Genomic DNA, 72,089 nt, shown 5'->3' on the forward strand with positions numbered 1-72,089 from the left:
ATTTTAACATGTTTAAATAACAAATCAACATAACTCAATACCTTCTTGTTAATTATTCTAAAAAAACATTATTTATTTAATACGCTTTTTATTTCTGTCGATGACGCAATCTGTGCGTACCTGTTTAGAATCATGATCACATGAAAACAATCCCGTCTTTTGTCAGCACCGTATGCCAAGGGTTTATGAGAAGAGTAGCGTATCAGAAACCTTTGGCTAGCGAAGATGGTGTGTGGTCATGTAAAAGCATATGTACAGGTGTGGATCCAAAGGAGTGTATAGCTATGTCACTAAATACCCATGTTAGTAAAGAATGAACAGAATGAAACTTTAATAGAAAACTTATCATTTATGCATTTATAACATATTTAATAGTTTATTTAATTTATATCTAATATTTATTTTATTTCATTTAAAATCATTTCAACTTTTATAATTTTAATAAAAGTACCTCTACTACATATATATCAAGTTTCTTGTGATCGTTATATTTGAAAACAGAATATGTAAATAATTGAACTTAGTTTCTTGATATTATGAATTCAGAATGCAACAAACATAGAGAGTGATTGAACTTTGAACCTGTAGAAAAGCTGTAATAGACACAATTGAAGTTAAGGTTGGAGAACTATAGTCATACGCAGTAACATCTAGTTCTAGTCTTCCATCAGGGATAAAGGATAACTGGTCACGTGTCAGAGGGTTAACGATCCGGATAGACCCAGTAGTGCTGCTAATGGTGAAATGTTTATCTAAGGTGTCTGGTCGAGGGAGAAGGGTGTAGTTAATCAAACTGTGAGCTGTGCGATATTTATCGTAATCAACTACCTAAAATTATAAGAAATCAAAGCAAGTAAGCTTACGGTTCTGATTATTCAGGTAAATACATATCTTCAAAGAAATATATGCATAAGTTGCAGGAAATTTATATAATTGTGTGTCATTGCTTCAAATTTGGAATTCAATGGTTTGTTATTTGAAAGAAGTAATCATCTTCATCGTAAAAAATTCTTGGATCCATCTTTTTTCATTTTCTATGTAATATTCTAGCTTCTGAAGAGTTCACTCAAGATACTAGTATTTGTCGAAGTATAAGTTGTTCATGGTGGCATTCCATTGCAACTTTGCTAGACAAATGTAAAGAACAAACCTAAAATTCTTTTTGTCCTTTTCCTGATGCAAATAAACACTAAAATCTCTTGTATGCATTTCATAAAAATGTTCACTCATCATTCTCAGACAGAGAAAGGCACTGAAACAACCCCCACCCACCCCGAGGCGCAGTGGTTAGAGCGCTTGCTGTAGAGTCGTGGAGAATAAGGAGCTGATCCTTATCTCATGGATTCGAATCCCACTGTGGGACCTAAAGACCGCTACTTTGGATGAGGCTGCAAAAAGCGAAGCTTCGTGTCGCAATAGATTATGACCAGTACAAAAGAATCCCTCACTGATCAAAGGTCTTAAGTGGCGACTATAGGTCTCTAAATTTGCATCACTCCATCGGTATTGTTGCCAGAGGTAAAATATAGAGATAAAAGGTAAATAATTTATTGATCTGTTGTCATAACATTTTGAGTTGTAACAATCAAGAATTGCTATTTCTAAGAAATCACCGTACTTATAGAAGAAAAACCAGAAGTCTCTGACGAGACTGTAGCTCTACTGGTTGTACTTATAAAGGAAGATAAAAGTAGCACTTGCACTTGAAACTTTGCAACAGCAATAAACGGAATAACGATCCTTGGTTTAGTCTCTTTTTGTGGCAAGATTTATTGCAATCAGACTAAAACTGTAGGAGGAGTAGCCTTTTAAAACAATTTTACAGAAATTTCGATTTAAGTAACCATGGCAACATCATTCAACAAAATCAAAAGACAATAAAAGTGAAATATATGGACATAACGAACAGTATTTAAGCTCAAAAGTCCATTAAACAGTACAGATTTTGGAGCAGAGCAAACGCGGACCTCCAAAACATCAAAGTTGGGATCAGGTGCCATGGAGAAGTGAGCATCCCCTGCCGATCGGTCACACCCGCCGTCTGCTCCTTGTCATGATCGGAAAATAACGGAAAAATCCGTCGACAATTCAGTGTGTCTAACAATTGGTCTAACAATTAGTATGAAAAACGTCAGTCAGCATTTGACTCAATGATAAATTGTGTTTAATGACAAGGTCATTGTATCGACCATAGAATTATGTATCTCAGTGTAGTCTTCTTGTATGCCAAGTTATACTAAAATCAGATCAAAACTGTAGGAAGAGTAGCGTTTTGAAAGTATTTCAAGAAAATTTCTATTTTAAGAAACCATGGCAACGCTGCTCATCGAAATCCAAAAATGTTACAGAGAATTATGTATCTTAGTGTAGTCAACTTGTTTGCCAAGTTATACTGAAATCAGATCAAAACTGTAGGAGGAGTAGCGTTTTGAAAGTATTGTAAGGAAATTTCTATTTTTAGTAACACTGAAAACACCATTCATCAAAATCAAAAAACCGATACACAGAATAATGTATCTTAATGTAGTCCACTTGTGTGCCACGTTACATTGAAATCAGACCAAAACTGAAGGAGGAGTAGCGTTTTGAATGTTTTCCCCAGAAATCTCTATTTTTATTAACGATGGCAACACCGTTCATTGAAATCAAAAACCGATAAACAGAATTATGTATCTTAGTGTAGTTTACTTATGTGCCAAGTTATATTAAAATCAGACCAAAACTGTAGGAGGAGTAGCGTTTTGAAAAATTGTTTACAGACGGACAGACAGACGGACGGACGACGGAACCTTACTATCGCATAAGCTCTTCTGGTCGCTGACCAGTAGAGCTAAAAACCGACTGTCTATATACTAACATTACTGATCATATGACCTACATGTACAGTGAAGTCATTCATTCCTGATATTAATGAAGAGTTTTCCGTGATCCCAAAATCATATTTTGGCTGCAAAAACATCGGACTGTTATCGTTTACATCCATTAGTGTTATTTTTGCAGGAGCAGACGACACCTTTCCTCCACCATCTCTTGCTTCAACCAACATATAGCTAGTAAACCCTCTGTTCTTCCCTGTCTAAGCAACTGCTGTTACATGCCACCGGTATTACTCCAGTCTTAAGGTTGATACTGAACCTGGAATTAACATTAAATATTTATTGGCTAGGTTCGAGGGCAACATGCGTTTTGTCGGACCCAAGAACCAAACTGTTTGCATGAAGCCGTTAGGCGTTAGGAAGGGTCTACGAAACGCATTTTGCCCTAGAACACAGTTAATAAATGTTTTGCAATACCTTTTACTTTTTGTTTTGACATATCATGATGTCAATTTCGTTTTTTCGCACTGGGTAACTTAGTCAATTCAGTTCTGTAGAACTTCAACGAATGCGAATAAGATATAGATGACCCCGTCCACACTGTACCGTAAGCGATCCAATTTCATCGACAGGTCCAATATCTCACACTGCGGTCAAACATCGATTTTGTTATTACCGCTCAGTTAAATATTGGAAATGTTGGATATTTTTTAAAATAGAATTATTTAGGAACAATTTTTAACGGTATAACAAAAACTTTTCTCATGTTCAGTAAAATACATTGAATTTTTATTGTTGACCAGCCCATTAGTCCGCAACGTCACTGCTACGTCAAAAGTATTAGTCGTCGTTAAATATCGGCGACATGGAAATAGCCGAGGGTAAGAGCTGCAAGAGTTGTCATATGCTATTTGAAAGAAACAGCCACTCGAAAGTATGTCTTGTGATGAATAATTTCTGTGATATAATAATTTTATGATTAATTTTTTTCATGCTCTGCAATTGCATAATTTTATTGATAAAGCAAAAAAAGCAAAAAATTTCCATATGAAGTAATTATATATATATATATATATATATATATATATATATATATATATATATATATATATATATATATATATATATATATATATATCTGTTTAAATGTTTTAATTTTAGTGTTCTATCTGACGTGAAGGGTATAACAAAACAGTTATAGCGGCCTCGGGCAAAATTTTCACCGTCAGGTCCAAGAAATCGGATGTTACTCTCATACCAGTCAATAACCTTAATATATATATTTACATTTCCAAATATTTTTTCTTAAGATTCTTTGCAAATTCAAATACTGTTCATTTTCTCATGAACTACCATGGATGAGCATGAATATCTCCATTGTTACGTCATAATACGATACTTGACGTCAAAACTATAGTGCAAACTGTTTTGCTTTATAAATGACAGTTGAATGGCATAATCTGTGGCAACTCTTCAGAAAAATAATGTAAATATAAGAAATGAATTTAATTTTTGAAAATTCAAGGGTTTATTAAAACACTTCTGCATGAAAAAAGAAGTCTCTTGCTGTGTCCTTCAATTCAACATTTAGATATATAAACAATACTTTATCAATAAACACCTGATTGGAAGTTTTTACAAGTTTATGCAAAAATAAATTTTTAGCAATATTTAAGTAATGAATTTTTTTTTGGATGTCTTTTGGATGTAAGTTGTAAATTATCTAAAGAATAAGACGGGATTCTAAAATATTATTAAGAATTACGGCGTAAAGGAGGTTCAAAAATGCAAATATGAGCTTGAATTATTATTTTTTGAAAGAAAGTCTCATAACTGCAACGGTGTATGTACGTAATAGCATCTTTGGGAGGTCTGGATACGGTTTAAAGACTTCATATTCAGTAACTTTATAATATTATAAGATTACTTTCTCAGAAGTATGTTTTTGTCCGCAGAAAAGGGATGCCGGACAAACAGAACTCTCTGGATTCCCCCATATGCCCTTGTTTACTTACATACAGTCATTTGCGGTATTCCAAATTATTTACATGTTGTTGATTTTTCACTGAATCATTCAGGAACGTAGCATCTTTTTTTTTAAAGGGGGGGGGTTAATTGTTTTGATTAACTAACTCGAAATACCTTTGACAAGCAGAAAAAAAAGAGAGAGAAAAATCCTATTCGGGGTTGAGGGGTTGTGGGCCCAAGTTTTTTGACAAGTAATTTTTATAGATACATTAACAAATGATGATTTTCCCATGCTGCAACAAAAATGGAGAGGGGGGGGGGGGAGTCAATAAATATTTTCATATAGAATTAAATTCGGAAGAAAATCCTGGGAATTTGACCACGCTGCAAAAAGTGGGTGGGTGGGTGGGTAATGGTTATAAAGATTTTTTATGCTAAATTAACAGTAATATATTTGGCTAAGAAAACAGAATAGCTATTTTAAGTTCTTAAAGTCCTACTTTGTAGAAACACAGTCATTGTTCGGAGTAGATAGTGCACGAAAGGGCATTCATAGTAATAACAACAAAGTAGTGGTTATAGAAATTGTTTGACTGTAAATATAATTATTTTAGAAAAAATAAAACCTATTGTTTATTGTGAGGTTTAATTTCAAATAATAATGACACCATAATCATTTATTAAAACATGATTGTGACGTAAACCTTTTGTTTGTGTTGTCCATTTTATAGCATAATATTGAGCTTACTCCCCCAAACAATCCATTAAGTCACATGTAAGTGTCCATTCTTTTTGGAAAACTTTTTAAGAATGGACAGTTTTTTCAAAGAGGATGGACAATAACGTACTTTGTTATCTTCATACATAGATATTAAAATATATTGAAGTTTTTTCAAAACAAGTCAGTCTTTATTTTCAAGCTGTACATAGTTCACAATGAATTAGATAAGAACAGGAAGTGTAAACCACCACGAAAACGTGTAACTCTACAGAAGGAAACAAGATATACGGATTTAATCAAATGCAGGACTCTCGGAATTAGTTTAAATATGGACGTCATAGTTTTCTTAATTGACTATTTACAGGACAGAAAATTAATGCTAAAATAATGTCTTTAACACTTGTGTCTGTTCGGAGAGAGAGAGAGAGAGAGAGAGAGAGAGAGAGAGAGAGAGAGAGAGAGAGAACTGTTGTTCTTAATTTGACAAACTAATATGAAAAGGTGTGAAGTTATCAACAACTATTTACTTGTAGGTTTTTACTGTTTACCACTAAGCGTATTTTATATTATCTACATCTAAAGATAAACATAAGATTACTATGTAAATAAGGAAGACTTATTGCCGGCTCTCTACATTTAAAAATATCCAATAATTAGCTTACTTTTAATAGTTCGAGGATAAATTGATTGCACAAATAGATAAATGAATCAATCCTACCTTTCCAATTACAAAGACTTCAGTTTTGCAATAAAAGTTGGTCTTGTATTATCTTGCACATGAAACTGATAAGAACAATGACCTAGTCATGATTAGAATCATTTACCAATCATATTCTGTACTGAAAATTAATTAATAAACAGTTTTTACAAGACGCAATTGCATTTCACATGTACCTACATTGGTATAATTTTCTAATTGATATATATTGGTTGATAATTGTGTAGAATTACAAAGTTTGATTCATTCAGTTTGGAAAGGTTTAAGTACCATAAATTTTTTAATTCTCTTTAAAAAAAATAATTTACAAACGGCGTCATTTCTTTATCATTCCCTGATGTCATTTCTGACTGCTGCAATATCTTTATCTCTTTTTAAAATTATAGCTCCTTTAATTGAGAAATACCTGTGCTCTACGGGAAATCATGCATTCATATCTGTTAGATAACTTATCACTCCTGTTACCGGGTGGGCTGGTAGATTTCATCGCCCCCTTTTGGAAAATATTACCGCTCTTGTCAGGTTATTCGTATTTTAATGTCCCGCGTTTGATAACGTTGTCTTTATAATAGATAAGGTTCAATTCTTCTTTAGCTTGCTAAAATTCTGAGTAAAACTTGATTTTCTTCCAGCGGACGGCTGTCAATAGTGACCGTTAAAGGAATTTTCTGTTATCAGTCACGTGATTTCCGTATCAATATTATCGATTAACTTACGTGCAAAAGGGAAGTGCATATGGGAGTACAGAATGGATAAATTAAGAAGAAATGGGATATAATTCAACATACAATTCAATAAGGCACAGATAAGTTTTGTCTTAAATGTTAACTTTAGACTTTTTGTGTGTTATGTAATGAGTAAAGTATTATCAAATGAATATTACACTACTGTAAACATTCATCACCTGCTTCTTTGTATGAAGTCCCTAGCTAGTAACTTTATTAACAGTTTCATGGTCTAATGATATGAACCGTTCTAAAAGATTTTATAAGTGCAGATAAAGATGCATGTTGATTAGACTGAACATGGACACCAACCATCATATCAAATTGCAGTCATTGTGACAGAAAAAAAGTACTAAGCATTTATTGTAATCCCTATTTCCATGTAAGGCTTTAGTTATCTTATTATATCAATGGAAGAAAAAATAAGCAAAGGAATTTTCGTTTTGTATTTATTTTCTAAGAATACAATTCATGCTTCTCATTTTGATAAGAAAGCTGAATTGTTGACTACGAATAAATACACTCCTATCTTTTTACCTGGCCAATGTCAATTAACAATGGTGAATGTCTTATTACAAGTTTAACATCAGCTTTAATTTGAATTACGTATCTTTAAAGCAGTGAAAAACGTTGGACCTAGGACTAGGTTCACGCCCAAAATAATATCACATACCTCTTTGTAAACTATGTTTACAATATATGTTATATAGAACCTTAAAAATACAAATGTTTTTCTTGCATTTACAGTTATGACGTTAATGCACTTGATAATCAAATAAATATAATAATAGGTCAAACAGTTATTTTATTGAAAAAAAATCTATTCTATTCCTTAATATCTTCCAATTTATCTCATTCGAATGATGGATACTATCAATTAGATGAAAGTAAAATTTATCTAAGGGAATCAACAGCACGCCCGGTTTTGACACTATCCCTCGCTTATTGGCAAATCCCATGACGGATACCCCACTCAGCCAATTGTTTTCATTGGTAAAGTCAGGACAATAAGTAAAGTTGTTGGTGCAAGATTCCATTTACCATGCAAAAAAGTACAGGCAGTTTCAGGAATATTTTCTAACATTACACAAGCATATAACTAATTATACATCTATTCGTGCGTTAGCACTGTCGTCGTACACAGAATTAGAGGAATGTTCATGATTCCTCGGTCCTTATTCTTAAGGTATTTTAATTTTTACAAATTTAAGTCAAAGTTTATATATGAAATGAATCCAACAGATTTTAAAATATGTTTCCAATCATTCTAAGATTACACATTTTGTATCTACAAATAACTTCCGGTATGTAAACGTAACCAGAGCGACGTCATCAATTAACTTGTCAACGATTTGGGTAGACCTCAATCAACAGTTTTACAGGGTTATCTTAAAGTTTTATTAAAAACTAAAAGTGTGTGAGATAAACAGAGCTTCTAAAATTGTGAGATTTTTATTTGCCCTATCCAACTAATTGAAATGTTGAATATTCGATTGACATGCATCGCGAATATACATATACATCGTTGAATGAAATATATGGAGATAACGAACATTATTCAGCTCAAAAGTCCATTAAACATTACAAAATAGGAGCAGAGCAAACACGGACCTCCAAACATCAGAGGTGGGCATCCCCTGCCGTGTGCTCCTTGTCATGATCGGGAAATAAAGGAAAAATCCGTCGATAATTCAGTGTGTAAATAATAGCCTAACAATTAGTATGAAAAACGCCAGTCAGCATTTGACTCAATGATAAATTGTATTTGCTGACAAGGTCATTGTATCGACCATAACAATTACGAAATGATGACTTTAAACGATACTGCTGACATTCTTGTTTCATCAACTTGTTTGTCAGTAATTTACCTCGTTTTAGAAATTGTACATACGTAGAGCATGCTCTTGCGTATCGAAAAACTGAGAGATATAAACCCTGTATGCAGGTGATGAAGGTATATTACTGCATAAGTAAGGGAAGTTGACGATTGAAAAGTTAAAGTCATCACGTTTATCATAAAGCTTGGTTGTTAGATTACCATTAACGTCTTTTTCAAGTAAAATATCCAAATATGAAACAGATGTGTCACACTCTGTGGTATCTTTTATCTCAGGCTCACCGGGATAAATCGTATCGACATAAGAATAGAAATAATCATTGTTAATTGACAAGACGCCTGTATCTAAATGTCGAGTTGAAGGCCACAGCAAGTGTTTTGTTCTTTTCACGTCTAACATTTTGGACAAATTCATCGAAAAAGCAGCTGTCAATGATATCAAAAAGCCTGGACTTTAATTTATCATGGGGAATGGTTGTGTATAAAGTTGAAAAGTCGTAAGTTTTAAGCTGTTGATTTTGGTAAAATCTTGTTATTTCAAATTTTCCAAAAGTTCCTTGGAATTTTTAAGTATCCACATCTAATTTACAACACTTCTCGAATATATTAATGCACAGTACTCTTGAATTTTCTCCTTCACTACTATTAATATTTTAGTGAGAGTAAATTCTTTAAAAATCAAACAATATAGGTATCCTTTATACATACATTTCATTTTACCTAATTCTTGTTTGTCTGTATTTACTTTAATATGTGTAAATATATAAATATTCTTCTCATACAGTCAGTTTGCCTTACATTGGAAATCGTGATCGGATTTGATACAGTATGAAGAAACTGAATATAAAACCATTTGCTGCTTTCCTCATAATCTTTGGTAATTTCTAAATGTTTCCTTTATCTGACAATGCCTAACTTGCAAGACGGAATGAGATGGTTATAAGAAATAATTTAAGAGGAAACTCAAAAACTTAATTTCATGAAATTTACAATCATTGTAAAGGGAATACCATGAGTACAAATATAAAAGTTTTATGAATATTATTTATTATACATAATTCATTCATAACATCCTGACTTTCATTTTTACAGGTAATACGTTTGCCTCAAACTTTCCTCCGATAATTCACATGCAATCAGGGGGTAACATTCAGGAAGTGAATGAAAACATTGATATTGGTATGTACATCTAATAAGCAAAATGTAGTAAAATAAAAAGGAATCCTTTTCATTTAGAATCTGTCATGAAATCATTGCTAATTGCTTATATTGGCTCTAAACTGGGATTTGATTGTTCATTAATTTTAACATTTATCGCATTTAATTCATATAACACACCTCAATACCAAAATAAATTCAAAAACAAAGCTGCTTTTGTAAAGTTTTAATAGTTTGCTGGAATGATACTATTATGCCAATAAAAGAGACAAATTGTTCTCTCACACATCAAGTGTAATGAAAATGAGATTGTTTATTTAATTAAGTGCAATAGAAACTATATAAACTATAAAGCCTGAGATTATGCAATTTAAAATACGTGCCCGTACAGAGTAAGGAAGATATGACAATTCTTCATTATTAATTCAATCGTTTTTATGAAATTGTAAAGTACAAATTCATTTATTTATTAAACGAATACCTCCATGATGCAATCTTCCAACTCTAATGACAAATCCGTGGCTGAAAATTTTATTCCTGGAACATAGAATAAAAATGAATTTGGAAGGCTCAAAATACCATATCTTTCTTTGTTTCGAAATAATTCTATTCAAAGCTGAATATTTGCATCCTCTTTTGGGTAAAACACTTACATCGAGTAAGTTGTTTTGAATATGAAAAATTGAATTTTGATTTCTGAATATTTCTTTCAATTATTATTCTACTATATATGAAAGACAATTTTTAATTCCAATAAAAGTTTCTCAATTATAACCAACAGGAACGAAGCTTTTCAATATCACAGCACAAGACAGAAATGGTGGAACTGTAACTGTTAGAGCAACAGGAGAAACCAGTGACCTCGTTACAATCAATCAAACACAAAGTGGTGCCTGGGGAGTTTTTCTGAAAAAGAAGCTAGATAGAGAGGTTGTAAATTTGTATGTGTTGTACATTTCTCTAAATATCAAGCATATCCTGTGATCTGAAGAATGGCACTCCTGATAAGTTTAATGTGTTTGCTTTCCATGATTAGTATTTAACTTGTTTTAACTATACGTGGTAATCATTAAATAGTTATCAAAAATTATATAAGAAAAACTGGAAAAAATATTGAAATCAATTACAAAATTGTATATTTACATTCGGTGTAATTTTCTTTATAAAGCCATTTGAAATCTGCATTATTCAATACCCTATTTAACACACACGAAACACTGTCACTGTGCGGTAAAATACACAGTGGAAACTATTTGCATTATCTCTTAAATACTAAAATGTATATTGTTTTGGCTCAATTTAATTAAAAAACAACTACCCTATTTAATTACCATAAAATATAACAATATTACATTTAAATTTAATTTGTCATTTTCGCCCCTCGAAATATTTGCGTTATTTAACTTTCCACGTCAAAACAGCCCACTTTCCACGCCACAACGGCTCTTACGTTCTTTTAAGCACACCTTTTCTGAAAGGTAAATTCATGAAAAAAGAATAAGGAAATTAACTATAATGAAGAGGGAAAATTAGAATGTAAATATAAACATTGAAAGCTAACGCGAGGTATTCAATTTGTCGGCACGGCCATGTGCTGTTAGAGAAACGACAACATCTAAAAATAAGAATTCAATGCATATTTACATCCACTGAATATTATGTCCTTTATTTCTTAAGAAAGCCTTTTCCGTTTAGCAGTCAGCAAACACCGTTACGGATTTCTTGAGCCATGGCTGTTCCATCAATGAAACGTACAGTGACGTACTTATCAATAATACAATATTTCATAAATCCTACTATAAATTACTTTTCATATAGATATAAATATAAACAATAAAATGTCTTGTTTTGTTTGTTAGTTTAGGAATTAACGTTGCAGCTATTGCAGAAAATATTACTTAACCCGGGTTATGCATTTTTACTGCAACAGCTTCAACATTAATTCCCGAACTAACAACCAAAGAAGTATTTTATTGTTTAATTAAATATTTACTATTGAAAGAGGTAGTTTTGAATGTTTTAAACATTTTCTTAATCCAAAATTACACAGAAAAAGATGTCATACAACAGTAAGTCTGAAATATTGAATTTATTTTTCAGACACAATCACAACATCTGCTAAGATTCATTGCAATTAGCAGCAAAAATGATGCTCCTTCGGTAAGATCTTGTTCGCAATTACAGGTCTAGCACAGAAATACAATTGTTGAAAGATTTTGATTATTGTGTGTATGAAAACGAATTTGAACTTTGTAGCAATCCTTAGAGGTAACCCTTTTTGTGAATGACGTAAATGATGAACCACCCAAATTCTCACAACTAGCGTACCGTGTCCAAGTCCCAGAGGTAAATTCTGTTATATAAGTATATTACATATGATTTAATGATACTTGTATATAACATAACCTAGTTATTCATTATATAAGCTACAACATAACCTTTTCCGTTTAAATGTCATCCTTTTTTAATTAGGATCATAATTTATCTGTTCCCATCAATATCTCCATCTCTGCTACTGACCCTGATAACGGACCCGGAGGATCTGTTTCCTATTATATGGAGGTTATTATCTCTATAGTCTAATAATGAAATATTTGTTGGTCTGCTATAAAATAAGACAACTTATTTTGAGTGATTTCTAAATTTACAATAATTAACATTCTATTTTGTCATTTACAGTCTGCTGGCCAGGTAATTAAATACGTTGCTGAGAATTATCCCAAAATTTCATTTCAAATTGAAAAACTTAAAAGATTTTTTTGATGATTAAATTCCATTGAGGGCATCAATTAATTTTTGAATATAATATTTACCTCTGTTTTTATAGCTATGATCATTTTATTTGAAATATGAAAAGAGTTCTTCTTTATAACCGTAGTAATGCAAATAAATACAACAATAATTTGGTTGACTTAATGGATTTTCTTTAAAAAAAGAACAGAAAAAGAAATGTTCGTTCTCATTTTCTAAGGCGTCTGCACTGTATGGAAATACATTCATCATAAATCCACTGAATGGACAAGTCACCCTAAATCAACCCCTTGATTATGAGAGATTAACATTCTATCAGTATACACTGATTGCCAAGGTAAGTGAAATCGCCAAAACCAATTTACCCATTGCTTTCAAAACTTGAATTACTCATGGACAATTTAATTAGTTTAGTGTAGGCTTGAATAACTTCAATAAAGGATTTTTTTGGTCTTATCTCAGCTTATTTCAAGGAATTAACAAACTTTATTTGGTTTGCCGAATTTATTTTTGTGATGTTGAATTTAGCATAAATTTACGCATAATTTTTGTTAAGAACAATGCATAGAGGACTGCAATGGACATAATGTGTTCTAAAGCGCGATAAACAGTACGATAGAATATGGTATTCCCTGCATCTTTACCGAGAACACATTTCAAACTTGCATCTCCTACAAAAGTTACAAATTATTTTTAAGGTGCTCTCCAACAATACAGTATGCAATTATACATACACATGCAAATTATTCCATGCGCATGGTATATATTCAGTGATATGCATTCAATATACTTGATATAATAGAAAAGGGAAGTATGTTTTAACTTAGCGATGGGTAAACCCAGCAAAAAAGGCCAATATTCTGTTTGGAACCAACATATTGTCAAACATACAAAACTCAAAATATTAAACATACTGAAAATATATTATTCCGTGTGTAACATATTTGGCAGAAATTAATTGTTAGTTAGCGTAGATCTGATTAAACGCCTTTTATAATGTCCTTTTTTAGGTTTTTTATGTGCAAGTCATTAAGCCTTGTATTTGAATTAGTGGAAACTGATTTCCATCAAAGTTGCTAAAAGAATTCATCGCTGAATGTAATACGTTTACACTACCAATGTTTTTTTCTTCTCAGTTTAAAAATCTTTGAGCGAAAAGAATTCAAATAACATGTTTTTTAAATATGTAATACTTTTTTGTGTCTGTATGTCATTACATGCATTTTTTCGGTTACGTATAATTTTCATCGTTTTCTATTATTGGTCTTGGCTTCCATCCAATGGTTTCAATATGAGAAAAAATTTCTCGAATTGGACGTTAAACAACATATAATCAATCAATTCTTCCATCCAGAGGTAAAGGGAAACATGGTATGTCATATTTGTTAACGAAGGAAACTTCATTGAAACACGATAAACATTTTATGGGTATCTTTCGTTAGGATGGCGGCAACCCTAAACGTACCAGTACGGCAGACCTATTGATTACTATTTTAGATGTTCAGGACACGCCACCCATTTTCCAGGGATTACCATACATGACAACAATTAAAGAAAACTATTCTGTGGTAAATCTTTTAAAATTCAAACAATCAAGTAATTTTGATCACCATGGACAAAAAATGTGCAACATTATTGCAACCAAGGAGGAAGTTTGTTAAAAGTTATATTGAGAGAATTATGTTTTCTTGTGGGCAAGCCTATCATTCTTAGAAAGAGTCCATTGATAATAATTCAAAATCAAGTGTTTAATTCATTTCAGTCAAAAAGATCTCCCTCACAAGCTGTAGAATTACACTTAAACAGTTGATAATAATCTTTTCTTTTTTTATCTTCAAGGGGACAACTATTTTCAGAGTTTTCGCTGTTGATGGTGACACTGGTATACCAAATAATATAACTTACAGTTTTTCTTCAGGTATTGAAAAGTCACACAACTTAAATTGCTCTAAAGCATTATTAAACATCAATGTTCAACAATAGCATAATATGAACATCTACTGAATATGTTCTCCTTTTATTCCTTATGAAAACCACTTCTCTTAAACAATCTATGAACTGTGAAGTAGTCAGACATAATTTTTCAATGCCATCTGTAAGAAAGATTTCTTTAACAAAGGGCTCTCCCATCTATGAATCATTCCATAATGAACAGATAAATAGTACATTTTACTCACTACATTGTTTAATCAAATAAGAAAGAGTTTGTCTTTGTTTATGCGGAAAGTCGATTCAAACCATTGCAGATTTTTTTTTTTTGCAGAATCCACTTACACGGGTTATACTTTTTGACAATAGTTGCAACTATTATTTCTCGCATGAATAAAACATTTTATTCTTTAAAAAAGTTGTATCAAAATAATTTTTTTATAATCTCGTATAAGTAGAAATTTTAGCGAGACGCAATTAGACATTTGTCCTTAAAAAAATTAGTATTTAATTTGAACTAATTTAAGCGGTTTTATGGTGCATAAAGAGATGACGATAACCTCTAATGCGGAATAAATTTTTAGCGATATTAAAATTTAGCGATCTCAACACCCTTCCGAAAAATGTCAAATTAATTCCTCTCTGAAATTTCTGCTTGTATGGTACATGGCACCATAAATGAAAAAAAAGTGTAAATTTATCTGCTGATATCCCAGGTACAAAAAATTGCTCACAATTTCTTTCTGTGGATCGGAACTCTGGTAATATCACAATTAACAAGACAATGGACAGAGATGATGGACCTATAAAACAGTTACGTGGAGTCTGCACTGTGAATGTGAAAGTAAGTATGTAGTTCACATATTAAAAGAATAAATGATCAACATCTATCCACAGAATAAGTTAAAATCTTTGTTAATTTTTTGCAGGCATCAGAGGTTACAAATAAACCCAGCAATCTGACAAAGACAGTTAAACCATTCACCATTACCATAGAAGATGTGAATGACAACGGACCAATATTTAATCAATCAACTTATTATGGGTCTGTAAAAGAAAACATGACGGATATCCCTATAACAATATCTGGGGATGGACTTTATGTTAAAGATATTGACCAGGTAATAAAGAAGGGATAATGAGAAATTTTATTCCATGTTTCTTTATTTTAATGATCAAATCATCAATGCAAAGTATATTCTATATGATGTGATTTTTTAATTAAAAAAGATTAAGTATGCAAACTATATTTCTGCAAAAGATTTGGAAAATATCTGGACAATTTACCATTATCTACAAATATCTACAAAATAATTAGTTTTTTAAACGGATTTTTCTAAAACTTATTCATTTCTATCGACGTAAGCAACTACCAATACTTTTATCGTCACGTGTAAATGCATGCAGACACGTACCATAACGGGATGCAGGGGGCGTCCCTACCATTTGTTTCCAAACAAATTGTTTTACTTTTAATTTAATATGAAAATAATCTTAAAAGTCGGTATGTATAATTATACATATCTGTGATGCCATTAAGAACGAATCCATTGGAAAATTTACTGTGACGTCACAGCACAAAAATGGGCATTTACAGTGCAAACTGAGGTTGCTCTGTAAAAGCCCGGGTTTTCTATATACAATCTATGTAATGAATGAATTTCAGAGCTTCCCATGTTATACTGTACTGCTGGGACAGTTTACACTTTATAAACGGCAAAGTCGATAATAAAAATAACAACAACAATAAACTGTTCTAACCAAGGTTATACAAGTGTAACTTATGGAGCTTTTAATTTTATTACATGTGCACTTATAATTTAATTTTCTATCATGCAATGCAAAATCTAGACAGTTTTTCTGTCAAATATCCCTTCAAATTAAAAGTAATTAAATGTAACATCAGATGGATTGATTTTACGTAAGGCATTGTGATTTAGGCAAGACAGTTTATACGATAAATTATTTTTTCTTTAATTGCAGATGGGAAACGATGATATCAAACTCCAGGTTTACAAAAACGACAGTAATAATAAATCCAATGATATTGTGGCTTCACCTAGTTTGGTGTACTCTGAGGGGACTTTTCTGCTTCGTTTGACGAATAACTTCAAGTTTGATTATGAAAAATACTCAAAAATTGATTTACTAGTAAGTATTTGAAATTGGTGTAATATCACTTAAAAGGTTAAGAAATTTGTGTCATACAATTTTATTGTGTCACCTGCAGAGCAGAGCGACACTCAGAGATCACTTTGCCGGTGTCTGTCCGTCTGTCACACCTTATATCTTAAGATTTGTAAGAGGTATGGATTTGAAACTTTGCACATATATTGTTATATTGTTTGGCACTATGGCTTTTGTAGCTTAACCATTGTTACCGCCCTCTTTATCCTTGAACTTGACATACTTTTAAAATAGTTCAAAAAGCCGATATACATAATGTTTTTGATATTTAAGAGGTGTTTTTTATAATAATTAGCATATGCACATATTGTCATAAAATATTTTGAAAAAAAAATAGCGTTAAAAATCCATTGACCTTGACCTTCTTTGCAAAAATATTCTGGAATGTTAATTTAACTTATCATTGAATTTTGAGGGACAGGGTTTTGATAATAATATGTAGTATTTATAACACATGTTTATGATCTTATGAAACTGTACTTTCATTTAAAACTATTTGATATAAAGGTTACAACACAAACTGAAATTTAAATATCACGAAGATAAATCAGGAGCGGTATACCAAAATGGATGGTTGTAGACTGACACAGTACTAATACAGTAAAGACTGAAATGCCTTTTGAAGAGTTGTTGGATTATGCACATAATAAAATGAATAGTTATTTCAAATTCAGATTTGAGATTTTATTATTCATTCAAGCTTTGAGGGTGGGGTGAGAGGAAACATAGTACTGATTCTATGCCAGGAATTTTTAAAGACAAATGCGAGAACTATGATGCTAGTAACAAATCAATAGATATTTTTTTTACTCGTAACTAAGATAAAGGCAGAAGACAAGAGAAATTCAAGTATGTCCAGTGTCTGTACCGTACATGTTACAATCAACGACACCAACGATAACGATCCTATTTTCAAAAACACAAAGGGAAACTTCTCTGTTCCTGAAAACAGCTGTTTCAACACAACAGTCACAGAGATAAAGGTAAGTTCTAAAAACTCAAAATATTAGAAATATTATTACAATGTAACGAATGCCATATTGTTTGTTTTTAAAATTTCTGTGCTATTTTTCACAAATGATAAAAGGTATTTCAAGGAAAATTTGGTCTAAAATGCTGTGAATGATCGAATTTGCAACAAAGTAATTTAATATAAATATAAATAACTAAGTGTCTTTTTCAGATGAAAGTAATCAATTAAATGTTTCAAGTCTGTTGATTTTGGTAAAATTAATATTCAATGAGTTCAACGTTCAATAACGTTTTCCTAAAAATATCTAAAACATATTATGAATTAGAAGATTACAAATAAGTAACCTGAACTACCTGCTATTAATGATTTAATTAAGTTATTCTTTGGGGAGTGTAAAATGTGATGAGGAAAACACATACTTTATAGATGTATACAATTAAACGTCATTGCTTTTCAATCCTGCTTTACTTCAAAAGGACTTGTTAATTGACAGGCAACAGATGCCGATTCTGGGAAATATTCCGAAATAACATACCGTCTGCAAGGAAGCAACAGGTAGAGTTTTCTATAGACACCTGAGAGATGTCTAATCTAATTATTGATCAAACCTTGGAAATATTAATGAGTTCTGGAGGACAATTAATTTCTATTTTTAGCATTTTCCCATGTATTATAGTAGTTAAACTTTTCAAGGAAACATTAAGATATGAGATATGTAAGTGATATTAGAATATTATCATTTAAAAAAGAAAAGTAAACGATGGAAATGTGACGTCAACCTTCTTATCATAATTTAGTTAGTACATGTAGTTGGTAATTATCGTCTATAGTCAGTAAAAGGATCCAGACATATATATATATACAGTTATTGGACATTAGTTTTATTAGAGGATCGTTACCAATACACGTTGTAATGAAATCAATTTTTACTTATAAAGCACATTTTACAACAACTCTTAAACTAACATAACTGCCCTAAGTGAAGAAATATTAATACAGAAAGCACAAACTAATGTCCAATAACTGTATCTCACTTCCATTCTCAATGTCCGTGTAGTGTAGGACAGCGCCGCGAGAATTCCATCGGCATCAAAAGCAAGTTTTTTGACTTGCCTAGATAGCCGAGCGGTCTAGCGCGCTGTTCCTGTACTGCTAGGGAGACAGATTCCGTAGGTCAAGAGTTCAACCCCGGGCTGGGGCGGAATTGGGTATCCTTATAAAAGTGAATTTCTTTGTGCTTTCTGTATTAATATTTCTTCACTTAGGGCAGTTATGTTAGTTTAAGAGTTTTTGTAAAATGTGCTTTATATATATATATATATATATATATATATATATATATATATATATATATATATATATATATATATATATATATATATATATATATATATATATGGATGTAGCAGACTCTTTAGTGTCTTTTATTTCGACTCTCATGATATTTCGAGTCGACATATGTAAATTTTGCTTTTTTAGGAATATAAAAACAAGTTGCCTAAGCGAGAGACTTTAGTTTAAGAAATTGGATATTTCACAATATATGTTAATATTACTCTTTGTTGTAATTTTACCAGTTTTGACATAGACAGTACCACTGGTCGGATTTTTGTCAATTGTAATAAAAGCTGCAGTGAGGAATGTAAAAATACAGAGTGTGATAGCAGTTGTCTGGACAGGGAAAAGAAAGATATGTATTATCTCACAGCAGAAGCTCAAGATGGCGGTGGACGAAGAGCCTCGGTTTCGATTGTTGTTCATCTAACTGATACAAATGACAATAAACCAATTTTTCGCGATAGCTCATACAGAGTGGGACTAGATGAAGATTCGACAGTTTTTTCCACAGGAAATGCTATTTTCAAAGTGGAGGTAAATCGGAAATTAACATTAACGTAAAAAACATGCTTTTGTAACATTCGCTAGACTAGCATACGTATAGTGGTTGTTTAATAATTCATTGAGAGTAAATGGAAAAATCTGTTTATTACTTTGCATGGCAGAAATGAATTATGTTTCATATAATTAATCTCTTTTTAAATGTTTTGTCTTTCAACATAAATATCATTGCATCTTTAATATTTTGTTTTAATTAAAACTAATTTGCATTATTATTAGCACTTTTTTGTGCTGTATAAAGAATTTTTAGAAAGAATTATAAGGACTGTGACAAATCGTATTTAGAAGCAATGCAATAAAAATAGTTTGTTCTTTTCTTGCCAGGCTACTGATAAAGATATTGGCAACAATAATAAGATATCATATAGGATTGTGTCTTCCGACGATAACCAAGGTCTTCACAACAACTTTACAATGGATGAGGAAAATGGAACTGTAACAATAAGCGGTTCAATAGATTATGAAAATTTACCAGAGGCTATAAATGGACAAATCATTCTCATCTTGGTTGCAGAAGACCATGGATCCCCGGTTCAAAGTACAAATGTCACACTGACGGTAGATATTAAGGTACATGTATTTATTTTGAAAATATAATCCACAAAACAAGGATTATATATATTTTCTCTTTAATCAATTTAATTCACAGGTTTTATCACCTGTTTTTAAATTTTTTCTAAAAATAACAGGATATTAACGACAATACTCCAGAGTTTCTACAGTCATATAACAGCACCATAGAGGAAAATTCGAATAGTGGTAAGAAATATATCTATAAGATTTAATTTTGTGGAAATAAAGTCTTCATGTTTATTTAAAATTTATTTTAAAAAAATAATAATGTGATATTGATGCATTCAATTCAGTATGATTGGGGAAATACAGGTATGTATAATTATATTTATTTTCTTATTAAATTCCAGTTTATTTCAATCTTTCACACTATGCTATATAATTCTATAAAATACAGGAGCCTTTGTAATAGCTGTATCTGCAGTGGACAACGACAAAACGATACCTAATAATCAAACAGCCTACTTTATAGAAAAGGGTGGTTCCGATCAATTTACGATTGATGGCACTTCAGGGAATATAACTGTTCAGATTGGAGCAAACCTAGACAGGGAAATCGTTCCTGGCTACAACCTTACTGTTGTTGCTATAGACAAGGGGGTTCCTCAGAGGACCGGAAGTGTGTCAGTGATTGTAACGGTGGAAGACGAAAATGACACCCCTCCATCTTGGAAGAACTTACCAAAGACTGTTGATGTGCATGAGAATAGCACTGTTAACAATATTACAACTTGTATTGGTATAGATTTAGACGTAAACAGTAGTTTACATTATTCAATTATACCGATCAGCGCTACGGATGTAGAAGGAAATCCAGTAAATGTGTCACAGATGAAGGTAAATTAGATATAAAATACTACCCGCAAATAAATTGAAATATTAAAATCATCATTTTCTTAGGTAAAATTGACTGGACGTGTTTTATGAAGTAACAAACTTGCGAATAGAAAATATAACATATATCTTAACTACTCTTGGTTTTATAAAAGATTAAAAGATCAACATTTTTAGGACGTAGTCACCATAAACAGGTTGTCTGGAGAAGTGTCTGCTTTGGAGGATGAACTGGATGCAGAAAGAGCGATAAAGTTAATCTTTAATGTGACCGTCAACGACAGTAACACTCTTAAAAACAACCCTAATGCTACAAGTATGTTTGGATTCTTTTGCTTGATTTATATCATACAAATATTTGATATTCAAAGTATGTAACCTCTGAAAAGGCTTAAGTTTAATTTAAAACCTTTAAATAATAAGTTTGAAAATTAATATTTTTCAGAAAAAAATGACTTCTGTATAATTTGTCTTACATCTTTGGTAATATGGATTCAGGATAATACAACGAACAATTAAAATCTGGCAAGATCTGCCTAGCATTTATATTTCCCTTTACTTTCAGGTGAGCTGACGATAAATATCATTGATATCAATGATAATCCTCCAGTTTTTCCTCATTTGATCTATTCTGCAAAGATCCTGGAAAATGTCCTCGATGATACCTATGTGACTTTAATGAAAGCGACTGATGCGGATATCAACGAAGAAAATAGAAATATATCATACTATATAGATGACACAAATGCTCCATTTGCTATTGACCAGAAGTCGGGTATTATTTCAATAAAGAATGAATTTAAAAGATGCAGAAAGTTAAATATGTAAATTTATTCTGACTGATACTTTTTAGATATATCAATTAAAACTTGGGATAGTGTTGATCGATGCGCGATTACCGTGTATATATTAATAGTTTTACAAGAAGTGTATATCTCGCTTCAGTTTCTTTTTAAATCCTGTAATTGTAGGTGTAGTTCAAAAAGTTGAAAAGGTTGACCGAGAAGTGAAAGACCAATGGAACGTTACAATAAGGGCTACAGATTCATTGTTTAACACTACTACTGAACTTTGTATTAACATATTGGATTTCAACGACAACACACCTTACTTCCTTAATGAAACATACATATTTCATATCGAGGAAGATACATACAATGTAACCACAAAAATTGGAACAATTTATGCTAATGATGAAGACATAGGAGAAAATGCGAAAATCAGGTTTTCTATCACAGGAGGGAACGACCAAGGACATTTCGATATAGACTCAGACACGGTATGTTATAATAAATCAAATCTAAATAAATTGCTTGAGATTTGTTTGAAATATTTGTTGTTTCAAAGTCGTATGTTCATTTAGTTAATTTTTACTTTTGTTTGGAAAAAATGTTGTCTCAGTTTTGCCTATTTCTTGTAGGGTGATTTATTAGTAAAAGGTGATATTGACAGAGAAATGCACTCTATATACCATCTGACCATAACAATACAGGACAGTCCAAATGTCAAAGCGGAAACGAAGCGTAATTCAACACAAGTAGTTGTTTACGTACAGGATGTCAACGACAATGCACCAATTTTTACAAATGACTCTCACATTATCGTTATAATAAAAGAGACAACATCAATAGGAACCACAGTTAAAGTCGTGGAAGCCATTGATAAGGATTATGATATTAATAGCAATGTTTGGTACAGGCTTGGTGATGGAGGAAATGTTTCGGACGATTGGTTTGCTATTAACACAGACACGGGTGTAATAAATGTCAATAACAGCCTGAAAGATCAGGCTGGAAATTATACAGTTGAAGTGATAGCAACTGACAAAGGTTCTCCTTCCATGAATACTTCACTTTTAGTAGGAATACGCATCTTAGATGAAAATCTTCACTCCCCGGCTTTTACTCGATTACCTGCAAACAATACTGTGAGCGTTTACGAGGTATAGTATGAATAACGTTAAGTGTGTAAAAAATCATTTAAAGCTTTGCTTGGGATATGAAAAATATTTGAAATAAGGTATGGATAAAACTCGAGAATTTAAAATTGTAAGAGATTATCATTCTATTGCACTTTATTCAGCCACTACGAGTCAATTTTGTCCACTTAAGCATGTTGATCAACGTTTTTTTTTTACAGTGTGCAAAATTTAATACTTCAATATTTGAAATTGATGCAACGGATGCTGATAAAGATTATGAAAACCACTTCATCACATACCAGTTCCGCTATGCAAACTCTTCCTCAGGGCAAAATTTTGAATCATTCCATATAAATAATAAAACTGGAAGGATATCCCTTGTGAAGAACATTGACCATGAAATTAGACCTTTGTATTCAGTAAGTCTTATCTAATTAAATAGCTGCTTTAAGAGAAATTGAAAACATGTACATACGATATATGCATTTAATTAATTAGTAAGCTTATTTAAATGGAAGCACGTTATTAAAAGAATCTGCTTGTTTAAATTAATTTAAAACTTTGGTGCAAAAAGATTTTTGTTTCTAATAAGAGATTGTGCATTGCATAGATTTTTTTTTAGAACAACATGACAAATTCATTTATTTCAAAGTTTAATAATTTAAACTTTTTATGAATATTTTACTTATATCTTTCATGATGCTTTTACCTAATGTATACTCTTGAAAAAAAAAAGAAAAAGAAAAGAAAAGAAACGCATAATTGGAATAATACGCTGAATAATATTAAAAAATTGTCATTCAATTTTTTAAGGGAATATGAATCGATTCAAATTCATGATTTTATATCGCTATTGCCAATTTGACAGCTATTCTAAGAAAGTCACAGACAAAAAGACCTACTTTTGCAAAATGCTAAAATTTGATGTTTTTAGCACGTTTGTTTGTTGGTTTGTGATCAATATAAAATAGACAGAAACAGCATGTTACACAAATTGATCGCCAAAAATATAGCAGACCATGCGTATCATCATCATCATCACAGAATCTCTTCATTGGTTTGCATAATCTTCGTCAACGTTCCATAATGACGTCGTCTGCAGCATTAGCTATTCCTGAACTGCACAAAATATCAATCAAGTCCGTTTGCAAAAGACTACTTGTTGCTGAAATTACAGCTGGAGGACTTATTCATGCCGTTGCTCCGACCCCAAAACAGTCAAATATCAACTTTAAATGTGTGAGATCAACTGAGTGTGGCCACAGCAACACCGCTGAACAGTTTGGTTAAGCTTCGAGTCCAAAATTCTGACGCAAATCCTGATGGAAGAGCCATAGTGCATAACCTTGGTATTGATCTTTTTTTGCAGAAAACTGCATTTGGGAGGTTGATAATGTTGGTGGTGGTAGTGAAATGATGTGGACAAGAGGGGTATTGTATACAAGCAGGGCGGATTTGGTTCATGTTCGAAGGACTTTGACGACACGATACTCTAAAGATGTCCTACCTGCTCATGTCTTTCTAATAATGCAGCATCCTGGTGCCGTATTTCATTCTGACAATACACTGCTTCCTACAACTTGTTTAACAAGTGCATCCGTGCAAAGTCACAGCATCCTATTAAGCCTTGACCATCTAAACAGCCAGATTTATACCCCATTGGTCATGCATTGCACAAAATGGATAAGCATATCCCCTCCCCCCCCCCCCCAAAAAAAAAACATCGCATCCCCAGACTCTGCAACAGCTGACCGAAGCTCTACATTTAGAGTGGGTTAGCATTCCTATGCAGTTTCGAATACACTCACTTGCGTCCACTGGGATGCCGATTTGGGCTCATTGGTGTTGGGGGGGGGGGGCGATCTTAAATGACCTTGAACTGTGTATGAATGAAAAAAATCTTGAACAGTTTTGACGTTTTGATGATAGACCTATTATTTACCACATTTCTTTGTTATTAATATATCATTCTACTAAGTATTCATAATATCTGAATGTCACTAAAATTCTAATATGCGTTTTTTTTTTTTTTTTTTTTTTTTTCGTTTTTTTTGTTTTTTTTTTTTTGTTTTTTTTTTGAAGAGTATATATACCTCAAACTATTTGAAATGCACGTAAATATACATACAAGAGATGAAATGTCTCCCATAGATATCCGTGATATGTACAGACCATGGAGAACCACCACGCTCAACCATCTCACCATTTTTTACGATACAAGTTTTAGATGTTAATGATAATCCTCCAGAGTTTACCCAAAATTTTACAAATGTAGAGGTCAAGGAGAACAGGAACAATACATTAGTGACCACTGTCAGAGCTGTTGATAAGGATTCCATGGCAGTTATTCAATATAGTATCGAAAGTAATTAGCAATTTCTGAGCTTTCCGTCATTGTATAAGTGAAGATAGAACTTCAGATATCCTAACATTAATTTTTAAATTGTTTTAATAAGTTTTACGAATACGAATCCCAATTGTCTAGCATGTGTAAAATTACATAATTAAAAAAAAAAGATATTGTCAATTTAACAAACAGAGGGAGACCATTCAGATTTCTTCCAAATTGACAACAGAACTGGAGAAGTAAGAACAATTAAATCTTTAGATCGAGAGGAGATTGATATCATCACGTTAACAGTTAAAGCTGTAGACGTCACTAAGCCAGAGAATCTTTCATCGCAGTGTGATATAAAACTAAAAGAAAAGCCAGACACAAAAATGAAAATCCAAGTAGCTGTGCAGGATGAGAACGATAACCCACCAAAGTTTACCCATAACTACCTATCTAAAGGCATTCTTAGTAACATTAAGTTTGGTACAGTCGTGATTGACCTTACGGTAAGTTTCTTTTTATCTAATGAAATACAATTACACTACTATTATACAGAAGAAAAGTAAAGGGAAAAAGATCATTTCTGATGTATTTAAAAAACCTAACAATTATTGTCATAATAAAAAGAATCCATTTTAAGTGTTACAGAAGCTAGTCATTGCATCTTTCATTAACGTTCATAAATATTTTAAGCAGATATTTATTTTAATTCAGTTCCACTGAAAGTTGTAATATTGAGGTTTTTAACATTTACAGGAACAGGTCACTGACAGGGATGTATCAGCTGATAACCGTAAACACCACTTCTATGCAACTTCCATTACTTATACTGGACCATTAAAGAAAGAAATAGAAAACAAATTAGAGAAAAATAGTTCTATGGCATTTTGTGTTCATCTTAATGGTTCAGTAGTCACTAATATTGTTTTTCCTGAGACAATGAAAGGATTAGCTAATCTTAATCTTCTTGCTAATGATTCTTCAGGAAATACTACTGCCTATCTCAAGGTATGAATTCATAGCAAATAAATACAATGTGTTTACTTCATTACATTATAAAAAGCATTCTTCGAGATCTTACTATGATTTTATTTTCAGTTGTACATTATCAGTGTTTCACAGATGGTTGCCATGAAATTTATAAAAACCAAACCACAATTGAACGAAATAAAACTCGATGTACTAAAGTAAGGATGTTTTTCCTATTCAGTGCTTTCATCTGTGTGTATATTGAGTGATCTATAGATAATGACAAAAGGGTTAAACACATTTAATCATTTATTTTTTCCCATCAAAACTACAGTATGTCACTGTTTTGACATTATAGAACGTATTCAACCATCCTGGAATATGACTTTGTTTATGATGAAATGGAGGCTTATGTGACAGGAGGGAAACCAGACCCCTTTACGTGAGTGTAGAAACTTTGTTATTTGAGAATAGTATTATCCTATTTTCCCAACCTAATCACTTTGATCTGTAAAATTTCTACTCTCTTTGTGTTGAAAGAGTTATTGTCCGGTTTAACATTTTTTCGAACAAAAGTTAACAAAATTGATACTGATAGTTCACGTGATTTATCAGATTTATGAGAATGCTATGAGATACAAAGGTGGGCTATTTACTTAGGTATAACCTTCCTTGATAATTTTTATCCTTGATTTTTTTCTACAAATTGTGTTGCATTTTATAATTTCATCTAGTCTAGTGATATCTTACCAATGTAAAAAGCATTATTTTTGAGAAGCTGAAATCCTTATTTAAAATGTTTTGTTCTTCTCTGTTGGCTTTTCGTAGGACTTTGCTGAAATTTCATGTGGTTGACAGGGACACAGACAGAGTTTTAGAGGCTACAGAAGTAATTAAGTAGGTTTTAATTAAATTATTTTTATTTGGTTTTCGACACACACGTTCACATTTTATCTGGTGTTTAGTTCACTTTTCTTTTAAAACCTTTGCAAAATAACCTCATCTAAAACAATATTTAATGTTTTTGTGAAATGTTGTTTATCGCTTCATAATCCTACCTACTGAAGAGATACATACATGTATTTTTGAATGGATTAGTCTGGATGATATTTCATTTTTTAAATCATACAGCATTTTAAATATTTACATTCAAATGTATTCCAAAGTACTCAAGTCAAGCAACAAACAAAACAAAATTTTTAAATGATATGTAACGTATTATAGTCTTTTTAGGAGGAAAAGGAGGTGTTAGTAGTTAAATATTATGAGATTTGGACCAACGCAAACTAAATATAGTATTACTAGTATTTTCCTGTTGATAAAAAGATTTTTGTTTGTTTTTGTGGATACATTTTGTAATTGTTTTTGATGTTTCTTTTATGTTTTTTGTGTTTCTAGTTTGCTAGATGGCGTTTCTGGACAGAAAAGTAACGATCTCTCGAATGCCAGAATTAAATACTCGATAATGTCCATAAATGTAAGTCGAAACAAATTACTATTATTTTCCCAAAATCTGTATTTATTCTGAATCCGTCAATTATGATTAAAACACCGTTTTATTACTTTAGCCTTTCTATTCAATTCTCATTTCAGAATTGTATTTTATGTTTTCTTTCAGTCGCTGCAAACGAAGTCGGCAGAACAGTCTAGTCTAAGAATTAAGGAGAGATACATTTTTATAGCTGTTATAGTACTTCTCAGTGTAATCTTGTGTGTCATTTTATATTTCTTCATCAATAGTACTTCAAGGTACGTAATTACAAAATAGTACATTCCTTTTGAACCGTAAAACTAAGTAAAATGTATTGAACTTTCTATATGTATGTCTTATTTAATATCTTCCTCTTCAACTTCATGTGCTTTTAAGTTCCATCGGTGATAAATAAAAGAATTGTGTGTTTGTTTAAAGATGTTATTTTTAAGATGACTCTAATCTGTACAGACAAAGAAACTTCTTTAGAAAATATAAAACACATATATAATGGAAATATTTTGGTATAATCCCAATTTTAATTCTTGAAATAACGTTTTCTTGAAAAAAAAATTCAGAAATGAATTTAAAATAGTCACGTGTCTGACAAAAGTAGGAGTCCTCTAAAAGTCTTCAGCGAAAGAGATCTAAATAGCAGAAGTTAAAACGAAATATGAATTAAATGTATAAAATTATGGACAAACATTTTGTATTTTAATTCTAATTCTAAATTCCTTTAGAAAACAAAGCAAATCATTTATGACATTCAATGTAATATAACCTTTTACTGATCTCAAAAACACACACAAAGTTTTAAACAAGAGTTTGATTTTAGATTATAGGAACATATATGATAGTATTAAATTTCACAAGTGTATCTAAATTCAATGAGAAAAATATGTAGATTAAAGATTTTTGATACAGTTAACATAAATTCTGTTGAATGTAACAAAAGTAAAATAATTTTCTTTACAATCAACATTTTTTTTAATTTTACAGGTACAAAACAAAACTAAAAGCCGCTAATATTCCAACAACAGGTATACATAGTTCTATGGACTCTTCAATTATGAAATATAAAGTAGCTATCCCTGTAATATCTTGAATTTCTATTTTGTTTCAGATCGAAGAAATGGAAAAAAGGAAAGCTTATATCTCCCTGGAAGTAACGTTTACTCATCCACGTAAGTAACAGTGACTACATGGGAGGCATGTAACACATCACCTCAACTACCATTGAAGCAAGTCGTAAAACTAGTAATTTATAAACAGTTTTCAATATATTTGCTCACAAACAATTGATTAATGACCTTTAAATTCTAAATTTAAACCATATATATTTAGAAAACGCATATAATCAAGGGTAAACGTTTGAACTTTTCACAAAATCATTAATTACACCTGTTGGATTTAGTGAGATTTATAGTAGTACTATAACTAGATAAACTGGAACGAAAGTTTCATGTAAACTATAATTTTTTAATAAAATGTTTTAGAGCAAGCAGACCTTCAAATTATATACATGTTATATGAGTTGCTTTACATCCACGAAAAAATGCTTAAAGTCTCAGTGTAAAACAATTTACATAACCAATAAACTTTCGGTAATTCCGCCTTAATTCATAATACCTGTATTCCTTATTTTAGAAAAAATCCTTTGATGAACAAAGAAGAGGAAGTAAAGAGAAGCATGGAGAACCTGGATAAATTAGATGATGTCAGTGTATCTGGAAGGTAACAGTTTCCTTGTCATTAATTTTTCTTGGTGTCATGGGTGTGTAACAATTTCAGCTGTACTTAGTCATACTTTAAAAAAATGTCTTCATACATATTGATCTTTGTCAAGAAGTCGCATTAAATCTATATTTTTTTTAGTGTTCTGTGGACCTTGTAGGTCGGCCGAATTATTATTTTTTTTAGCGTACTGGGAGTGTCTGTAATTGGAGTTTCTCTCCTTGTAACCCTAATCTTTCTGATACATTTTCTGAGTAATGGGATCTCTACTGAAAAATCATATTGGTGCTAGAAATGGAATTTAATTATTTTTCAACTGGGATACAGGATAGTTTCACTAGGAAATAACCCCAGTTTCTTACCATTTCTAAGCAGGATATGTTATTGGCCTTACAAAAGAACTGCAATACGTGGATTATATGCTTGCGTTTCTAACAGAAAAAAAAAGAAAAAATTCTAGGTTATGTTGAAAACATGTTTTATAAAATAGATTTTTAAATCTTTATCTGAAACAGATAAATTTATTATCATGAAGTAAGAAATCTTATTTTTAAATTTAGCTGTAATGATAAACAATAATAACATTAATATTTATTGTTGATCTATTTATTGTTAGGTATCTATTGCTGTAATGTACGCTCAACAATTAATCCTAGAATGAAAGATAATTTCATGTATCATAATGCATGGAGATGGTGAACTTTTTTCTTAAGATCAAAAGAAATCAAGAAATCTAGCCCCCCTCCCCATATCTTCCACCACCCTTTTAAGTCATTGCCTGACGCCACGTGCGTCAGGCAGTATAAGGAACAAAATTTCCACGGTCCGAAACTAAGCAGTCATACTTAGTGAGCTATATTTTGTGCAAGCTGATTTACATCAGAATTTGTTACTGCATTTAAGCAAATACAGTTTGCAGAAGAAAGAATCATATTACTGGTGCAAAATAATAATGTGTTTACTTCTTTCAGTTTTTTTGCATGCACCTTTTTATTCTTCGCGATTCTTTATACGGACAGTCTGTGTAACATTTTTTCTGCGTTTTTAAACTACTGGATCAGTCCATTTGTCTTCTACAAAAGGGGTTACACAATAATTTTGCGCCAAATGTCACAAGTAAATTATCTTCGCGCCTTTTTCTTGGATTGTTCTATTGAATGGGTGTGATAATTCGATGGAAATAAATAAAGTTTGTTCTTTAACCTGATTCTTAAGCTTCAGATTTTTTATTAACTGCAAATTTTATCTCATTTAAAAAAACACACATTGTACATGTATATGGGCAGGCAACACAAAAACAATGGATTTGCTGATTATTCTTAATATTTTGTTTCCAGGTTACCCCTTAAGTGGACTAGTCCAATCATAAACATTTAGCAAAATGATTTCAGAAGACATCATGATCTGTACTGGTTTTCATTTCATAAAAAAACACGTTATTTTAGAAGAAATGAGAAAAATCCTGATATCGATTGAAAAGAAAAACTGTAAACGATTTTAAAACTGTACATAAAGATACATTTTAAACTCATTCATAATGCAAGTGAGTTTTTCCGGGGGGGGGGGGATTATTAGTATCTTGTTTTGCTCTAGCTATAAAGTATACAGACCACTTACTTTGCGTCCTAGAGCAGCATTGAAGTTTTTTGTCTCAAACACTTCAAGACAACTTTCTTAGTTAAGACTTTTAACAATTTACTTCGTCGTCGAGAACGACGGAGAAGAGACCAGTCTAAAAATAGAGGCTGTCTCGTCAATCTGTCACTGACCAGAGAGTGTGTATGAAGAAGCGTGCCTTCTGGCAAATTCTTTAGAACGACTCGTCTAACTATTTTTCCCAGAATTCCAATCAACGCAAGTGCATTTGCAGTTTCATCCCAACGTTACTAACAAGTTTAGCATTTAAAAAAAGCTTAGAGAGTCAGCGAGTGAATTTTTCTTTTTTCATGAAAATGTTTAAAAGAAACCGAAATTTTGTTTAAGAAAAAAAAAAAAAGATTCCAGCATCATCTTTAGCCGATTTGGCCAGTTATCCTTACCTCTTGATAGTTTTTCAGCATGGGAGTTCGGGTTAAAACGACCCCATGCATGCAGGTTCTCGCATTATTTTGTGAATTAAATACAAAAATGAAAAGTTTAATCATTTATGTTTAAATTCACATATAGCATAATTCCATGAAAAGTGAGTAGCCGCTCACATCAGGCTGATCTAGGATTTTATGAAAGAAAGAGGGGGGGGGGTCTTCGCCACAAAAACGTTTAGGCAGCTTTCAAAACCCCATTTACACTACTTTTGCTTTAATACGTTACATTCTGTAGCCAGTTTTACAATTAATTTCTAAATAATTCTTTTTTGACAAATTCGTTGATATTAAGACTTTCATGAGTCTGAATCCCCAGGACCACCACCCCTCTGGATCCGCCCTCTAATCTTGTCAAAGACGTTTACTCAAACTTTATTATTACATTATTATTTAAGGAAAAAGAGCGTTGAAGTATTCACGTTGGCATTTTCTTCCAGAAGGAGCTTTGCAGACTTCACTAACGTGTGTTAGTGAAACTTACAAAGTGCTCTCTGGTAGAGAATGTCTCGGTCAACTACACCCAGACAAAGGGAGCGACACCTTTGTCCTTAACAGTCATACTAAACCCCCTAATTAAGATTATAAATAAATGACAATTGCAAAATAATCTTGTAACTTTTAGAATACAAAAAATAAATATTAACTGCACAAATTCAATACAGGTATCATGCATGTAACATCGTAAACATATAAGCTTCGTTAAAGCCTGTACTTTGCGTTTATTTCATATTTTAGTCTATCGACTTTTCTTATTTTACCAAACTACTTGACATTTGAAATAATGTAAAAATTAAAAATGAAATAAATAAAAACACTTTTACAAATTTATTTAATACCAATCTTCTCATGATTATACGTAACTATATAAATACAAGCCAATCTGAATTTCCACAGCCTTAAAGTCTAATTTAATGATAAACAGACGAATAAATAAGGATTCCAATATAAACAAGAGGCCCATGGGTCACAACGCTCACCTAAATAACTTAAGCCCTGCTGTTCTTCAACAGATTTTCCTCCTTGTAATACCTATTGTGGTCCCACCCTATCCCAGGGGGTCATGATTTGAACAAACCCCAGGATGCTTCCACATGATTTTCAGCTTTTCTAGTCCAGTGGTTCTTGAAAAGAAGTTTTTAAAAGATTTTTCCTATATTTTTCAATGTAAAACTTTGATTTCCTATTGTAACCCCACCCAACCCCCGGGGATCATGATTTGAACAATTTATTTTCTACACAATACCTGGATGTTTCTACACTACCCAAGGATTCTTCTACGTATAAGTCTCAGCTTTTCTGGCCCAGAGGTTCTTGAGAAAAAGGTATTAAAGATTTTATCTATATATTTCAATGTAAAACTTGGATTCCCTATTGTGGCCCCACCCGACCCCCGGGGGTCATGATTTGAACAATTTAGATTTTACACTTCCACAGGGTGCTTCCACATAAGTTTCAGCTTTTCTGGCCCAGAGGTTCTTTAGAAGAAGATTTTTAAAGATTTTTTCTATATTCCTTATTGTGGCCCTAACCTACCCCTGGGGGTCATGATTTTAATAATTTAATTTCTACACTACCTCAGAATGCTTCCACGTAAGTTTCAGCTTTTCTGGCACAGTGGTTCTTGAGAAGATTTTTAAAGATGTTTTTATATATTTCAATGTAAAATTTGGATTCCCTACTGTGGCCCCACCCTGCCCCCGGGGGTCATGTTTTTAACAATGTAGAATTTACACTACCCCAGAATGCTTCCACATAAATTTCAGCTTTTCTGACACAGAGGTTCTTGAGAAGAAGATTTTTAAAGATTTTTTTCTATGTATTTAAATGTAAAACTTGGATTCCCTATTGTGGTCCTACCCGACCCCCGGGGGTCATGATTTGAACAATTTAGATTCTACACTATTCCTGAATGCTTCCACGTATAAGTTTCAGCTTTTCTGACCCAAGTGATTCTTAAGATTTTTTTAATGACCTCACCCTATTTTTGTCTTTTCTTGATTATCTCCCCTTGTAAGGGGGGTGGCCTTTCACTTTAATAGTTTACACTCCCCTTCAGCCAAGAATGCTTTGTATCAACTTTGGTTAATATTAGCCGAGTGGTTCTTGAGAAGGAGTTGAAAAAGTGAAAAATTTACAGACGGAGGACAGCTAGACAGACGGACGGACGGACAACGGGTGATCAGAAAAACTCACTTGAGCTTTCAGCTCAGGTGAGTTAAAAAAGAATGTTACAGTAGCAGGCGAAGCCAGCCGTGTCTCTCCCGATTTATCCATTGCATGCCTTTACAAATCATATTGGCCAATTTGATAATTAACATCGGGATCGAAATGCTTTAAATGAAAACGAAAGTAAAACCAATAAAAACAGAAAAGCTTCAAAATCTGATATAATCCAATATTTATGCCGCAGAATTGAATACACATGTAAAATACATATAAGATACTTTTCAAAAGCGTTTAAAATGAAGTGCTAAACATTGAGTAAAATGAATATCCAATTTTATGCTTCGTTGCGTAGACGTTTTATGAATAGATGCGAACCAGTTAAATTACTGCGAACCAGATTATAAAACCGTTGAAAATGCAAACTACAAAACCTCAATATAGGAAGTTTTTCCAAAGAAATCAGCACCAAACGTCTTACTGTTTTTAACCTGTATTTACATTTTATTGGTATATGGTGTTAAAATAAGGATTTCGTTGTTTAAACCATATTGACTTCACTGAAACGAAATCAACAGGAGTGACTTACTATACGTCAATCTCCCATCGCTTGCGCTCTTTAGATTAACCAATGTCAGGGTACCAGTCTACCTTCCAGAATTCCAGAACACGCAAGCGCATTTGAAGTTCTTCGTAAGATAACTAGTCAGCCCGCGGACTGACTAATCAGCCCATGGGCTAGCTAATAAATGACCAAACAGTGGCATGTCTTACATGAAATATATGGAGATAACAAACAGTATTCAAGCTCAAAATATTCGTTAATCTGTAATATTTGATCAGGAAATTTGAGAAAGTCAATTGTACATCTTGCGTAATGAAGTATCGCAACTATGTTGCTCCTTGATGACGAGACTTTAAGCACTTCTCTTGCTTGTACGTTCCATAGATATTGATTGATTTAGTCAGCCAAGCTTTTTCAAAAGCTATGACTTGTAATCCTCTACAAGTTGTATGTATTATAGGCTTTCTCCATCTAAATTAGTGGGTATAAATATTTTTACTATACATAACTATAGTAACAAAAGAAGAAGAAGATTAGTATTCTTATTTACTTATTAAGATAAGTGGAAGTAAGTGTCTAAGTGGAAATCTGTAGCTTGTATACACTAATAAATATAAACTCTTATATTAAGAATTGTTTTATCACCTGTAAATGTTGCATTTAAGTTGATCACATAAAATAGTTGTTTTTGTGCATTAATTTTATGAGATATCCCGACAATGGGCATGTTCTGGCTTGGTTGCTCCACGTTCCTAAGGGGCGGGTTGTCTAACATTCTGGTTCATGTGCAAGCTGACTTTTCCCAATAACACCCGATTTCACCAAGCTTTTGTGATTTCAGCGTTGACCTCAGGGTCTATGCAATCATGATACAGACCTATGGGGAAGCGTTAATTATCTTGAAAAATCTTATTCCATATTGTTATCATAATATAGACGTATGGTGATATATTACAACTAGAGTGTTCCAAGGAACGCATGTGTCACCTGCTCAGTATAGCATCATTAAAGACATGAATAAAACTAAAGTATAGTCAACCATTTAAAGAAATGTACTAGATTATAGTTAAAGCAAAGAAAAAAAATTACAGATAGTACGACAGCGATAAAAAAATATTTGTCATGAAAGTTACAATCAATATAAATTCAAGTTGAATTTATTAAAATTGCACCATAGTTAGGTGTGATTTCTTTTGTAAAAAGTATAAAACTCACACACTTCTATGAACTCCGCCCATCAAGCCAGGACGAAAGAGCATTTCAAAGAACCATGCCACATTTTTGAAATCATCCGGGATCCGGACTAGATACACCAAATTCAAGAGCAAAAAAATTATAAATTATAGAAAGCATAAACCGATAAGTCGAAACTTGGATTTTAGACTTTGACTTTCATTTATAAATAAAAAAAAAAAAAACATGATTAATCTTTTTTCTTCATTTTTTCTAAAAATGTTCTCATGGCCAGTGAGCCATTACCTTAATATATTGGTATTGATATCGTTGGTATTTCTAAATGATTCCAATATCGTTCTATTTATAACCAACCAGGATCATTTGGTACATAAAATTAAAACGTACTCGAATAATTGAGTTTCATTGCATCTATTCTAAATTTACAAATTCCTTTTCATTTTTAAATGTTTTAAATCAGTATGAAAAAGATGATCCTATGTGCCACCATGCACGAAGAACATAGGTAAAAGGTAACAGAAAAATAAAGAAATTGATTCAGTTTTAAAAAGTTAGAATCATTTGATTTTGAATGTTCGAAAAAATCAAATCAACATGTCTTATTGAAAACAAGCACATTTTTAAAATATCACATATCAGTAAAATTCGTACTAATGGACATAACCATCCATTCATACGAGTTTATTTCAACAATCCCCAAGATTCACGAGCCAAAGTGGGTAAACCGATCCTGAACTAAGTTAACAATCGAAACATCAATCAGAACAAAATATGGCTTTTTCTATCGAGTCGAGATTTTTTTTTTTTTTTTTTTTTTTAGAAAAAATATTATTAATACAAGTTCACTTCAACAATTATTATTTTTTTCCTTTTTAAAAATGGTATTGATAGATAAGTATGTATTTTAAAATAATTAATATGTAGAACCTGATTAATTAATATCTAATAAACAAAATATTAATGATAGGCATTGTGATAATGAACTTGTATTACACAGGTGAAAGTTACAGGTAATAAGCCTATAAAACAGACTATACACAGGCGACCACCCATGTGTGAAAATACCAATTTTGGCTAGATGGGAATAAGAAATTCAAAACTTTGGCTAAATGGGAATAAACCTTCCAAGCAATACAGGGACCAAATATCAAATCCCTACCTTTAACAGTTCTCAAGATATAAAGTGTGAGAGACAGAATACTATAGTATACTAATTATAGTATGGAAATTTTTTTATTAATAAAAAGATACGTTAAAAACTTCAAAAGCCCGTGACATATAACTATTGGATAATCTCTCTCTCTCTCTCTCTCTCTCTCTCTCTCTCTCTCTCTCTCTCTGTGCTTCGGAACTAAATGACATAGGGAGAAATGAATTGCTTTATTTGATACTGAGTTGATCTCTAAGGTCGGTTTGAAATAGTATTTTATTAAAATACACATAAATTAGAAATTTAGCACCCTATTTAATTCAGCATTGCATAGTCTATATAAACACTTACGACTTAATTATTATTGTAGCGAAAATTCATTGGATCCCAGTGATTTTGAGTACGCCAGGCGTACCATGAACTACGAGGGAGGCTTAGAGGAAAAAGAGGTGACTATGGAGATGTATGGAGAGGATAATGTTATGTATGATAATAACGTGGATGCTATGACCATTGCTCTCAGTCAGCACGAGAATCAGAAAAACGCAAAGAACGTCGCCATGAATGGAGATCCTTATGTCATGAATGGAAAGGTCAATGAGGCATACGAGAGCTTAGAAACGACAGAAGTGTGAAGTAGTGTTTATTTATATGAATATTTTATACATTAAGGATAAGTAAAAGGAAACTATTCAAGGAGATTTTATATTATTAGGAGTTTAGAAAGTACGTAATGGTCTTCACAGCTGGTTTGTGAAGGGAAATGTTGAGTACTTTTGAAAAAAAAAAAGCGGAAAATTTTTCAGCCATGCTGTCTTTTTTAAATTTATATACTGAGGCCATCTTTAAAAAACTGTTTGGTTGCCATTTCTCGACCGACTGGCTAAAAATGGCCCGACTCAAAACTTTTTTTTAACCCCCAGGAAACAATACTCAAAACTTTTTTTTTAACTCCCAGGAAACAATAATTTTTTTTATGCTTTCCGGAAAATTGATTTTGAAAATTCAGCATTGCATGATGTTGAAATTTTCTGGGGAAAAAATTTTTCCACCTACCTACAGACCGAATTTTTACATCCCTAGTCGGGAGAGGGCAAACAAACATTATTTTAAAACTACCCTGACTTAAGCAAGTATTTCATTGGTGTTTCTGCATTTTGTTCACATTTTTTGTATTTCATTGTCTTCAGCGAGTCAAAATATGTGAAAAATTTTATCAAAAATATAAAATATTGTTCAGGTTATTGTATGAAATAGACTTGTGGAAGGAGATAATTTAATTTTTTCCAACTATTCACTTTCACCCTCTCACATTTGAGTTCAGACATTTTTGGCTAAATTTGAAGGTTGAAATAAGATTTTCCAAAAAAGACTGCCTAAATAAAAAGCACACCTGAAGATGCATGTAATATATATGAAAATATTTGTCTTGATGTCAAGAGATAAATACATGAAATAACATTTGGGTTGCCATGGCAATGTGTTGCACAGTGGTCGGAAAAAGAGCACGAATAGCAAAATATCTGTGACCAAAATAATTGAAAACTTGACTTCAATTCTTAATAGTTTTTGCTAAAAGTTCAAATAGGCAAAATCATCCAAAAAATTTCAATAGACAACAAATATGTATAATTTTGTTAGCTGATATGGAATAGTTTTATAAAAAGAGCAGTGTCCCGAAATTACTCAAAATAGATTATCAAAGATGTCAATAAAAGTTAGTAAATTTTGAATTGAAATCAGACTAAACTTGACCACTTTTAAACACCATTATTATCATTATAGTCATAGTTTCTAAAGTAATTGTGGAGAATAAATTTCATTATTAAGCGATATTTTTATGAAGACTAAATTAAAGTTTCTCAAACACTCTTTTCAGGGGAAATATGACAAAGGAGATTACGATTTTGCGATATGATAAATGAATAGGAACTTATGACATTGTGTGATAGAGATCATTTTGTTTGTGTGCAAGGTAATTATGACGTATGTATGTAATTAAACAAATTTATATGTGACAAATTTTCTTTGTTCCTTCTAAATTACGTAGGGTTAAGTCAACAAAGAACTCAAGATAACATTAATAGTGTGATCACAGAATTAATGTGTTGAGGTTTCATGTTACGTGTCTTTTACTTTTCCTCCGGGTCCTAAAAATCAGTAAACCCTAGAGAACTCTAGAGATCCTTAACAACGCTTATGATGTTTAATTATTTATTGTATGCAAATGAAATATTTAAGTTTTTTCGATATTCAATATATCATGTAGAAACAAGATGAAATACGGAGATAACAAACAGTATTCAAGCTCAAAAGTCCATTACATCAATACAGATCAGGAGCAGAGCAAACACGGACCTCTTAAACATCAGGTGGGATCAGGTCCCATGGAGTAATGAGCATCCCCTGTCGACCGGTCACACCCGCCGTGCGCTCAATGTTATGATTGGGAAATTAGGAAAAAAATCAGTAGACAATTCAGTGTGTAAACAATAGCCTAAAAATAGTATGAAAAACGTTCTTCACCTTTTGACTTAATGATAGATTGACAAAGTCATTGTATCGACCATGCGAAATGATGACTTTAAACGAGACTGTTGATATTCTTGATTCATAAACTTGTTTGTCAAAAACTTACCTCGTTTTAGAAATTGTTCGTACGTAAAAAAAGGTTCTTGCCTATCGAATCAGCTGAGAGATATAAAACCCAAATGCAGGTGATAACGGTAAATTGCTACATAAGTAAGGAAAGTTGACCTTTGAAAAGTTGAATTCATCACGTTTTTTGATTATTTTGAGAAAAATACCAGCTTTTGAACTTAGTCATTTTTTTTGCAAAATATTGTCATTTGTCCTCCTACAGTTTTCAAGATAAAAAACCTTTTTGTTATGCAGATCAATTGTAATTATGTCAGACATATGCATATTACTTGAATTTTCAAATAAAGATAAAATTTAAAAATCATATTTTGCACACGTTTTATGCTTATTATTTATGAAATACTCAAGGTTTTATCATGCAAACCTCTTGTGATATAATAATTAATGTTATTTTTTTGTTATTAATGTTATTTTTTATCCATAAGTTTTACCCCATATGGTAATGGTTAAGGGTTATAAAGAACTAAAAAAATGAATTAAAAAATTATAAAAAAGAACTGTATAATGATGTGATTAATTTTTTTTAAGCAAACCATTTTCTGGAAATTCAATCATAAACTAATTTCAAAGTTAATTCCTCTAATATACTAGTAAACCAAGATAAGTTTGATCTACCCTATCTGTACTGGAATCCTTAACTTTATAAAATCCTTACAAAGAAAGATATATTGCTAGGTCCAGCAAGCCCTTATCTTTACTACTTACAAAATAATTAATTGCTGTAAATACAAGAGGCTCAAGGGCCTTGAATCACTCTTCTGATAAATTGTACAACCAGTATCACTTCTATTTGAAGCCTCTAAGTATCCTGTATATTTAAATAAAGCCTTTAAATTCCAAAAGAAGGTCATCATGACCTACATTTTAGATGAAACACTATGAGAACCCAAGATGATTCTAAGCCAATTAGTACCTGAGAGTAGGTCATGGTGACCTACTTATCACTTGTCATTCTCCGAGGACCTAAGATGCATCAACTATCTAAGTTTGATAATTCTTAGCCAAATAGTACCTAGAATATTTATATAAAGCCATAAAATTACAAAAGTAGGTCATGTTGACCTAGCGCTACTTTTCAGTTGACATACTCCAAGGACACAAGATGCAACAGCTTACAAAGTTTGATAATTCTTAGCCAATTAGTACCCGAAATATTTAATTATAACCATAAAATTTCAAAGGTATGTCACAGTGACCTACTTTTCAGATGACATACTTTGAGGACCCAAGATGCATCAACTGACAATACTTGATGATTTTAAGCCAATTTGTACCTGAAAAATATTTGATCAGGTCACAGTGACCTACTTTTCAGTCGACGTACTCCAAGCACCCAAGATGCATCAACCAACAAAGTTTGATGACTCTAAGCAAATTAGTACCCGAAAATATTTAAATATAGCCATAAAATTTCTAAAGTATGTCACGGTTACCCACTTTTCAGTCAACTTACTCCGAGGACCCAAGATGCATCAACTGACAAAGTTTGATGATTCTAAGCCAATTAGTTCCCGAATATCAAATCATAGCCACATAAATTGAAAAGTAGGTTATGGTGACCTACTTTTCAGTAGACATACTCCGAGGACCCAAGATGCATCAACTGACAAAGTTTTATGATCACAGGCCTTAAATTGTTCAAAATATGCCTCTAAATCATTTTGAAAAAGAATGACCGCAAAATTTAAAACGTAGGTCACCGTGACCTACTGTTGCGTCAACATGATATGAGGTCTTTAGATGCATCAACTGACAAGATTTGATGATCCTAGTCCTTATAGTAAGCAAAATATCAAAATTTTAATAAAATATAATTTTTGGTCAACTTTGAAGTGACGTTGAGACCACGCATTTATCCCAATGGGGTGATGCCTTGAACAATTTTTTATTTTCAACATATCCTCATCCTTTTGTGTAAGTTTGGTGATAATTTGCCCAGTGGTTCTCAAGAAGAAGATTTTTTAGCAACCAGTACTTTTGGTTTGATTTACCTAATTATCTCCCCTTGTTTAAGGATCACAACCCTAGTTTTAGTATAAACAGGAGCCTTTGGGTCAAGGATACCCTGTGACAAATTTGACAATAATTGGCCAAGGGGTTCTTGAGTTATGGCCCATATTCTAAAAAAGTTTACGCACACCGCAGACCGCACAAATGGCCATAGCATCAGCTCTTTGAGCCTTTGGCTCAGAAGAGCTAAAAAGGAGAAACCTCAGACTTACTGTGCTAAAGCATATTCTAGAAGTGGTTTGAATCAGATATGAATACTCAAAAACTCTAAAAAACTTTTAGAAACTTTAAAATCACCAATTTTTCAAAATTTCTACACCTTGTACAAAAATTCCTTTCGATAAATTTAAATTTAGACTTTTTGATATTACAGACAACTGCTTCTTTAATAAAAACAAACTCGGAAATTTTCACATCTTGTGATTGGTCATCAGCAAAAATACTTCCTTATATAATTAAAAAACCACTATGATTGTACACACGAGTACTCTGAAGTTGATATAAAAGGATGCTGGAGCTCCTCATTAACAACATTTATGTAGTCTTCGGAAACCAAGTTTTCCAACAACCTGTTGAAATTTCGATGGGCACTAATTGTGCCCCATTATTAACTGTCCCGTTTTATATTCCTGTGAAGCAGAATTTATTCAAAAACTTCTATATGAGAAGAAACTTGCAGTGGACTTCAATTTTGGCATTCAGATATATCGACGATGTTTTATGATTAACGATATTTATTTTCATTCATATGTCGACTCGATATATCCCAGTGAACTTGAAATAAAAGACACTATAGAGTCTGCCACATCTGTTTCATCTTACTGACTATATACATGTACTATATAAGGGCCAACTAACAACTAAATTCTATTACAAACGAGATGACTTTAGCTTTTCCATCGTCAACTTTTCTTATTTATGTAATAATATTCCACTATCACCTGCTTATGGTGTTTATGTCTTCCAAATTATTCGCTGCTCGAGAGCTTGCTCTGAGTACTGTCAAATTTTAAAGCGAGTAATGTATTACTCATCGATAAGATGATTTTACAGGGATTTCAACAACCTCCTTCAAAGTTGGCATTTCGTTATTTATATGGTCGTTATAATGACCTTGTTAGCAAATATGACCCATCATTTGGTCGTATTTTGGCTGACTTGTTTCTTACCAATTGTTAGGCTTTTGTTTTTATACTGAATTTGACTACGGAATGTTCCGTCTACCTGATCAATATATTGGCTCGCGGCGGGTATAATTTTGAATTGGCGTCACGTAACCCCTAGAATACATTGTAAAAATTCTCTTTGATGAAACCGAAAGCGGAAAAAATGTTAAATTAAAAAAATCAAGCTTTGGCATTTACGAATAAATGCAACAATAAAATATTCATCGTTCACACTAAAACTTGCGCATATTTTCAATATGATTTCATTTCATTTGTACATTTTGTATCCCTTGTATTTCTCATTTTCATGATTTTGTTTTGTGCAATAAATGTGAAATATATTGTTTTTAATATTCACATTTGATGATATAAAATGTTATGTTAAAAGAAAGTCAAAAATATGAGGATCTGACCAAAAGGACGATCAACACTTGTCACAAGAGACTCTAAAAGCTCCAAGCTGACTATAAACTAAAGATAATTATCCCCCACTTTCTAAAGGAAGTTCGGGCATATCGTTATTATCCTGTCCTTTCGTCCGTCCGTCCGTCTGTCACACGATCTTCTTCCTCAAACCTCTCTTACAATTTAAACAGTAGCGATCTTTTGAAATACTGTATGAATGGTGGTGTTTTAAACATGTGCAGAGAGATTTTAAAATCATTTAACCCTGGTGGTCACATGGGAAACCGGGTTCCCTAAATTCCTCTCAGATTTTTCGAAGTAGACCATTTATATTTTATAATATGATTGATAGTGTCTTGTAGATCTGCAATAAGGTTTCAGAATTATGATTTTCATCATCGAGGCGATTGGGGGTCAAAATCATGAAATACATGAAACTGCCTTTAACTACTCTAACAATTTTCACAGTAACATTCATATTTTTATTATGAGTGTCTTGCAGATTACTGTGTATATCCCAACATGCGGGGTGTATACTATGTTGTGCAAGGGTATATGCTTTCGAAGCGATAAAACGGGGATCGTGGTACGTTTTTTTCTAATTTCTCAATTTATGGAGAAAGTGTAGCGAATATGTATTAATGTCGGGCTCGGTGTCGGGTTCGGAGTACCAATGCACGTAAAATATACGTCACAAGTCAGTTCTAATAAAAGTATCTAAAGTATCGGATGTTTGTTTCATTCCTTGGCAGCTCGGAATTCGTTGTGCACTTTGGACCAACACCAGAAGCACCTCACTGGTGTCAGAAGTGTCGTACATTTATACAGCTAAGTTTTTGCGTGAATTTGCACCTGTTTCATTGAATTTTACAGTCGATTCTAATTCCGACCACGTGCTTTAAAAAGAAATGTGAATCCGCTCCTCTGTTGTTGCACGATTTTGGCGGGACAAGTCCAAATATTGTTATTGCGTATTAAATTTGGTATCAGATTGTGAGAATCTGCATTCTGAAAATTTGTGTTATTATTTTTTTTTTCACACATTTTTTCATATCTTGCAATTCACTCATTGTAAAAATCAACATTGCATTACATCTATTAATAGATCAAGAGGGGGTATTTTTACTCTTTATGAGTTTGTCAAGTATAACCAAATTTTTAGACAAAACCCCACTTTAAGTTTCCTCTACTCCAATTGACAAATTACTTGTATTGATTTTAGATAATTTGGGAAACTGCCTTCGAACACATCACAACACACTTAGTATTCCACTGCACTTTCTCACATATCCAAGATCGCGTACTGCTACTGTAATTGATAGGACAATACCTTAGCTAGAAAAACTTGCTATAGGAAGCAAGGTACTTGTGTTTGTTTGGTTAGGTGTGTGTGATATTACAAAGAAAATACATAAGGGCCCTAACCGCAGACAAAAGCAAATTGAACCGCGATACAGTTCTGTAGGCGAAGCTTGTACAAACATATTAGAGCAGTTTCATAGATTAACCATCTTTTTAATCACCAACAAAGGTTCTTTAAAATTCTCTACAATTCCAATGTACTCAGCAAAAATTTACAATTCTTACTTAGGCCATCCCCACCCTGAATATTTTGAATCCACAGATAAACGGGTGTCGAGGTACGTTTTTTTTTTTGGTAATTGAAGACATTACACTCCTTAATCAATTTTTTTTTTTATCTAAATCAATCATTAGGATGTAACACCCTTCACTTTCATCTTGATATTGTAAACGTCAGGGGTCTTGGAAGACAGTCTTTTAATTTTAATCTCTTGAGAGACGGAATTCATTGTGATAATAAATTATCTGAAGCAATTAGGTTGAGGCAATTAGAATTGGAAATAGTTAAGGAGTGCTGGCTTGATGCAACACCAGATATGTTAACACTGAATGTTGACCCACAGGAATTATTGACTCTGTAATCACAAAACAATTATATCTGATGGTGACAATATGCTTGATAACACACTTACAACAGATGACAATGACCTTTAGCTATATCCTAGTTTGAAAATGTCAGTAGCAAATGGTACTGTAATGGTTTTAGAAAAAATTGAGAGAAACTTAGGCAACCTTTCTCTAAACATACATGAAACAAATTTTATTTTAGGAAAGGAGGATAAATTTTTTAAATCATGAATGCAAAAGATGATGAATCAAGAGCAGCTTTTGTCAAAAACCATAGACAGGCAAACAGATGTATTAAATAAGCAAGAGAGAATTTTGTGGGAAACAATAGAGAATTAAAAAAGTGATAAAAAGGCAAGAAAAAAGATGTGACGCAAGGGTCACACAGGTCTTGGAACATTTGCTTAGCCGAGTGGACAGTCCCAGACAAATCGATGCTCAACAAAGCCACATCTCAGGATTGCTGCACAGTCGAGGGGACAGCCCCAGGTAAGTGCATGTACAACAGGACCACAAGACAGGATTGCGGCATAGTCGAGGGGACAGTCCCAGGCTATATCAGCATGATCAGGAGGAAAAAAGTGACCACAAAGTGATGGAGATTGGCTTGGGTTTTCAATACCCCACAGACCAGCAAACATAAATAGAAATGGTTCGTCAATCTCAGGACAAGTTATGCAGAGCAACCTTCAGACATCACTAGGTACATGTAGCAACAGTGCAATTAATAGACAACCTACATCAACTCCTCTTTCAGGATCAAGCAATTTCAGCCATTATTGGAAACAATTAACAATTTTGAGTCTTGTCGAGGCCTGGGATCTTCAAGTTTAAAACAAGATTATATGCCAAGACAAAAGTTGCCAATATTTGATAGAAGTGGTGCTTGGGAAGGATTTCTCCTACCCTTCAAAAGGCTGTACAACGCTACGGATGGACAGCTGAAGAACGCCTAAACCGATTCATTGAATGTCTGAGGGGGCAGGCCTCAAAATATTTATGCAGCTTACCCAAATCTGTGCAGAATGACTTCCCTAAACTAGTTAAACTTATGTCAGACCGCTTCAATAGAAAAGATCCACCTGCTACAGCAAGAAATTAACTAGAAGAAGTGAAACAGAAGGGAGAATCTGATTATGAATTTGCGGAGCATGTCCGGCGCTTAATTTCACAAGCATTTCCATCTGTGAACATTGAGCTTCAAGAAGAGATAGCTACAATCCTTCCTTAAAGGGTACAACAATGCTTAAATTGGATATGAAGCCCTAAACAAAATGCCTAAAACTATTTCTGAGGTATTCGATTATGTTATACAGTTACAGCACAACTTCAGGGCAACAATTGTCCGTGAAAATGTCCAATTCCATCGACATTCAAGGAGAGTCTCTCAGCAAGAGGATTCCCATAGCATGGAAAATGCAAAAGGTGATTCTTATGAAAATTTGCGATCACTTTCCTCAAAGGACGCAAAAGAAAAGTCATTAAAGGATGCGATTATGAAATTAAAGGAGTTGATAGACAGAAAAAAAATTAGAAATGAGATCTCGTCGGTCACCATCCCCCAAAAGAGGTTGTTTTAAGTGTGGGGAATTTAACCATTTGCAAAAGATTTGGCCAACTTAAAATTCACAATTACTGTCTCCTAAGAAGAATGGACACTTGAATGAACATGAGACTCAGCAAAAACTATTCAAGATTGGAACTGAGAGTGGGAAAACAATATGGGTACCAGTGCAAATAAATGGGGAAGAAACTCATGCAGTAATTGATATGGGGCAGAAGTAGCTGTGCTCTCAGAAGACTTTATAGGAGCAGAAGTTTAGTGTATTGCGGTGGTAAGAAAACAACAACACTTTTAAATGCAGAAATTGGCGACAAGATGCCAGCAGTTACTGATGTTAAAGTACGAGTTAATTTGGGGAAGTCTTCAGTTGCATTGCGCCCATACATGATGAGGTGCTAACTGGAATTGACTTGCTAATGGCCTTTGATGCTATTGTTTTGACACGACAGGGTATCTGTTGGTTGGAGGAGAGCTTCTGATTGGAAATATGGAATAGGCAATTAATATGCATGTCGCACGAGTTAGCATAGAAACTGATACCACCCCCCCCCCCCGGGGGAGCGAAACAGTACTTAATGGATATGTCAATAAACCTTATGCAAGCCTTGTTGGGGTACTGGACCCAGCATCTTTGAAAAAATGGTGCGCATATTGGGTCGATATTAGTAAATATGATTGAGCATATACCTGTTCGAATTCTAAATCCAACCCCCAAGAACTTAAGTTGCCTACAGGCACCCATTTAGGTAAATTAGTAGAAGCTGAAATTGACAAGATTGAAGAGTTTCCGCAGACAGATGAGTGTGATGGTGATGTCCCAGCACATTTCAACAACGTAACAGAGAGAACTATAAAAGAATTTTCAGAGGGAGAAGCAAAGGAAATAAAAGCCTTGTTAATGGATTATCAAGATGGTTTTGCAAAAGTACCATTGATATGGGATGTTTCTCTAAGAACACTCACAATATTTTCACAGGTGATGCCCCACGTTAAGGCCAACCAGTTCGGCGAACACCTCTAGGTTTTCAAGGTGAGGAAGAACAACATTTGTAGAGTCTTCTCAATACTGGTTTGTTGTACATTCGACTTCTGATTGGGCATCCCATGATTTTAATGGTCAGGAAAAAGGATGGTAGGGTCAGGTGGTGTATTGATTATAGAAAGCTCAATGATGTCACCAGGAAAGACTCGTGGCTACTTCCAAATATTGAAGAATGTCTGGACACTCTTGCAGGGTCAACTTTTTTTTCACTATAGACCTGCAGCAAGGATACCATCAAACTGAAATGGACCAAGCTGATAGGAAGAAAACAATAATTATAATAACTAGAGCAAAGCTCGTTGCAAAGCAACGAGTAGGTCTTCCGTCCGATTTACGATGTTGACCGTCATAGATTTACTAAAAAAAAGTAAAGAAGAAAGAACAAGTATAATTGAATAAAATAGGCGATTTAATTATTTAAAATATGTTTAGAAACACATGAAAGAGTGATATCTTTTAATTCCAATCCATTTCCGGTTCTTTTAAATTCACTTCCGGTATGACAAGAAGTGCTCAGAACGACTTAAAACTCCAGAGTGAATGTGTACAAATCTTTCCTGAAAATTTGGATGAAAAATATTCATTTTTTGGACAACTTCCGGTTTAGAAGTACAACTTCCGGTGGAAATGAAATGACTTGAAACACTCTATATGTCAATGTTATAAACATTTAAAAATAAAAAAAATAAAAAATTGCATATTTTAAGCTATTTCCGGTGGACAACGGAAGTGACGCCGGAAAAAACGAAACACTGGAGACAAATGTACAGATCATGAACTATTATCCCAGAAAGTTTCATGACTCCATCTTCAACCGTTTTTGAGAAGAGGCACAGACAAAATTTCAATTTAAAAAGAGAAAATCAAGTATAACTCGCGACCGGAAGTGACATCATCAAAATAAAAAATGCCTTAAGTTCATGTAATTTGCCATCATTGCTGAAAGTTTCATGAAAATCCATCGATGCATTTACGAGAAATCGCGTGCACATAATCGGTAAGAATAATAATAATAAAAAAAAGTTGAAAAGAAACAACAGAATAATAAGAAGGTCTTCCGTTGAGACGAAAGACCTTAATGAAACATTTCTGATGTAGGTGTATAAAAGGTTTTATTTAAAATCACTCTAGCGGCTCGCTTTTGGAGTTTACACAGTTTGTTAAGGCCGTCTTTGTTCTTCATATTGCCCCAAACAGTACAGCAGTAATTAAAATGAGGAAAAACAATTGCATTGTAAATTTTCAGCAATAACTCCGAGGACATGAATGATCTTAATCTGGATAAAACACCTATTTTGCCTGCAAGTTTTTTGGTTAAAATTTCAACATATTCAGACCACGTGAGACACCTGTCAATGTAAACACCAAGTAATTTCGCACAAGATACATTTTCAATAACAATACTGCCCACTTGAATAGATAGATTCCTACAATTTCTTAACCTTTGTTCCGTACCAATTAACATACACTGAGTTTTTTTTAAGATTGATTGTTAACTTGTTTTTCTCCATCCATTCTAACGTATTGATAAGATCGCTATGTAATTTATTTTCAATAACATTTATACTCTTATCTGAGACATCCTGTGTTGTATCATCAGCATACATGTGAGCTGTTGAGTGTTTTAAGCAGTCTGGGTAGTCATTGACATACAGAATTAAAAAAAATGGCCCAAGTATTGATCCTTGAGGAACGCCTGTAGTAATATCTAATTTTTCTGACTGAATACCATTCCATCTAACACACTGTTTTCTATTCTATAAATACGATTTGAACCAATTAAAAGAGCCTTTGCATATTCCAAAAGACAATAATTTGTGGAGAAGTACATTATGATTAACCGTATCAAATGTTTTGCTAAGATCAACAAATAAAACACCAGTAAGTTTTCCACTGCCAATGTTTTGTAACCATTTTTCAATTATACTATGAAGTGCTGTTTCGCATGAATGTTTGGGTCTAAAACCAGACTGTTTTTCATTGATAAGATTGTTACGCGTGAGGTATTCATAAAAAGAATTATGAGCATGTCTTTCTAAGACTTTGCTTATGATAGGTAAGATCGAAACTGGTCGATAATTGTTAAGCAAAAAATGTTCACTTGCTTTATACAACGGGGTAACCCTTGCACTTTTCCACTCATCAACAAATACACCCGACTTAATTGAACAATTCAAGATATGCGTTAAAATATCTCCTATAACATGAATACTTTGTTTTAGAATTTTAACAGAAATTTCGTCTAAATCTGTAGCTTTTGAGTTAGACATAGACAGTACTTCGTGAATAACAAAGCTTTCACTAATAAAAGGTATGGAAAACGAACCTTCTGGCATTTGTTAAGGTACTGCAAGTAGAGAGTTGTCAAATTTAGAAGCATATTTATGTCCAATATTAGAAAAAAAGTCATTGAATTTATTTGCGATTTCTCGGGGGCAAGTAATTGTTTCACCGTCGACTTCTAAGTGTGTGTAGATTTGGTTTGTTTTGAGGGAAGAAATTCCTTTATACGGTCCCACATATTCTTGGGCTTAGCGTGTGCCTGTTCAATTACATCTTTTACAAATTCGCATTTGGCTTCGTTGATCTGGATTCCAACTCGGTTACGTGCCGCTTTGTAAGCATTCCAATCCGCATCGGATTTGGATTTGAGTGCTTTCCGATGTAGAAAGTCACGTATTCTCATTTTTGATAATATATTATCATTAATCCACTTTCCTGAATCCGCTCTGATGCGCCTTTCTCTCATTGGGAAGTGTTTGTCAATGATTTGGAAAAAAGTGTCTTTAAATAAAGCCCACATATCATTAACATTTTCTAGGTTTCTAATGGAGTTCCAGTTCGTCGAAGCGAGGTCGGACATGAACGCATATTCGTCTGCATGTTTAATATCTCTGTATTTGATGTATACATGTTTTTTTATTTTCTTTGATTGTTTTATTTCTATTTTGGTCGCCCGCGTGGCGCAGTGGTTAGAGCGTCTGCTCTAGAGTCGCGAAGTAAGGAGTTGATCCTTACGTCGCGGTTCGAATCCCACTGTGGGATGTGGAGACCGGTCCTTCGGATGAGACCGTATAAACCGAGGTCCCATGTCGCAGTAGGTGCTGGCACGAAAAAGATCCCTCACTGCTCAATGGCCGTAAGTACCGAGTATAGGACAAAATTTGCAGCTCTCCACCGGCAAGTGGTGGCGTCTCCATATGAGTGAAAAATTCTCGAGAGGGACGTTAAACAACAAACAAACAAACAAAAATTTCTAATTGTATATACTAAATGATGGTCACTAATACCGATAGAAATAACACCAGAATTTAAGTAGAGGAATTTGTCGCTAACATAAATGTGATCGATGAGGGTTTCCGAATGTGCTGTAACTCGCGTTGGTTTGTTGATGACTTGGTGTAAGCCGTTCATTTCCATCTGAGATCTGAAGTTGGCGTTTTTTAGTTCATCGATGTTAAAATCACCAAGAATAACTACCTCACTACTGTCCGCCATTATTTCGTCAATAGCGTTTTCAAAAGTAGAAACCCATTCACCTTTTGCGTCCGGTGGTCTATATATGACAGCGATTGTGATTTTCGGTGAGTTGAACTGAAAGTACTTCCATGTTGTCGCGTATTCGTACGTTGGATATGGTCCATTTTTCTTTAGCATAAACAAGGACACCCCCTCCATGCCGATTTCTGTCACGTCGAGCTAAATTGTAACCCTTAATCTGAACCTCAGCATCCAGAATACTTTTATCTAATTTGCTTTCTGTGATAGCAAATATGTCAAATATAACGTTCGTAATAATATTTTTATTTGATTTATTTTGTTTCGAAGTCCAAAGACGTTTACATGACCGAAAGTGACACCCTTTGGGACACCTTGAACAAGATCATCAACAGATTGATCCAAATCGTAATGATTAGCTATTAACTCAATACAAGTATCACAAATCCATTCCGTTGTAGTCAAAAGTTCTAAATTACTTTGTTTCCATTGACTCCTGCCCTGCAGCCGATACACGTTAAGGTTGATTGAGCACATAGCAGTCCTGGATTAAGCTGTATATCATTTGAAAGAACCAGGCATAAGAGACACAGATACTGAACTGTATTCACTTCACGCTTTGTACCTCTCAAACCTTTAGCGCTGTCCATTGTAATAAGTTTTGTTAAAATTTCCTTACCGCAACACAGAATTTTTAAATTTGTCATCGGCCATTGCATTTCAGGCCTAAGCACAGAATCCCCGTCAAATTCATTGATGAAAAGAACAGCTGGTAATTGAAGAATTAACAAAAAAAATAAAGACCGATGTTAATATGCAACTGACCATGGCGGCCATATTTAATTGTTCTTACGGCCTTTATTACTCGCTATGGTTTATTCGAATACACTTCCATGCTTTTTGGGTTATGCGGAGAACCTGGAACATTTCAAAGGGCAATGGAGTTTGTTTTGAAAGGCCTCCAGTGGAATATGATGTTGATTTACTTTGAGGATGTGATAGTTGCCAGTCACAATATGCAGGAGCATATTGAACATCTCAATGATGTCCCTCAAAGGTTTAGAGAAAGCAACCTTAAGCTTAAGCCATCTAAATGTATTTTTTCCCAGAAAAGTGTGTTGTTTTTAGGATACCGTATCAGTGCAGAGGGAATCGAGGTCAACCCAGAACTTAATTAACTAGGTTGCACAGGACTGGCCTCAGCCTCATAATGGCAAGGACATACAATCCTTTCTAGACCCCACTAACTGTTGCCGTCGGTTTATTGAAGTTTTCAGAAATTGCTGAACCATTGTTCCAGCTATACAAAAAAGGAGTGAAATTTCATTGCAGAGCTGAACAACAAAAAGCATATAAGGTTCTGAAAGAAAAACTAGTGTTTCCATTTGTTCTGGCTTTTCCGGTAGCCTAGAATACCTTTATTTTAGATACAGACGCATCTAACTATTCAATCGAAGCAGTCCTTTCACAACTACAAGGTGACTTAGAGAAGGTACTTAGTTATGCCAGCAAGCGTCTTGGCCCAATGCAATCAAAGTTCTGTGTTACACGCAAGGAACTTCTCGCTCTTGTCACCTTTACGCAGAAGTTCAGGCACTACCTTTTGGGCAGGCAGTTCATTGTGCGGACCAACCATGGCTCCCTAGCTTACTTGGTTGTATCATTTTAAGACACCACAGGGACAGCTTTCGCGCTGGTTGGAGCAGCTCAGCCAGTATAACATTGTTTTTCAGCACAGGAAAGGTATTAACCACGGTAATGTTGATGCCTTACCCAGATACCCTCTAGAAGTACCAAATTGCGACTGCTACAGTGTTGGATCAAGCTTATCTGATTTGCCATGTGGTGGATGTACATGTACACACTGCGCAAAAATACGTCAGGAGTGGTCTCGATTTCACTCGGACGTAGATGACTGCATACCCCTAGCAGTAAAAAGTGATTTTGGCATGGCATTTGCTGGACACTAGACAAGTTATGGAGACCAATGTTGTGATGACTCTGATCCAGGGTCAAATATTTGCTCTGGAGGACACAGTGTCCTAAGCAAAGTGTGGCGACGGAAACATTCCGAAATTTAGCACAAATAGATGATACAGTTACAGATGATGAGGAAGAAGTCGGTCCTCCTACATTTGTATATCCCCAAACAAATACACAAATAAAGAATTGAGTCAGAAACAAAAGGACGATCCAGAGCTACGTAAGCTTTTTAAATGGTTGGAAGTAAAATTTCCAACTGATCGAGAGGAAATATTTGCCGAGTCACCAGACAGTACTAGATTTAGCCAAGGCTTGTTGGTCAAGTCGTTCAATAGAATTCTTGTGATAATTTGATCTTGGAAACTTCATATTATCCTAACTATCAATTGGAGAGCATAAGGAGTAAAGGAAACGTGCAAAACACTCAAACACGTCAGAGCATTAGAGCTGATGTCGTTATTATCTCATTATATATTACAGGTTATATGACATTTTCCCATTCTCGAATGCATCATTCATGTCCAGCAAAACAGAAGGAATGAAGCTGGTCAGGTCAACACTTGTCGATTATCTTTGTCAGATTTACTAATGGATGTTTATTTTCAATGCATACGTAGTCTCTCTACCTTTAGAATTTTTATAAATCTACACATTTCCATAACTTGCAGACGTTTGATTTATTCATAGTTAAAAAAAAATATCAAAGTGAAGGATAGATGTTGAATATTCTTTGCATAAATGCAAAGATGTTGGCTCATTTGTAACACGTTTATTATTTTTAATAAAAGATTTCTTAATTTCAAATTTGTTCACCAATTAATGTTTAGATTTTTGTGTGCTGCTACTTTTTCTTTCAAAAGCACTGGTTATATCTTTAATTGTATCCATGAACAGACCCGTTAGAAGAAATTTCAGAAATTTTCAGTTTAGAGTGGACACTGTCAAGGACAAATTCCTTATAGAGCATAAAGAAGTTATCAGAGTAAAGAAAACATGCCAGACACCAAAAGAAGCCAAAGCATTGGAGCTGATGTCATTATTATCACATTATACTTTACAGGTTACATAACATTTGGTCATCCTCGAACGCACCATTCATGTCGAGCAAAAAAGATGGAATGAAACTGGTCAGGTCAACACTTGTCTTTATCAGATTAACTAATGGTTGATTATTTTCATGCATACTAAGTCTCTCTACCTTTAGAATTTTTATAAATCTACACATATTCATAACTTGCAGACGTTTGATTTATTCAGTTAAAAAGTATCATAAAGTAGGAATGTGGATAGATGCTGAATATTCTTTTGCTTAAAATATTTAATTATCAAAATTGTTCAACAATGGATGTTTAGAATTTTAACTGTACAGTTGTAACTTATTCTTTCAAAAGCACTAGTTATATCCTTGTATCCATGAACAGGCCCGTTGAAAGAAATTTCAAAAATTTTCAGTTTAGGGAGGGCCTTATCAAGGAAAAATTCCTTATAGAGCATAAAGAAGTTATCAGAAGTTAATATTTACATGATTTAGGGGACACAAGCATAAAATAGCTATGTATAAATCCGCAAAATTATTGGATGCACCCCCTCCTTCCGGTTCCTACGTCCATGAAAAAAAAATTACAAGTAATAGTGTACATAGAAAACAAGAGGCCCAAGGGCCTTAACGGTCACCTGAGTATAATACAACAATTTAGAGGATCCATAGAGTGTAAAATAAACTGATAGGTGAAACTTTGTTACCCAAAAGCAAGAGAAATAGGATGATCAGGATCAACGAAATAATTAGTCTATTATTCAGTACTAACTCATACATTCAATTTTAAATCTATCTCCCATTTAACACTATCACCATGCAGACTATCAACAAACTATTAGTTCTTCTGTAATACTTTTTACCCCATATTGTGGCCTCTTACATTGGTCTCTTTTGGTCTTTGAAGAACATTTATTAAGTTATTTTTATCTCATTTTTATTTGTTTATTATTTATACCTGATTATTAAAACTATGAAAGTACTTTTTGTATTATACAATAAAATTTTTTGCATAATTCTCTTATTCTATTAACTTTCAGATACATTATTTACAGTGATTAATTATCAAAAGTGAATGACAAAGGGGAATTACTTCTCTCAGTTGAAATCAAATTGATATAGCCCTGGCTAGGACCAGAACAATCGACCAAATGGTCCTGATGTTCAAAGATCTGGTAAAAATATCCTTGCTTTTTAAAACTTTTATTCTGTTTGCCTTTGATATGCCAAGGAGCAGATAAGATTTTCAAAGAAATAATGCATTTTCACTATAGATTCAACACAGACCTACCCTAACACTAAAACCCATGTCCCAAGGTCATGAAATTCACAAATTTGGTAGAGGTACCCTCATCATCATAAGTATGCACTTAGTTGATGATTTTCAAAGAATTAACACATTTTCACTTTATTATCAATATAGCTTCCCTTCCCTCAATGGCCCCGAACCTGGGAACCACAAGTTTTAAAATTTTTTTAAGAAGCACAATTGTTCATTATAACTATGCACTTTGTTTAACTGCTCGACATTAAGGAGCAGACAGGATTATTTAACAGAATTCATGCATTTACACTATATTTTAAATAGAGTCCCATCCTTACACCAGAACATCTGACTTAGGGGCCATGAAACTCACAATTCTGGATGAAGCACTCTTGTTCATCATAACTATATACTTAATTTCTTTGCTTTATAACCAGGAGCAGAAAAGAATATTTTCAAAGAAATTAATGCATTTTCGCCATATAATCACTAGAGTCCCACCCCTAACACCAAAACCCCTGTCCCAGGGGCCATGAATTTCACAATTTTGGAAAAGGCATCAATGCTTATCATAACCATGCACTAAGTTCGTTTAAATAATAGCCAGGAGCAGAGAAGATTTTCAAAGAATTAATGCGTTTTCACTATATAATCAATAGAGTCCCGCCCTAATACCAAACCCCTGACCGAGGGGCCATGAAATTCACAATTTTGGAAAAGGCATCATTGCTTATCATAACCATGCACTTAGTTTGTTTTAATAATAGCCGGGAGCAGAGAAGAAGATTTTCAAAGAAATAATGCACTTTCAATATATGATCTATATAGCCCCGCCCTTGCACCACTGACCCTGGAGCCATGAATTTCACAATTTTGGTAGAGGGCCCAATGCTTATTACAATCATGCCAACAGTTTGACTGCTTGATGTCCAGGAGCAAAGAAGAAGATTTTTAAAGATTGCATCAATTTTAGTGGTTTTAGCCCCAATCTGGGGCCACAGGGGGAAGGGAACATGAAATTCACAATTGTTATTCCCCTTCACCCAAAGATGCTACATGTATATGCCAAAATTGGTTGAAATTGGTTTAGCGGTTCTAGAGAAGACGTTGAAAATGTTCAAAGGTTAACGGACGATGCACGACGACGGACAAAAACAGATAGCAATAGGTCAACTGAGTGACTCAGATGACCTGAAAATGATGTCCAAGTTTTATTTTATGTTGATGCCACTGAATTGAACTTTTCTTCTTTCCTAGCAAAAGATTTCATTTCATGACTCGGAGTCATGTTGATTACCTGGATTGAACTTTTCTTGATTCTTCCAGTAAAATAAATTTGATCACGTCAGACAAGCTTTTTAGGAAAGCTAATACTTGTCACGTCTTAGGTTTGACGCAGCGCGGCGAACGAGATTCGAACCTAATCCTCCCTACCACTAGGCTACCGTGACCGGTGCACGACTGTGGAGGTTCACGCGTACGTCTATGTGACTACGAGTCCATAGCAAGTGTTACTTTTATAATATTGTTAATTCTACCTTCGCTTCATCCACGAATATGACTAATACTAAATGTGTTTAAGAAAATTGATACATGCAAACTGGGGTTGGGCTGGGGCGTTAGCTGTTATTTATTATTTAAGTCACAGCAATATTTATCATGCATACTTTGCAAGCACATTATTTTTATTTCAAAGAGAGATTGATGATTTTTATTAATAAGAAAAAATATTAAATTATTACTAGACTTGTATATTTATTCCATTTCTTATTAATTAGAATGATGTAAATTGATATTTGCTTCAATGGGGACAAACTGAACATGCCCCTCTCACCCCCTTCTTTTTCTACTTTTTCTCTATAATCATACAACAAATATTTGACAATTTACACGTGGCACATTGTGCACGTGCCGTCAGATGTGACGTTTCATTTAAATTCCCGCACCCGAGAAGTTAGTTGAAGAACAATATTTTCAAACTTTTTTTCCGAGAAATATCAGCCTATTTTTATCAATTTATCTATTATGCACATATTTTTATAGTTGAGTGTCGAGATAAAAACATCGATATCTTTAATTCTCATGCTTAAGTCAATATTTTTCAAATCAATATTTTTTACTTCGAAACTTTAAGCAATAAAATCCATCATACAGAAAAGATGTTTTAAATTATGTGAAAATACCTAGATACAATGCAACATATAATGAAAATAAGAAGAAATAACAGATTATATGTTGATAAGACAATAAAAAGTAATATAATGTACAAAAATATAACATAACAAGTGTAAAGACCTTTACGCTTCCGTAGATAACAGGCGAGTTCACTCTTTCCCGGTAGTTAGAAACTTGTTAAGAACTGTACATTGGTGATAAATGTGGTAAGAAGCAAAGTTGTGTACACAGTTTTAATTAAATATGTCTAAAAGGTTTTCGTTTTCAGAGTGACTGTCAAAAAAGATTAATCTTTATCGGCAAAATAAAATAAATGCTATGTACACATCTATTCCAAAAAAAAAAAAACCCTTGCTTGTGATGGTTTTATTCTCCAAATATTCCCTGCAAAAGCAACATGCAAGCGACAAACTAATCGGATATTTTGTAGGTCAGATAATGAAGTTATCCAATTGAATAGAAGAAATTTTACCTTTGAGTAATACAACAGCTATAATACTTGTGACCATGTTTTTATAGCATACTATAGTATCCTACCGCAATCATTATCAATTCACCACTGCAAAGAACGTGTCTTTTTTTAAATTCACACAGTATTAATGCACTGCAACATGGATCACTCGTTGTCATATGATGTAATCGGCATTTTCTATAGAGTATCTTATCAAGACATGCCGCTGAGAGCTAATCCTTTGATAGCACCTGTTATAAAATCGTTTCCCAAACATGCCAGGCCATTTAAATTAGGAAGTAGAAAGTAAAGCAAAGTTATATTTGAATCTACATGTGCAATACATGATTGTGTTGTAAGTCATACTGCATGTCAGAGAACGTGACAGGTCTTTGACACTTGTTCCGACATAGGTCAGTAATAGGGTACGTGGTACGTCATTTTCATCATTTTAAATTTAGAATCGCAGGATTTAAATTAATTCGTTCATAGAAAGGTTAAACAATGTATTTTAAGAAAAAAAGAGTTGATTTCTTATCAGTCTGTCATGTGATTTTATAAATCGATATTTCTGTATTGATTTCTTCAGTAACAGGAAATGCAACACATTCAACAATGCATTCGTCATTGCCCATAAAACAACTTTAAGTCCGGTGATTACGAGTATAAACAGAGTAGAAAGAGTTCAAGGTATGATTTTTTTACGTCGACATTTGATAATTTTCAGCCTGCACTATAGAGACATCATATGTTGCTCTTTTTCATAGAGATAAGAAAACTATTATTTACTTTCAACTATCCTTCTTGTGTTGAATATGTGAGACCTCATGTTTTCACCTCCCTTAGTAGAAACATGCAGTATTAGCTTCTTACGTAGTTAATTGCTATGTTTGAAATGTTTATGTTCAAATGAATATTTTGTATGTAAATGGACAAAGTTATTTTCAGAAATCCGGATCTACCAACTAACAAGTTGCCTGAAATAAATGCGTTTCACCTAATACTTATTTCATTACTGTAGATTCCTAAATATACCCGAGGAATTAATTTTCGCGTAATTACGCGAGAAGCACCACTCGCGAAATAAAATTACTCGTTTTTATTTTTATGGTGCTGAAGTCAATGTAAAATCCTTTGATCAACCGTCCACTCGCGAATTATTGTTCTCGCGATTTGACGTGAAAGAGCCATTTCGCGATAATAAGTACTCGTGAAAAATAAGGAATCTACAGTATTGTCAAGTATAATACTATGAGCTTTTCCAAATATAATAATGTATACTTAGATATGAAGTGATAAAAAGTATTTTTAAAAATACAAATGTAAAATTAATTTAATTTATCAACACTGCAAACCTTAAATATCAGACTGTTCACTCTTTTTCACACTACTTCAACAAACATAAATTATACTGCCTAAAAAGCTATACTTATGGATTATTTTATATCGAAGTGCAATAAAAATTTTCTTCCTGGTTTCTATAGAGTGATATAAGTTCTTATCTTCATTTGTCGTAAATTTTAAACATTTAAAGTACAGTTTATATGTCTTGATTCTAAGCTGTAAAAGTCGAGTTGGCGGTTTTGAACAGAAGTCAAAGATAAGAATTCAACATGAAAGAAGCATTACTGCTTTGCATTGCCTACATACTGATTTCAAGTAAGACTCCAATTCTATATGTATTGTACATATACATCAGATTCTTAAAGTAATACGGCGTTCTAGTAAATGTTGCATGTTTAATGATTTAAATAAAAATTGCCAAAGTCCCCGGCAACACTTCGATTGACTATGGTTTTATTGGAGTGAATTTTTTCAGTCCTACCCTCCGTAACATGCAATATTTGTACAACATTGACAGGTTCATGTAGCTTCTCCTTGGACGATCAGTATCCACCATCTTTCGACCAAACGGAAAAATACTTCAGGATTCATGAAGGAAATTATACAGGTACGTAAGTCAGAACTTGGTATGGAATACATGTAGTTCCCTTTCAAAGGAGTAAATTCTTCAGAAACATACGTCATTTTAAAACATTTTAATATTCCCAAATCAAATTGAATTTAAATTATTCCACCTATCCTGGTTTGCTGAACTACATTAAACCCTTACAAAGATAAATGGTGGGTAGTAAATTTCTGTCAAGCCCCTCTATTTACTCCTTACGGCAATGACAGGGAAACTTCAGGAATACTGTGTAAAACATATTTGAGAAGTGGTTCAAATATGGACACTTACAGAAAGACCAAGAAAACTTTTAGAGACTATAATCACAAAATTTTACCAAAATCAAAAGCATAAAAAGTACGACTTTTCAGCGATTTATTCAATCGTTCCTCACGATTAATTAAAGTCATGGCTTTTTTACATCTTAGAAAAGTGCTTCAAAATAGAAATAGTAAAGCATACCTTTTTATTGGTCATCTGCAAAATTATTTGTTAAAAACATTCTGACTGTACACACAAATACTTAAAATTTTAAAAAAGATGTTTGAGTTTCTGATTGACAATAGTTTTTTAGAGATCAATTCGTCCAACGATCTTTGGAAGTCCGATGGGTCTTGTAGTCCCCCCTTAAAAGCAGACCTATTTTTGTATTCATACAAAGGTGAATTTATTCAAAAACTTCTACAAAGGTGAATTTATTCGAATTCAAAAACTGTCTTGCCTTCAAATCGACATTCAGATATATCGACGACGTTTTATCTATTGGTAATATTCATTTTTATTTCTATTTTTATATATCCCATTGAACTCAAAGTAAAAGACACCAGAGTCTGAAATATTTTATGTATAAATATTTAGATAATTCACTATGGAAAGAAATTATTGGAAAACTAACAACAAACAAGAGGCCCAAGGGCCTTGAATCGCTCTTCTGATAAACTGTACAACCTATCACTTCTATTTGAAGCCTACTTTTCAGTTGTTGTACTCCGAGGACCCAAGATGCATCAACTGACAAAGTTTGATGATTCTTAGCCAATTAGTATCCGAAATATTTAATTATAGTCATACTAATTGAATAGTAGGTCACGGTGACCTACTTTTCAGTCGACCTACTGCGAGGACCCAAGATATATCAACTGACAAATTTTGATGATTCTAAGCCGAATAGTACCCGAAAATATTAAATATAGCCATAAAATTTCAAAAGTAGGCAAGGGTGACACACTTTTCAGTTTTCGTACTTGAAGGACCCAAGATGCATCAACATACAAAGTTTGTTGATTCTAAGCCAATTAGTACCTGAAATATTTAATTAAAGCCACACATTTTCAAAAGTAGGTCACGGTGACCTACTTTTCAGTTGTTGTACTCTGAGGACCCAAGATGCATCAGCTGACAAAGTTTGATGAATCTAAGCCGATTAAAAGCATAAATTTTCAAAAGTAGGTCACCGGTGACTTACTTTTCAGTCGACCTACTTCGAAGACACAAGATGCATCAATTGACAAAGTTTGATGATTCTAAGCCAGTTAGTACCTGAAATATTTAATTATTGTCATATAAATTGAAAAGTAGGTCACGGTGACCTACTTTTTAGTTGACGTTTTTTGAGGACCCAAGATACATCAACTTACAAAGTTTTATGATCATAGGTCTTAAAATGTCCAAATTCGAATCGAATGCCTGCAAAGTTCAAAAAGTAGGTCACTGCTTTTTGTGACCTACTTTTATTAAAAATGTTTTATGGTCCCAAGATGCGTCATCTTACAAGATTTAATGATTCTAAACCTCTCAGTATTCGAATTAATGACCTTAATTATTTTGAAAAAGATTAGCTATAAAATTCAAAAAGTAGCTCAAGGTGACCTACTTTTTAGTCGACGTACTCCGAGGACCCAAGATACATCAACTGACAAAGTTTTGATGATCGTAGGCCTTAAATTGTTCAAAATATGCCTCTAAATCGAAAAATTCCTGTCTCTCTGATTGGCTGAGATCCAACAATGTGGAAAAAATACTGCGTTATATTCACCTTCATGTGACTTCCAGGTGAATATATGGATTTGTTTTCTCTACATTGGTCTAAAAATAGGTCGGGAAATTCCAAATTGATACAAATAGTTTTGGAAAGCTATTTAACTTGCTACCTACCTCCACTTAGGCGAACATAACATTAGGGAATAAATAATTTGGGGAGGGGTTGCACTTTTTTGAACATTAATTTTTACTTTTAATTTAGACTAAAAATATTCATTGAAAGGCAGGTCCCCCACTAATGGACCTTAATCCCCCACCCCAAACTTCATCTAATCCCAAAACAAAATTTGAGGTTAAGAGAGAATTTTCTTATGCGTAGGGGCTATATTCAAAGATTTTTTTCAACATTCATTTTCCCTAATAATGCTCCCCATCCCTTTCAAAATCGATCCTTTTAAAGAGCTGACATTATTTCTTTCTTTCATAGCATCTAAGGTAGATTTTAAACATTCCAAATTAATACGACTGGTAATGTTTATTAAACTTGCTTCTTTCATTGCATTTGGCTAGCGCTTCAGCAAATGTAAACAAGTAAGAAAGCATGAACTGCTTAATGAGCTTGTATCATTTAATCATTAAATCATATAATAAGGCAGACAACTGACAAACAAGTTACAAGGGTATCAATAGTCTTGTTAAAGGTGGCTCATTACACCCACAGTTTATTTTATATTTCATTAAAGTACCATTAATAATGTACATTTCAAATATCCAAATGAAGGTTATTATACTTTAAATATTTTTAATGATTTTTTAAATTTTTTTCTGGTTGTAGCAGAATAAGATATTTGAGGTTTCTTATCAAAAAAATTGCAGAAAGTTCGGAATCAATCGATGGATGTCTTCATCAGTTATGAAAAGAAAGGAAAAACACTTCATAATATTCCATAGTATTTTTATTAGAAAAATATTTTTTTATCAAAAAAAACAAAAAAACAAACAAAAACAAAAAACAAAAAACAAAAAATAATGTACCCATATCTTCTTTATCTGTGCCTGAATGATTTGGAAAATCTGTTGTAAATAGACAATAAATATATATCAAGGATTAGAAAGTGACAAATTGAATGAAAATCGTTAAAATGAAAGAAAAATTACAATTTCAAAAAAAAATCTGGTATGAAAATTCCACTTGTAAGAGTAATCTTTCCTAAATCCCCCAGACTCAAAACACTGGGGGACTTTTAATCATCTAAAATTCAGAATAAGATAAAATTTCAACATATTATTTGAAAATGATGTAGATTTAATAAATTTAACCCAATTACACACTGTATTTGTATAACCTGTCAAAGAACTGCAAAATAAATGAAATGTGTCTGAAAATGAAAGCAAAGAATATTTATTAAAGGGCAAAAGCTATATATCCCCGAATCTTCGATACGGGGGCATAAAAAAATATACATGTAACATACACTAATTCAAAACTACTGCGAATCTTAGCACACAGATGTATACTTACAAAATGCATGTATTTCAATATTATGTATATTTTCATGTACTTTTTTCTTCATCTCTTAACGTAGTGCTGACCTTTATTTTTGTCTTAATGTAATTTAATATTGTGTTCAAAGTGGCATACATGTATAGGCACGATGGGCGGGTGTTGATTTATTGTTGTTTATTTACTTGTAAACAAAACATGTAATGTACACATGTCAATATAAATAAATAAATATTTTACTTACTTTAATAAAAAAATAAATAAATAAATAAAAAAAAAACTTTACAAGAAATTGTTAAGATTTTTTTTCAAGGGACTGCAAAAAACTTTGCTATATTCTTATATTCCCAATTCATTTTCTAACTAAACGAATCTTACTTTGTAACAGATGTAGCCCTTTTAGCTCACCTGAACCGAAGGCTCAAGTTAGCTTTTCTGATCAAAGAGTGCCCGGCGTCTGCCTGTCGTCTGTAGTCCGTAAACTTTTCACATTTTCGACTTCTCAAGAACCACTTGGCGATTTCAGTCAAACTTGCCACAAAGCATCCTTGGGTGAAAGGGATTTAAGTTTGTTCACAGGATGTGCCGCGCTCTTTATGAAGGGGAGATAATTCAGAATTCGTGAAAATGTGGTGGCATCTTTTAAAAATCTTCTTCTCAAGAACCACTAGGCAACAAAAATATGAAACTTATCTGAAAGTTTTATTACATCCTCTAGATTCAACTGAAGTTTGTTCGTATCATAACTGCCGGGGTTAGGGCGGGGACACAAGAAGGGATCGAAGTTTTACATAGGAATATTTGGGAAATGTCTTTAAAAATCTTCTTCTCAAGAACAGCAAAGCAATGATAAGTCATATTATAAGAGAAGTATCCTCAGGTAGTATAGATTCAAGTTTGCCCCAATATAACTTCAGGGGTAGGGCAGGGCCAACCCAGTGGGTCAAAGTTTTACATAGGAATATATAGGTGTAATAGTTAAGGGGCATTTGCAATTGAGTAAAACGCATTGAAGACTTCAAATGGTGGAATGACCTGATAACCCTTGGAATGGACTAGCCAAACCAAAGGGTATATAAGACAAAGCTTTGGGAAAGCCATACATTCGTATCTATCAATTGGAACCTTAAAGAGAAACACGGTGTAAGTAGTACCTTATCCAGTCCCCGCCTCTAGATAAGAGAAAATTTAAGTACTGGGTGACATACCCTCAGACAGAGGTGTCTTAATAATCATTCCAGTAATTAACTCAGACAGAGTAAAAGGAAAAACCTATATATCCCTTCTAAGAACCCGATCATACACGTTACATAGGAAATATCTTCTTCTCAAGAACAACTTTGCCATTATTAGTCATATATATACAGAAGCAACATTAGTTGTTGTAGAATCAAGTTTGATCAAAATTTGACCCCCCAGGGGTTGGGGGGGGGGCACACCAGAGGGTCAAAGTTTTGCATAAGAATATACAGGAATCATCTTCAGTAAATGTTCTTTTCAAGAACAGCAAAGTTATGATTAGTCATATTAATATAGAAAAAAAAATTCAAATTTATTCAAATAGATACTCAAATAGATTCAAATTTGTTCTTATTTAGGGTGTGTAGGGTGATGCAACAATGAGGAATGTTTTACATAGGAAAACATAGGGAAAAAAATCTTTAAAATTCTTCTGTTTAACAACAGTAAAGCCATGATTATTATCGGCTGCAGTAGCGGCCGATATATTTGTGGTTGTACTAGATTGTGCACAAGGGGAAATGAGGCAATATTATTTCAATGCTTAGATGGAATAAGTTCTTATTGATAACATACATAAAAGTTATGAATAAAAGTTTTGAAAATTTGCTTAATATAAAGTCTAAATGGTTGTTATAACGTTTCAATTTGTTTTTCATTTCCCATCAGGTATGTATTAATTTATGATTTTATAAAAAGTTGTTACATGAACTGCTCCACAACATGGGCGTGCGTATGATATAAAAACAAAACGTACTATGTTTCCGGATTTGAATTACAGTGCCTGAAATAATAGAAGAATTGTAAAAAGTTTAATGGAAGGTAAATTTTGTTTTGAAAACACTATGCAAATGACAGAATGATTTTTCCCCTGCACTTCACATTTATTGTGATATATATTATCAAGTGAAAAAAATCCAGGGTTATCAGCATGTAAAGTTTGTACGCCCTTTTTGATATCATTCACACAATCATAATTATAGATATTTGTTGCATTATTCTACGAATCATATAATTTGATGAACATATATTTCTTTCCTTTATCTCAGTCCGATTTTCATTTCCATGAATTTATTTTGACTAATGATCACTGAAAATGAAAGTATAAAAAAGAGCACTGAAAATTAAGGCAAGTGTAAAGTTTGCACTAAAAAAATGTATCATGTATTTTTTTTTTTTCTACTTTGATTTTTTTCTTCTTTGGACTCTTTCTTGTGGAAATGCTTTTAAATGCTAGTTTTACTATATTTTTACGGCCGATTTGATGCTTTGCATCAATTTAACCTGTTAATATTGATATGGAATCATCCTGAGGTACTGCAAATTAAAGTCCCCCCCCCCGTTCAAATCTGAACTGATTTCTACTTATTCCTAGCCAATGTGCTCAGGTGAGCGATGTGGCCCATGGGCCTCTTGTTTCGGTCAATCTATGGATATATCGACCTCACAGTAAAAAAAAAATAATTGACCTCATTGAAGTACATGTACCATATTTGTATAATGTATGATTTAAAAAAAGATGTTTGCTTTAAATTTACTATAGTATTTGTGTTTTGTCTTTGGTGTCACGGTCTAAAAAAAAAAAACTCTTCAATACCTTTTGCTTATTGTTGCATGAAGCAAACCACTGTAGAGATCATGCTAATTTGTTAACTAACTAAACTGTATTATGAACCTCCTTCCTTTCTCAATTAAAAACTGCCCCCCCCCCCCCAAAAAAAAAAAAAACAACAAACAAACAGCCAACCGACCAAAGGAACTAACAAACAAACAAACTACTGCATATGACACCATATCCCCATTGGCAATAGGTTTTTTTGATTTTTGTTATCATTTTTGTCTTTATATTCAGTCGAATAGAAACCTCAAAGAAAAAGCCTCCCGTTAGTGGATGGAAGAGCTTGTTTGTTAAATTTAAAGAATAAATTATTTCTTTATTGATAAAAGGAAAACTTAATTAAAATTAAAATATTTATGAAGAACTACTTTTTTCCTCCGAAGTACGGAAAAGTTTTTGCAATCTGTGAGATTAGCTTGCTGCCTTTGAAAATATAGTTTATTTTTGTCTTTTGATGTATTCTTTTATAGATAATCCTCATTTTGCATTTAAACTGGAGGCATCGGTACGAAGTCCGAGTTTAAATGTGACTATAAGAGCAGATGCCTCCTCAAGTAACATTGTTTACGTAAACAATACACACAAAGGCAACAAAGTAGACGCTTACGTGTACGTAAAGACTGATTTGGACAGAGAGGTATGAGGTTTTCGTCTAATTGACATGATAAAAATGAGTCAAATCTCAATACCAACCTTACTTTTGCATAATACTATTTTTCTTTATATACGTTTATGATAGATTTTTATGGAATGTCAAATGTTGCAATATTCGATCTTTAATTTGTATTCTATTATTTTCTATTTGTATTGTATAATTTTTCATATGTTTTGTATAATTTTCACTTGTATTCTATAATTTTTCATTTGTATTCTATAATTTTTCATTTGCATTGTATAATTTTTTATTTGTATTGTAAAATTTCTTATTTGTATGCGATTATTTTTCATTTGTATTGTATCCGCGGATTGTTTATTTGTTTCGTTACGAAGGATTTCTTTGGTCCAGTTTTAGCCTGTATCGGGTTGAAGATGTTCCGGGTGCTCAAAACAAACTGGGTTCATATGTATTTGCGTGTATTTTAGAGGACGTTCATTGGATTCTAAAACTGGGGCACTGGCAGATGGCAAATAAATAATCTGTCCTTAGAAATGTTGACTGAGAAAATAGATAAATTAACCTTGGATGATGGTACCAACCCCCAAAGAAACTGAGTTTTCGGGTTTGGGCAGATTTTCTTCTTTTCCTTTTTCCCTTGTGTCTGGTCATATTGGAAATAAATATTCTCTCCTGCGAGAGAATGAAAATAAATAATCGGATTCGACAAAATTTCCCCCTCCGCGAGAATCAAATGGTCGACCCTTAACATGCACGCAAATAGAGGAGCCCAGTTTGTGTTTGTAGAGAGTGCGCCAACGGTATTGTCGGAAGGGTACTAGACTAAGTTGTGTTGGCACCTGAAACATCTCGCTCGTTTTGAACACTTTATACAGACTAATGACCAATGAAATCCTTTGTAACTAAATAAATAAACAATCCTCGGATACAATGCAAATGAAAAATTATATATATATCGCATACAAATAAGAATTTATACAATACAAATAAGAAATTATACAATACAAATGGAAAATATACAATACAAATAAATGTTATACAATCTGAATGGAAAATTATACAATCCAAATGGAAAATTATACAATCCAAATGGAAAATTATAGAATACAAATAAAAATTATATAATACAAATGGAAAATTATACAACACAAATGAAAAATTATACTATACAAATGAAAAATTATACAATACAAATAAAAATTATACAATGCAAATGGAAAGTAATACAATACAAATGGTAAAGATCAAATATTGCAACGTTTGACATGCCATAGATTCTATAATTTCATAAATTGTAGATGAAATCTACCTGGACTCTTATTTTCATCGCCGAAAGTAGCAACTCTAATGTTCCTCATGTAAGATTCTCCATTTTTGGGCTTGAAAGTAGATGCTGCTTTGCTTTGTGTGTGGGTGTGTGTGTGTGCGTGTAAAGAGAGAGAGAGAGAGAGTTGCATATTATACAGAATTCCTGTTTCAAATTTCTTTCATCCAGGTTATTGAAACTATCACACTCAGTCTTGTTGACGTGAATGATGAAAGTCCTGTCTTTAGTCCTCCTGCGTACCAAATCATTATACCAGAGGTTTGTATGAAATATAATAGACGAATGCTTTTCATATTTTATCACATCAAACATCAGAAACCTTGCTTAATTATAAATTATATGTAATCTAGAACAAGTTTAAAGGAGGGATGCAAAGATTCCAGATATACGTGAAATACTATTTCAAATTACATGGCTAGAAAATTCTCAAATTATTCTTTTATTACTAAAATGACGATAAGGACGTTGTTATAAGTCACATGCTTGTCAAATGATTGAAATCTTGGTAACAATCACCCTATGGAATTTTATATCTCTTGGGTAAGTGGTAATTTCAACTGGGGTCATTTTTGTATTGGTTGCAATTGTAGAAATCAGACCCCTGAGGTATTTTTGTACAAAATAAATACATTTTTCCACGACTAAGAGATCAATTTTCTTCGTCGAAAAGTGACCCCGGGTCATTATTCTTCCGCAAACATCATTCATTTTTACAACAGCAGCACTATATTGTAAATTGCAAATAATAGTGTTTTGTATAAAATTCATTCTATTGGGTTAAGGTGGGTTTATAATAAAATTCTATCGGGTTGTGTTGACCGAGGTATGTATTGTAGCTTTATAAAACGTGCATGACATCGTGAAAACGGCAATCTGAAGGTCATAACTCTCTCAGTTGTTGTATAGTTTCCATTATTTTATTATTCCAAGGAGCACACGGCGGGTGTGACCGGTCGGCAGGGAATGCTCACCCTTCCATGGCACCTGATCCCACAACTGATGTTTTTGGAGGTCCATGTTTGCTCTGTCCCGAATTGTATTGTTTAAATGGACATTGAGCATGAATACTGTTCGTTATCTCCATACAACGTATTTCATTCCTGTATCTTAAACATGATAATCAGAGGAAAACGACTACGTATGATACGTTTTCCAAACAGAATTATTTTACTACACTTTTCCAATGTGAGGAATGTTAAGTCCTTAATTTTCACAAAATTCATTTTTTTTAAATATTTGATGGAAATATTGAATTAATTTGTGTGTAGTTCTGTGGTTGGAAAAAAAAAAACTGATGGTAGAAATATATGATTTTGGGATTAGGCATTTTAATACATGTTATCCCTGAAGGACATGGATTCTTATGTCTCTACAAAAAGATCAAGAATAATTGATTTTTAATAAATACAGAAAAACACTTTCTTACCATTAAAAGAATGCTTGAATTTCGCTGGAATTTCATGCAAATTTGCTTTACAGGACTATACTGTCTACACCAGAGTTGAAAATTTAAAAATCGTTGCGAAGGACCCAGACAATGGACTAGGAGGACATGTAACATACAGCATAAAGGTAGAATATTTAGAATACAATTACTGTAAAAGCAGAAATATTCGTTGGGGATTAAATTTCGTTTATTTCGTTTTTCACAATTATCAACGAAATTAAATCCCACACGAAATTTTTATATGTCTACATATTGAATAGAATCACTTTCGAAACAACGAAATTTAATGCCTACGAAACCTTTTTAGATGACAATTAAACGAAATTTTATCCCGACGAAAAATTGTGCTTCTACAGTATTTCTATTTGACAAACGCTTGATAAGCTGATTTAATATGTCACTATAAATTGTTAATAAATTAGGGAAATGCTAAAGGATTTTGGTTTCTTTAAAGTATATATTATAGATGAAAGTATGACCTTCAAAGAGTTTGAGGGGAAAAATGCCTACTCTGTATTAAATTCTATTGAAACAAGCATTCTGAGAGCATTGCACAAGAAATTCTAATCCCGTACCAGCGAGTTTAGTCTGGTCCCTTCTGAGAATTAAATAGACTGAAACCATGGAAGTTGAACGAAATGAAAATTATTCTGTAACTCATCAAGGAAATTCACATACCAAATAAAAAAGACCAATATATGCAAGCAAGTAGCAAAGAAAGGTGCGAAAAATCGAAATGGGACGGGACGTCTGGCAGAAAGATGGACAGAAAGATAATAAAACAGACAGGTAGACAAATGACAGTAGTCGAAATTTGCTTTTACCGATAGGGGACTGAAAATGCGCAAAATGATAGAGAAGTAAAAAAATGGAACACGTTTTACTTTTGTACACTGGGATTGAAAATATGACGTTTTATGGGTTTTGAGGAAAGAAACGATGAAAAAGACTTATATTTATTTATACAAAATGGTCGATTTAACATTCTTAAATGAAAAATCAAAGATTCTTTTCAACACTAATTAATATGAATTTAAAGCTTTATCTTTTACTGTGATACTATATTTTTTTTTTAATTTTAGCCAACTGGTCAGGTAAGTATTTTACAATAAACAGTTTATATTTTGTTTTTTGTATTTTCAAGCTTAATGTTTCTATCATCTGTATTATTAATTGAATTTATCAAATCCATCTATTTTAAAGGCGGAGGAATTGTACAAAGGTTATTTCTCTATTCACGTAGAGAACGAGGGATCATACCTAAAACTGCAGAAACAACTGGACTATGAAACATTAACGTTTTTACAATACCAAATAATCGCAACGGTAAATTTAGTAAATTTGATTTTCCATACATTCACGCTAATCACAAAGTTTTAAAAAGGAAAGATATATGTTAAGCATTACGTTTAAGGGTTAAAGAAGTCCTTTTTTTTTTACTTTTATGTTATCTATGAAACTAATGACTTTCATGTACAAGGATTTTTTTCCTTAATCTTGTAGGTTCCTGGTCTTAAACAATTGTAAATTTAAAAAAAAATAGTTTATTAAAGAATTCGAAATAGCGTATTTATTTATGATAGTGATTTGTTTCCATTTAAAAAAAATATTCTATAAAGAACAAGGTACGATTTCAATACAAATTTTGCCCTGTGTTTTTCTTAAAGATGAAAGTAATGTAAAAAATTAAAACTCATGATTTCTGAATCATTGAAATTACACACAGAAAGATCATACAAATCATTTTTCTCACATGACCTTCTAAATGCTAATTGTAACGTCATAAACTTGTGCATTTTCCCGTATTTTCTTGAAAAGTTGCAGAAGACACCAATTTTCAATGGAATTTTCTCTCAGATGATATTGTCCACAGGCATCGCCCACAAAGATTTTGAGATATGTGATTTTTCAAAGAATTTTACACAACATATCCGAAAATAAACGTGGGTGACGGCTGTGGACATTATTTTCTTAAGGAAAATAACCCTTGAAATGGGTCATTTTGAGACTTTTTCTGTTTAAAATAGAGAAATGCATCAAATTAATGACGTCATATTTCCAGAATGGTACTCTTTCACGCTATATTTTTTCCTGATTTATCACTGTCATATACTCAACAAATGTTTAAGCCAGTTTCAAAACTTTTTGAAGGTATTAAATTTTTAGGGCACAATAAAGCTAAAACCGTATCTTCTTCTTTTATAGACATTATGTAAACATGGCTACAAAATTTATTAAATTACTTGGAGAAATTTTTTATACGAAAGAAATGAAAGAGTTGTTTCTATGGTCAATAAACGCCTTTAATTGTATTTTCGCAATTTAACGTAAAAATAAAAAAAAAAAACGAGAGAGAGAGAGAGCGATTTAACTCACAGGTCAGTCCTACTATGAAAAATAGTAGAAAAGTTGATTTAGGAAATGTTTTATTCTTTAATTTTACATACGAAGTTTATATACTATATTTTAATGACTATTTGGTGAGAGGATGGGGAAGAACCCTTTCACAACAGTACAGCTGAGCTTCTCGTAAAAGTAAAAGATGTGCAAG

At 32.9% G+C, this 72,089-nt stretch overlaps 2 protein-coding genes across 2 annotated transcripts in view; both read left to right on the top strand.

Moving 5' to 3' along the window:
• Nucleotides 1–3,681: 3,681 nt before the first annotated feature.
• LOC133200100 (cadherin-23-like) lies at nt 3,682–29,523 on the top strand. Its single transcript, XM_061335836.1, has 34 exons — nt 3,682–3,697; nt 9,878–9,964; nt 10,725–10,873; nt 12,044–12,103; nt 12,200–12,289; nt 12,623–12,634; nt 12,915–13,031; nt 14,137–14,262; nt 14,534–14,612; nt 15,340–15,467; nt 15,553–15,747; nt 16,607–16,774; nt 17,632–17,793; nt 18,277–18,338; nt 19,361–19,655; nt 20,007–20,252; nt 20,372–20,441; nt 20,653–21,092; nt 21,267–21,405; nt 21,655–21,864; nt 22,061–22,368; nt 22,510–23,031; nt 23,229–23,429; nt 25,162–25,375; nt 25,550–25,851; nt 26,102–26,353; nt 26,444–26,532; nt 26,673–26,756; nt 27,143–27,211; nt 27,713–27,791; nt 27,933–28,063; nt 28,785–28,825; nt 28,909–28,969; nt 29,433–29,523. The coding sequence occupies exons 1-34, from the start codon at nt 3,682–3,684 to the stop codon at nt 29,521–29,523; spliced, it is 5,295 nt and encodes a 1,764-aa protein (XP_061191820.1).
• Nucleotides 29,524–65,345: 35,822 nt separating this feature from the next.
• Nucleotides 65,346–72,089, top strand: part of LOC133200101 (cadherin-23-like) — a 20,376-nt gene continuing 13,632 nt past the window's right edge. Inside the window, exons 1-8 of the mRNA XM_061335837.1 lie at nt 65,346–65,352; nt 66,619–66,785; nt 68,063–68,122; nt 68,260–68,349; nt 69,571–69,663; nt 70,621–70,632; nt 70,742–70,864; nt 72,026–72,089. The exon at nt 72,026–72,089 is cut by the window's right edge and continues 62 nt beyond it. Of these exons, the coding sequence (XP_061191821.1) occupies nt 65,346–65,352; nt 66,619–66,785; nt 68,063–68,122; nt 68,260–68,349; nt 69,571–69,663; nt 70,621–70,632; nt 70,742–70,864; nt 72,026–72,089 (616 nt within the window). The remainder of the gene's footprint in view (nt 65,353–66,618; nt 66,786–68,062; nt 68,123–68,259; nt 68,350–69,570; nt 69,664–70,620; nt 70,633–70,741; nt 70,865–72,025) is intronic.

The sequence above is a fragment of the Saccostrea echinata genome, unplaced genomic scaffold, assembly GCF_033153115.1.
Source record: "Saccostrea echinata isolate AGI-Se365-2 ecotype Australia unplaced genomic scaffold, CSIRO_AGI_Sech_v1 ptg000037l, whole genome shotgun sequence".
Lineage (NCBI taxonomy): Eukaryota > Metazoa > Mollusca > Bivalvia > Ostreida > Ostreidae > Saccostrea > Saccostrea echinata.

Coding starts and splice junctions, on each gene's coding strand:
- LOC133200100 (XM_061335836.1), top strand. Junction 15,468..15,552: donor TCTGCACTGTGAATGTGAAA/GTAAGTATGTAG, acceptor AATTTTTTGCAG/GCATCAGAGGTTACAAATAA. Junction 20,442..20,652: donor AGAGGAAAATTCGAATAGTG/GTAAGAAATATA, acceptor TATAAAATACAG/GAGCCTTTGTAATAGCTGTA.